This window comes from Rana temporaria, chromosome 12 (assembly GCF_905171775.1).
Source record: "Rana temporaria chromosome 12, aRanTem1.1, whole genome shotgun sequence".
NCBI classification, from domain to species: Eukaryota; Metazoa; Chordata; class Amphibia; order Anura; family Ranidae; genus Rana; species Rana temporaria.
In genome coordinates this window covers 68,820,476-68,892,564 of record NC_053500.1, presented here as the reverse complement: position 1 = coordinate 68,892,564, position 72,089 = coordinate 68,820,476, and the positions used below count along the sequence as shown (strand labels likewise).

The 72,089-nt window shown below is 45.8% G+C and overlaps 1 protein-coding gene across 1 annotated transcript; it reads left to right on the top strand.

Moving 5' to 3' along the window:
* The first annotated feature begins 35,720 nt into the window (after positions 1 to 35,720).
* LOC120919244 (syndecan 4-B-like) lies at positions 35,721 to 64,687 on the top strand. The gene is made up of 5 exons (XM_040331308.1): positions 35,721 to 35,890; positions 59,163 to 59,301; positions 60,580 to 60,626; positions 61,702 to 61,885; positions 64,187 to 64,687. Exons 1-5 carry the CDS (start codon positions 35,834 to 35,836, stop codon positions 64,333 to 64,335), a joined length of 576 nt encoding a protein of 191 aa, XP_040187242.1. The 5' UTR covers positions 35,721 to 35,833; the 3' UTR covers positions 64,336 to 64,687.
* The last annotated feature ends 7,402 nt before the right edge of the window (positions 64,688 to 72,089 follow it).

Genomic DNA, 72,089 nt, shown 5'->3' with positions numbered 1-72,089 from the left:
CTCACTTCATGTTTGGGACTTTATTCTATTATGCCCCTTTTTTTTAACACTTAGTTACTTTGGTAACATTTGTTTACTGTTTTTTGTGTATTTATACGTACAAACAAATAAAAATACTGAGCTAACTTCACGTGAATATTTGGTTTGGTTGCGCACTTGTTTATTGTTTGTATATAAAACATTCCCAATAAAAAAAAAAAAAATGTCTTTTCAATTAAGGCCAATATGGACCCGATACATATTTTTGGTAAAAAAAAATCCCAATAAGCGTATATTGGTTGGTTTGCGCAAAAGTTATTGCGTCTACAATTTATGGGATATGTTTATGGAATTTTTATTTTTACAAGTAATGGCAGCGATCAGCGATTTTTAGAGGAACTGCGACATTACGGTGGACAAATTGGACATGAAGTGACACTTTTTGGGGACCAGTGCTAAAAAAAATGCACTGTCACTCTATAAATGACAGGGAAGGGGTTAGCACCAGGTAGGATCAAAGGGTTAAGTGTGTGCCTGGAAGGTGCTTTCTAACGGTGGGGGATACACTGGAGGAAAAGAGATATCATGTTTCAGCTACAAGATCTCTCTTTTGCTCCCTGACAAATCAGCGGTTTGCCTTGTTTACATAGGCACACTGCTGCTCCGTCTCTCCACAGAACGATCCATGTCCAATCACAGCGAGAGCAGAACAGGTACATGGTTTTTCGCAGCCGGGCCACCCTGCCACATTATATATATATGTGGTGGGTGGTCCGGAAGTGGTTGATCACCACAGGATTTTTTTTTACATAAAAAAAAAAAAAAGTTTCTTTGTTTCTGTTATAAAATGAATAAGTCATTTTTTCCATCACTTATGTGCACTGATGGGGCTGCACTGATGGGCAGATGTGGCAGCACTGATGAGGAGGCACTGATAAAGCTGCACTGATAGGCAAGGCAGGAATGATGGGCACTGATAGGCAGCACTGATAGGTGGCACTAATTGGCACTGATGGGGCTACACTGATGATCAGTGCCCTGATTATCTGTGTAAATGTCCCCTGTCATACTTGCTGGCTACTGGCTCTTTTCATGCTGTGACAGCGCAAAGGAATGCTGATAACCAGTAAGTTTATTTTCATGTGATCAGCTGTGATTGGACACAGCTGCTCACATGGTAAAGGGCCGCTGTGATTGGCCCTTTACTGCAATCACAGGGCACACATGGGGCTTGGTTCTAGGAGGGCGTCCATGCCCTCCCAGAACAAGAGAGCTGTGCTGTTTCCGTCTCTCCGCTATAGCGCAATAATTAAGTGGTTGGAGATATTCACCCTCTCTATTTGACCTATTTACCATTATCATTAAAAGTGAAAGTAAAAGAAAATCCCACATTTTGGGTTATCCCCAAAAAAGTAATAGAGGGAAAATCTTCCAATGGGGACATTAGTTCTGGTGACCTGGGGGGTCCCAAGAGATTCACTTAATTTGCAGGGATTTCCTCTCACTTCCTGTTTTGGCTATGTGACAGGAATTGAAGGGAAATCTCCCCAATGCAACACAGATGGTAAAAAAAAATTACTGACAGGGGTTGTTGTATCCAAAAGTTTTGCCTTTAAAGTTAGTTTTTCCATCAGAATTTCTAAAGCAATTTCATTCAACACTAAATTTAGGAGACTCGAATTAACAGCACATAGCTGAACAACTATTCCTGGTGATTGAATTGTAAATGAATGGCAGAGTTTACCTTTCATATAAACTGGCCCATGCAGACAAGGGGCCCCCTGTAGTTTGCCATTTGTAATAATATTGCTTATTGCAAATACCATATCTATAGGCCTTTTCTGACACCAATGATGCCTGGTTGAAACACGCCCAAAGTTAACATTCCTATGTCCTAACTTAAGCCACGTACACACGATCAGATTTTCCAACGGGAATTGTGTGATAACAGTCTGTTTATTTATTAGATGAACTTAGCTAAAGGAAAACTATGACAATTTTTGACAATTTTTGAAGTTGAAAAGTATAATTTTTTTCACATCATTTTTTTCTTTGGAAATGAACCTTTAATATGGTGTTCTTTTCTTCATTGTTGGCTTCTCTTGCAGACTGAAGAACTAGACATTATGGGGCAGATCCACATACATCTGCGCCGGGCACAGCGTATGTAAGATACGCTACGCCCCTCTAACTTACTTTGAATTGGTTTAAATCCTCAACGAATTCGCGGCGTAAGATACAGCGGCGTAGTGTATCTCTCGCGGCGTAAGGCCGCGGAATTCAAATGCGGCGGGTAGGGGGCGTGTTTCATTTAAATGAAGCACGTCCCCGCGCCGAACGAACTGCGCATGCGCCGTCCCTAAAATTTCCCGCCGTGCATTGCGCTAAATGACGTCGCAAGGACGTCATTGGTTTTGACGTGAACGTAAATGGCGTCCAGCCCCATTCACGGACGACTTACGCAAACGACGTAAAATTTTCAAAATTATCCGCGGGAACGACGGCCATACTTAACATTGAGTACGCCACCATATAGCAGCTTTAACTATACGCCGGAAAAAGCCGAACGGAAACAACGTAAAAAAAATGTGACGGCCACTCGTACGTTCGTGGATCGTCAGAAATAGCTAATTTGCATACTCGACGCGGAATACGACGGAAACGCCACCTAGCGGCCGGCGAAAAATGGCATTTAAGATCCGACGGTGTACTAAGGCGTACGCCTGTCGGATCTAACCCAGATGCCGTCGTATCTTGTTTTGTGGATACAAAACAAAGATACGACGCGCATAATTTGAAATTACGCGGCGTATCAAGAGATATGCCGGCGTAATTTCTTTAACGATCTGCCCCTATCTCTCCCCTGACTCATTCATCTGTGTGTACTAGCAAAAGTTCATCAAACAAAGTGAAATTCTCTGTAGCATGATAAGCTTAAGTGGATTATGTAACAAACAGAAAAGTGTACAGAATGGGTCAGTCTGCAGTATGTTATGTACAGCACAGTGTACAAAGAGGACGCCTTACAATTTACCCTAATTGACTTAGCACGTACATATATCACATCTCATACACACCCCAGGCATCCCATCGGTACATTTTCAGGATGTCACGTGTCAGATTTAAGACTCGTACAGCTGTTCCTCCTGGACTGCAGCATAACTGCTGAGGCGCAATGGGCCCAGGTAGGTACAAATTAAATGTAAAATAGATGGATAGAAACCTTCACCCTTGTGCCTTTTACCCCATTAAATAAACACACTTACAACCATTAGGTTGGAAAGGGCAAGGCCACAGCTTTATTTAAAATCCAACACATAACATGGGAACACTTTTAAACCGGTGCCAGTCACAGTTGAACTGGGAGCACACAATTCCAAAAGGGGGTCCTGTCCTTACCATAAGTGTTGGACAGGCCACCTACTTCCGATTTCTATAATTTTTATAATGATAAATTGAGCAAATAAAAGTCCATATGAAGAAAATAATCCTCTATTAAATGCCACCACAGTGACACAAATGAAGAAACAAGTGCCTGACCACCATAATTTAGACGTGCTTACCAAATTGCAAGCTCAAAGGGCGATTGGCTATAACCCAGCCACAGCCTTTAGCTTGCACTTCTGACCAATGCTGACCACTTGATCATAGAAAACCAGACTGGATGGCCCAATTCTCCCCTCCGCGTCTCACTGGATCCAATGACAGTGAAATGCTCAAAAGGAAAAGAGGCTGACCATAGCATGATACCATCTTGTATATTTCTTAAAAAAATAATAGATTGCACTTACATGAGTAAAATAAAAGATCGCATTAAAAACAAATGCTGGCCGGAAAACAGGAGCCCATCCTCCTCATTAGAACAACGTGGTGATGTCAATACGTGCCTTCCCAGATGCGATTCGTCACAAATTGACGTTTTCAATGGGGATGGGCAGCGCATTGACTCACCACCTAATATAGAGCCAGACCTTGTTTTGACACGCAAATGTCAGGCTGAAGGCACCATTTTAGTTATGGGCAACAGATCCCAAATGCAATGCTAATTGATAAAGGCTAAGCAATATGGGAAATAAGAGCAAAAATAATAACATTTTGTTAAAAACCTAAACAATTAATAAACAGCATCTGGACCAAAGAATCATTTTAAAATTAAATTGTGATACACGATTATATAGTGCTAGAACATATCCTCAAAAAAGGAAATGTCCAGCCCTATTACTAACGAGTCCGCAAGGATACAGACTCAAATGTCAATTGTATGTGAAAACACTTGATTTTGAAAAAACTAAATTAATGAGTAAAAGTGAAACTTCATAGATATATATATATATATATATATATATATATATATATATATATATATAAATGGATGCTGATAAATTCAATATACAGGGGTTTACAAACATCCGACTTACAAACAACTCCTACTTACAAATGGAGGGAGACAACAGGAAGTGAGAGGAAATCTACCCCTAGGAAGGGAAATTCTCTTCTGTCAGGCCCCGTACACACGACAGAGTTTCTCAGCAGAATTCACCGAGAAACTCGGTCAAAACCCGGATTCTGCCGAGAAACTCTGTCGTCTGTACAGTTTTGGCTCGATGGAGCCGCCGAGGAGCTCGACGAGAAAATAGAGAACATGTTCTCTATTTTCTTGTTGTTCTATGGGAGAAGGCGGCCCGCCGAGCTCCTCGGCGGCTTCATCCCAAAACTCGACGAGGAACTCGACGTGCCAAGCACGTCGAGTTCCTCGGCCGTGTGTACGGGGCCTCAAGAGTTATTTTGGGAAAAAGGTGTCTCTACTGATGCTTTATCACCAAGGCTTGTTTCCATAAAACAACCCAAAATTTTCTAAATCCAATTGTCATTGGGACAGAAAGTGAGGTGAAATCTTCTGAACAGAGAGGCACAGACAGCAAAACAAATGTTACAGGGGTGATAACCCTTCCCTATGCTATCCAAAAAGCTTAAAAATATGTTTTTGGGCTGGAGCTACACTTAAAAAGTGTACCTGTTCTGACAAACAGATTCAACTTAAGAACAAGCCTACAGACCCTATCTTGTTTGTAACCCGGGAACCCCCTGAATATATATATATATATATATATATATATATATATATATATATATATACAGACCAAAAGTTTGGACACACCTTCTCATTCAGAGTTTTCTTTATTTTCATGACTATAAAAATTGTAGATTCACACTGAAGGCTTCAAAACTATGAATTAACACGTGGACATGTGGAACTATACATAACAAAAAAGTGTGAAACAACTGAAAATATATTTCATATTCTAGGTTCTTCAAAGTAGCCACCTTTTGCTTTGATTACTGCTTTGCACACACTTGGCATTCTCTTGGTGAGCTTCAAGAGGTAGTCACCTGGCGCAGCACCCCATCACTCTCCTTCTTGGTCAAATAGCCCTTACACAGCCTGGAGGTGTGTTTGGGGTCATTGTCCTGTTGAAAAATAAATGATGGTCCAACTAAACGCAAACCGGATGGAATAGCATGCCGCTGTAAGATGCTGTGGTAGCCATGCTGGTTCAGTATGCCTTCAATTTTGATTAAATCCCCAACAGTGTCACCAACAAAGCACCCCCACACCATCACACCTCCTCCTCCATGCTTCACGGTGGGAACCAGGCATGTAGAGTCCATCCGTTCACCTTTTCAAAGACATGGGGGTTGGAACCAAAGATCTCAAGTTTGGACTCATCAGACCAAAGCACAGATTTCCACTGGTCTAATGTCCATTCCTTGTGTCCTTTAGCCCAAACAAGTCTCTTCTGCTTGTTGCCTTTCTTTAGCAGTGGTTTCCTAGCAGATATTCTACCATGAAGGCCTGATTCACACAGTCTCCTCTTAACAGTTCTAGAGATGTGTCTGCTGCAAAAGGTGGCTACTTTGAAGAACCTAGAATATGAAATATATTTTCAGTTGTTTCACACTTTTTTGTTATGTATAATTCCACATGTGTTAATTCATAGTTTTGATGCCTTCAGTGTGAATCTACAATTTTCATAGTCATGAAAATAAAGAAAACTCTTTGAGAAGGTGTGTCCAAAATTTTGGTCTGTACTGTATATAAATTTGTTCTGATAACATCAACAATAATAAAAAATATTAAGCCCATCCTTGTGTCACAAAGCAGGTTTACAAATATGGCTCTTCATGAATTTTCTATAAAAGCATTCACGTCGGTTTCAATGTTGAGCCCATAAGGGGCATAGGTTTTTAGTCTATGGATCCATGACATTTTAAGTCTAGATTTCTCCCATACCAGCGAACTCCCCCTCAAATGGGGCCTAAACCTGTCAATGCCAAGGAAAGGAGTCTTAGACGGATCTCAATTGTGCCCAAATAAGTAATGCTTGGACAGAATGGTTTTTTGAAGCCTGTCTTAATGTTTGGGATATGCTCGTTAAGACGAACTTGGAGTGAGCGTTTGGTCCGCCCAACATATTGAAGGCCACAAGGGCACTGCAACATATAAACCACACCTGCTGTAGAACACGTAACACATGGCTTGATGGTATATTGTTTCTGTGTGACCGTGGAAATAAAAGTGGTAGTCCGTCTTTGTGTACAAGAGTTCAGAGACAGACCCTGCACCTCCTACATTGGTAGAAACCCATTAGTTGACAACTTGTTTATGGCCAGGTGGGAGGAGGATGTCATCTATACCAAGGATATACCACAGCTGGTCCCGTGGGCCAGGTATATTGATGACATCCTACTCCTATTGGATGGCCAATGTAGTGATTTGGAGGACTTCATACGGTGCCTTAATACCAATCAGTGTGGTATACATTTAAACTATGGGACGAGCCAGTCTGACATAAATTTTTTGGATTTGAAAATTTCAGTTAGAGACAACAGTTTTGTGACATCCACTCTTTTTTTGTTTATAGCGCAAAAAATAAAAACCGCAGAGGTGATCAAATACCACCAAAAGAAAGCTCTATTTGTGTGGAAAAAAAATCATAAAAATTTAATTTGGGTACAGCGTCGCACGACCACACAATTGTCATTCAAATTGCAACAGTACTGAAAACTAAAAATTGGCCTGGGCAGGAGGGGGGGGGGGGAGAGTGCCCTGTATTGAAGTGGTTAATCTTGCATCGATCTTTCATTTGGCATTTTGAAGTGTACAGGAGATAAGATAACAGTCTATATGGATAGAGATGTAGTATTGAAAACAGGAGGAGGGTCTCCTGGGTTCTGTAACATTCACCATACACTATACAATCTAATTGTACAATCTCCTTTAGATCTATCATCAACTATGTAGTGTAAGGGCCTGCCTGATTGGATACAGAGTGATTGACTAGATAGGTGTTTCCTTCTATTATATAAATTTAGTAAATCTAAAGGAGATTGTACAATCAGATTGTATAGTGTATGGCCATGTTTATACACCAAACACAGAAGCAAACACACATTTTGCTATGTAAAAAAAACAAGGGGCAAATGCTGCAGAACGCACAGTAAAAAAAAAACACAACCCACAGTGACTGTAGATTTAATGGAGAGCGTTGATATTTTTGCAAAAAAAAAGTACAAAAATGCTATATTGGTGCATAGAGGAGCTGGAATAATAATAATAAAAAAAAAAGTATACAAAGGTGAACTTACCCTTTAACTACAGGCTGATTGCTGCCCCGACATAACTGCTAAGGTGTAACCAACAAGTTGCTTTAATTTGCTGGGTGTGAAGACAGGTTTACTTAACAGAATGTGTGGATTTATGGCCTGCTCAACTTCTTAAGCTGGCAATAGATGGTTCAAATCTTGACCAGTTCAGCAGGCACCAGCCAAGATTTGAACCATCTATGGGCAAGCTGCAAGGGGCCTAAAGATTTGCGTTAACACAGCATGCCTTAACACAAAATAATGCAGTGTGTTATGGGGCAGCACAATGGCTAAGTGGTTAGAACTTCTGCCTAACAGCAATAGGGTTGTCAGTTTGAATCCAAACCACAGCACTATCTGCCTGGAATTTGCATGTTCTCCCTGTGTATGCATTGGTTTCATCTGTGTACTCCTGTTTTCTCCCACACTCCAAAGACATGCTGGTAGGTTAATTGGCTCCTGTCTAAATTGGCCCCAGTACTGTATGTGTATGAATGTTAGGGTTAGGGACCTTAGATTGTAAGCACCATGGGGTAGGGACTGATGTGAATGTATAATAATATGCTATATAAGTACCTAAAATAAATACATTGTTCAAATGACATACATTATACAACATTTTTATATTTCCATAAAATTCCAGTGTACGTCACTATATTTATATATCCCACCCCTCCCCCCTGTCCTCTGCACTCTACATAGGGAGTCTATCCATCACCAGTTTTGGTGGTGCGACACTCATGTCTCTTAACCAGGAATACCAAATCTCCTCAAATTTGCCCTCTGCTTTCCTTCGTTTGTAGGCCAGATGTTCTCTACCCAACAGGGAGTTGACGTATGCAATCCATTGCTTCCCTGTGGGGCCCCCGGGGGCCCGGGGGCCATCCAATAACGTGCTATGAGTTTTCTTGCCAAATACAGCAGTCTTGTTATCATATAATACTTTCCTTTTGTGAACTCTCCCGGGTCAATGGCCCCTAGCAAGTATACTAGGGGATCCAATGGAACTGGTACCTGTGCCACTCTAGTAATACACTGTGATACTTCCTCCCAGTACCTATGAAGCTTTGGGCATCTCCATATCAAATGTATGAAATCCCCCTGCTGGGCCTTACATTTTGGGCACATAGGAGTATCCCTTCTTCCCCATCTATGTAGTTGTGGCGCAGTTCTGTAAGCCCTGTGTAGTATAAAAAGTTGCAACAGTTTGTGCGACGCAGAGACGCATACCACCGGGACAGATTCAAGCGCCCTCTCCCACTGGTCTTTGTCTATAGATTGATAGCAGTGCAGCCATTGGCTCCCACTGCTGTCAATCAAATCCAATGACGCGGGCGCCAAGTCCTGCATTCGGCGGCTACAGGAGCCAAATTCTGGACCCGGGAGCGCGACCGCAAGGTAACCCTCTAAGGAGAGTGCTTCCCAGAGGGGGTAATCTGATGTGGGGAGGAGCCGACAGAGCCGCCGTAGGACCCCCAGAAGAGGACGATCGGGGCCACTCTGTGCAAAACAAACTGCACAGTGGAGGTAAGTATGACATGTTTTTTTTATTTTTTTATCAAACCTTTAGTATCACATTAAGCCTAGTACACACGATCAGAAAATCGGACGAAGCGATCATTCGATAATCTGATCGTTGGTAAACAACTTTTGAGAGCCAATCAGGACAGGTCATGCAGAATGATCCAATGGGAAAAGCACAAAAGTTTTTCTCGTACGATACCAGATGGTACGATTTTCATTTTATCAGTACAGTTTTCATCCGAAAATACGAGTTTTCCTAATTTTAGTAACGTCTATATTTTTTATATGAAACTAGCATGTAAAAAAAAAAAAACACGGATGATCATTCGTCCGATAATCTCATCTTGTGTACCAGGCTTTATTCTTTTCCATAAAAAGGTCATTCAATCATTTTGTGTACAGTATACTAGCACACAGAAACATTTCACACATCTCCGTAGGCACTGCTAATTGAATTGTGTTTGTGTATTTGCAGAGCTGATTGTATGCTAACACAGTTGAAATGTGGATTAATTTTGTCTAAGTAATGTGTGATATTCTTCTAGTCTACTCACTACGAATAAAAACAATCAAGGGTACTTCATTACCTCTATAGGATCAAACAATGTGTATACACAAGGAAACTTTTATCCACTTTTATCCCCCAACGCCCTTCACTTTCTCAAGCAGCGTCTCTCAGTAATTAGCTCAAACTGCCTTATCTTGTACTGGAGTTCATCCAAGTATTCTCGTTTAAACCTCTCGGGCACTAAGTAAAACATTTCCTCTCCTTGTTTTGCCTTGTCACTCAGATTTTTCAGTTACAGTCAAACCCATTTTAGAATTTCCAGTGAAAATATTTGTTCTTCATGTTAATAAGTCTCCTTCTCTGTATTGTAAAAATCCCCATCGTCACATCGTCACTTGACATTACCTAAAGTCATTTTCTAATTTACGGTTATTAGGGCTGAGTGATAAAAATATATAGGTAGATTCAGTAAGAGTTAGGCCGGCTTATAAGTAGATAAGCCGGCCTAACTCAGAATCTACGCCGACGTATGTTTAAGCGTATGCTCAAACAGAGATACGCTTAAACATATCTAAGATACGACGGCTTGCGCCGTCCTATCTTAGATTGCAATTTTTCGGATGGCCGCTAGGTGGCGCTTCCATTGCGGTCGGCGTAGATTATGTAAATAAGTTGTTACGCCGATTCCCTAACGTACGCCCGGCCGCCGCAGTCGTTTTACGACGTTTCCGTAAGGCCTTAGGAGGCCTAAAGTTATTCCACCTATTAGGTGGAATAACAATGTTAAAGTATGGCCGCCGTTCCCGCCGCGAGGTTCGAATTTTAAACGTCGTTTGCGTAAGTCGTCCGCAAATCGGGATTTACGTCGTTTACGTCCACGTCGAAATCAATAGGCCCGTGCGGCGTATGTAACCGCAATGCACACTGGGAAATGTAGTCGCCCGGCGCATGCGCAGTGACAAAAAAACGTAAAAAACGTGAGGTCAAGCCTCATTACCATTAAAAACGCCCCCCCCCAACTCATTTGAATTAGGCGCCCTTACGCCAACTCGTTTTAGGCTACGCCGCCGTATATTAGCAGGCAAGTATATAGAGAATCATTACTAGCCTAGCTAATTTACGGCGGCGTAGCCTAAACAGGCTACGCTACGCCACCGTAACTATAAGCCATTGTACCTGAATCTACCTAATAATGACCACAAACCAACCAACCATGTTTCACCTTTGATGTCATGAAACATTTTACAAGAATTCTGATTGGTGACTTTTGGTGATAAGCACATATTGTGCTCATTTTCTTTTCTGTAGTTTTCAAGTAGAACTAAAGGCAAAAAAAAAATGTTGGTAAGGGGGTTATAACCCCTTTTTAGATCCATTGGGGAGACTTCCCTTCACTTCCTGTCCCATAGCAGGACATGAGAGGAAATCCCCGAAAATGAGGGAATCCCTGGTTATCATCAGGTTTACCAAAACTATTTTTCCCATTGGAAGATTTTTCCTCTATTAGGGTGCTGGTGACAGCAAAAAATTGGGATTTTCTTTCATTTTCAATCTTGGTGATAACGCTAAACAGGACAAATCGAGACAGAGAATTTCTCTAACAGGAGGCACAAACAGCAATAAAAACCTGACAGGTGTTCTCCAATCGCTCTCTGTTTTTTTCTTTGTCTGAATTTCTCACTTCCTATTTCTCCTCAGTAAGCTTGCCCCCATCATCCGAACCGTTCTGGCTGGGGGTTAGTCCGCGTGCTCCCCCCTCCCTTGGGACTACATCCCGGTGGGGGGAACACAGCATCTCCCCGCAGGGAGGGGGCGAGCACACTGACTAACCTCCAGCCAGAACAGCTCAGATGTGGGGGCAAGCTTACTGAGGAGGAACAGGCAGTGAGAAATTCAGACAAAGAAAAAAAAACATTTAGAAGGGAAATTGAAGGAAAAGGTAAGTGACCCAACAATGGACTAGCTTAAAGGAACCTATTTAGAAAATAAAAAAACAAACCTTTACAACCCCATTAAAGGGGTTGTAAAGGTTCAAATATATATAAATAAAAAAAATAACAAACATGTCATACTTACCTTCTGGGGTCCCTTGGCGGCTGTCTCTGCTCCTCCCCGCATCAGCTAACCCCTTTCATGGGAAGCTCCCTCCCAAGGGGGTTAGCTTGCGGGCGCGCTCCCATGATACAATCAGCGGCAGCGACTGTATCACTCGGCCCTGCCCCATGGCGCGCTGTGTCATTAGTTTGATTGACAGCAGTGGGAGCCAATGGCTACACTGCTATTAATCATCCAATGAATGAGCCGAGAAGAGCCAAAAAGCCCGGTCAAGAAGCCTGCTTGTTAACGACGCGGAACTTTCGAGGGCTCAGCTAAGTAAACCGGGGGGGGGGGGGGGGGCAGGAAAACATCAGATGTTTTTTTAACCTTAAGGCCACTTTCACACATGAAATTTTCTGGCCGAACAGTGACTGAAGCCATCTAAATTAAGTAATTGTGTGGGTATTCTGACAGCTTCTGGAATAGTGGCTATCAAAATACAAAGGTTTCCTCTATCTGTGCTGTTTGGCGTGGATGGAAGACAGTTTGACCAGAAACAAAGAAATCAGGAAAGATCAGAAATTTTTGCAACAGGAACACAAACAGCAATTTTAAAGGTGACAGAGATTCTACTAAAAGATAAACAGTTTTGGATGTTTTGACTCAATATAACTGAAATTTATCTCTAATTTGAGCATACAAGAAAATGCCAAACCCAATTTAGAATGTCAGAACCTGAAAACTTGGACAAAACCCATACAACTGCGACTGTTGAATAGCATGCTTGGAGAGGTATATTAAGAAAACTTTTTAGACAAAGTCTTGGTGACTTTTCGAGAGATCCAGCCAGTGTAGATTAAGCTGGCAAAGAGGTTTGAACCTGTTTGCGAGCCAAGCTGGCCGGGACTTTGCTGTGCTTGGGGGAACCAACCAATATGGGCAAAGCTGGCCTTGGAGGTTGGCAAGGAGAACTAACCTGCCAGTGGGCAAAGCTGGTTGGCAGGCACAGGCTGTGAAGGTTGGTGAGGCGGATGATCCCTCAACCATAGGGATGGTGCTTTCTGGATGGAAGAAGTTCTGCCCCTTAAAGCAGAACTAAACCCAAAGATTTAACTGTAATTTAACAGTAGGATGAGGATGTGGAAGTCTGCCCTGGCAGATAGAGAAGACAAGTAGTTCTTTTTGAAAGTTATTTTAAAATGAATGGATGGGGCGGGGGCGAGCTAGAGTATATTTTTTACGGGTATTTATGTAAAACTGACAAAATACATAGTATTTTACTTAGTTGCCTCTCGTACATACCGTATATACTCGAGTATAAGCCAAGTTTTTATTTTTTTGCCCCCCTCGGCTTATACTTGAGTCACCATTTTGTGCCTGATCTCCCGGACTTTGGGGACCCGGTACTGGCCGGACCCGAAATTTGGCAAACATGTAGCCCCAGTTCTCCTCTATAAGTTTGCTGTCTGGGGGACCTACGACCAGGGAGCACCGATTTTTCAAAGCCGGCACCCCTTCTATATACTCCCATGTTAAACGTATGTCTAGACATGGGCACAGTGAGGCATGGACACAGTGAGGCCCAGTGAGGCATGGACACAGTGAGGCATGGGCACAGTGAGGCATGGGCACAGTGAGGCATGTACACAGTGAGGCATGGACACAGTGAGGCATGGACACAGTGAGGCATGGGCACAGTGAGGCATGGACACAGTGAGGCATGCACATGAACACAGTGAGGCAAAGTGAGGCACAGTGAGGCATGCAGATGGACACCCTAGGCTTATACTCGAGTCATTAAGTTTTGCCATTTTTTTGTGGTAAAATGAGGTGCCTCGGCTTATATTTGGGTCGGCTACAGTATATAACTACAGTAATTACACATGATGCATTATTGCTGCCTACGAAACACTGGACACCTGGTGTCTACATGTATAAGGATTTTTTTTTTATTTTTCTTTAGCACATTCAGTCTAAACTCATCGGGACACCAAAAACAGATATACAAATGATAGTAAACCACAATGCAAATTAGTTATATAGATTGCACTCTGTGGTTTTCTGAACCCTCCCAACGCCTTGTCAACATTTCTAATGAATCCAGAGTCATCAAGTAGAAGTATTGTAAAATTAGCCCCTGAGCTAATAAAGCCGGTTTGTAAATTTGCATAAAATTATTTACATGATATCATCCTAAAGGAAGAAAATACTTTTGTAACGTTCAGCGGCACTGCCCCTCTTAGCTGTCAATTAACCCTTACATGTTACTGGAACTTGTATTGCTGTGTTATGCTTGGAGCTACATAGAGTGGCACAGTTGGTTGTTTTGTATTAATTTGCATCTGTACACATACAAAGATATATGGGATCTACTAGGTGTTTTGGGTTAAGGGAATGCAGAAGGTTGCTAAATGGTGTTTTTGTGTGGCATGTGTGTAGTTGTGTGTGTGCGTATGTTTGCAGGGGCTTTAGGAGGGTCCTACTATTTGACCCAAGTCACCATTAATATAAACAGAAATGCCAGCATGCTAAATGTGCTGTCCTGAAATGTGAGCATGCCCAAAATCCGGATATAGTGTTAAGGAGCATGGGGTCAAGACATTCTCCCAAAGCCACCAGTACACCACAGACCTCCTCCTGAAGCCACTAGAACACCATAGATCCAGAAGATCACAGGCCATGTCCAGCAGCCTCCAGAAGATCATAGATCATGTCCAGCAGCCTCCAGAAGACCGCAGGCCATGTCCAGTAGCCTCCAGAAGAGCACATGCCGTGTCCAGCAGCCTCCAGAAGATCACAGGACATGCCCAGTAGCCTCCAGAAGATCATAGACCATGTCCAGCAGCCTCCAGAAGATCATAGGCCATGTCCAGCAGCCTCCAGAAGACCACAGGCCATGTCCAGCAGCCAACAGAAAACCTCAGACCCCTCCTGCAGCCTCCAGAAGACCGCAGGCCATGTCCAGCAGCCTTCAGAAGACCGCAGGCCATGTCCAGCAGCCTCCAGAAAACCTCAGACCCCCTCCTGCAGCCTCCAGAAGATCCCAGGCCATGTCCAGCAGCCTCCAGAAGACCACAGGCCATGTCCAGCAGCCTCCAGAAGACTGCAGACCCCCTCCTGCAGCCTCCAGAAGATCACAGGCCATATCCAGCAGCCTCCAGAAGATTATAGACCATGTCCAGCAGCCTCCAGAAGATCATAGACCATGTCCAGCAGCCTCCAGAAGACCACAGGCCATGTCCAGTAGCCTCCAGAAAACCTCAGACCCCCTCCTGCAGCCTCCAGAAGATCACAGGCCATGTCCAGTAGCCTCCAGAAGATCATAGACCATGTCCAGCAGCCTCCAGAAGATCATAGGCCATGTTCAGCAGCCTCCAGGAAACCTCAGACCCCCTCCTGCAGCCTCCAGAAGATCACAGGCCATATCCAGTAGCCTCCAGAAGATCATAGACCATGTCCAGCAGCCTCCAGAAGACCACAGGCCATGTCCAGTAGCCTCCAGAAAGCCTCAGACCCCTTCTGCAGCCTCCAGAAGATCACAGGCCATGTCCAGTAGCCTCCAGAAAGCCTCAGACCCCCTCCAGTAGCCTCCAGAAGATCATAGACCATGTCCAGTAGCCTCCAGAAGATCATAGACCATGTCCAGCAGCCTCCAGAAGATCAAAGGCCATGTCCAGCAGCCTCCAGAAGACCACAGGCCATGTCCAGTAGCCTCCAGAAAACCTCAGACCCCCTCCTGCAGCCTCCAGAAGATCACAGGCCATCTCCAGAAGATCATAGACCATGTCCAGCAGCTTCCAGAAGATCATATGCCATGTCCAGCAGCCTCCAGAAGACCACATGCTATGTCCAGCAGCCTCCAGAAAACCTCAGACCCCCTCCTGCAGCCTCCAGAAGATCACAGGCCACGTCCAGCAGTTTCTAGAAGACCACAGTTGAAAAAAGTGGGAAAACAGTGCTGAGCCTGTAAGGTTATGTTCTTGGTATTGCTATCTTAAAGTGGTTGGAAACCCTTTTTTCTAACTTTATGCTACAGGTCATTATGCCTTTGTCTTGCAGGGTGTTTTATTTGTTGTTTTTTTGAGGAGGGTTTACTTCCTCTTTAAAGTGCTGTTGTTGATATAAATTATCTGGTTCCCGGGTAGGCAGCTTCAACACACCAGAGGTTCTCCACTGTCTTCTTGGCTTGTAGTGAAATGAAACAAAAATAGAAATTGAAGCTCCCCACCGCTGTCCAGATACAAGTTTATTCCAATAAAAGTCAGTGGGGAAATCCAAAAAGTAGCCAACGCATTCGGGGGTCCAAAACACCTCCTTCTTCGGGGCTAGAAAACATTTTTTTCCATATCAATCCAATATCTCCTTCTCCTCATGGTCATAGCTAAAATCAAATATTCAACAGTAAATGGTATTGGATATATAAACATGATATGAGGTAACAGTGAATAGATAATCAATATACAAGAACCTCAGACTAATGTGAGAATCTCAATAATACACCATACCATTTCAATTCATCAATTTGATAAAAAATAATAATAATAATAATAATAATAAAATAAGTACGGTATTATATATGATAATAAAAATAATTATTATTATTTAAATCGTGTAATCTGATTAAATTATGGACTGGAAATAAATATATAAAAATGTGTAAAATATATCCAGAAATAAATATACCTATGACTGGAGCCATACACTAAGCAATCTGATAGAACAATCTCTCTCAGCCATACCAACATTATGAGGATAAACCCAAAGGGCCAGATCCACAGACGAAGTACGCCGGCGTATATACTGATACGCCGGCGTACTTTCAAATTTCCCGCGTCGTATCTTTAGTTTGAATCCTCAAACCAAGATACGATGGCATCTGGGTAAGATCCGACAGGCGTACAGCTTCGTACGCCTTCGGATCTTAGATGCAATACTTCTGCGCCCGCTGGGTGGAGTTTGCGTCGTTTTCCACGCCGGGTATGCAAATTAGCAATTTACGACGATCCATGAACGTACGCGCGGCCGTCGCATTTTCTAACGTCGTCTGTAGTTGGATTTTTCTGGCGTATAGTTAAAGCTGGTATTTTTCGGCGTATAGGTAGAATTGCCATGTTAAGTATGGCCGTCGTTCCCGCGTCGAAATTTGAATTTTTTTTTTTTTTGCATAAGTCGTCCGTGAATAGGGATGGACGTAACTCACGTCTAAGTTAAAAAAAATGACGTTGTTGCAACGTCATTTCGCGCAAAGCACGGCGGGACATTTCTGGACGACGCATGCGCAGTTCATTCAGCGCGGGGACGCGCTTCATTTAAATGAAACCCGCCCCCTGATCGCCAAATTGAATTAGGCCGCCAGAAATACACTACACCGCCGTAACTTACGGCGCAAAATCTTTGTGGATTTGAAAGTACGCCAGGTAAGGTACGGAGGCGTAGCGTATCTCTGATACGAGGCGCAGGTGTAAATGTATGTGGATCTGGCCCTAACACACCAATCCATTAATTACCTACCACTAATGAATTGGTGTGTTTGCTTCAAGTGGGGTTTGCATTCCATACAAGTCTATAGGAATTTAAAAGCTGCTTTAATAAGCCCCGGACCATATTGCTGCCTAAAGACCCAAGGGGTTTTTACAGTTCGGGACTGTGTCGCTTTAACAGACAATTGCGCGGTCGTGCGACGTGGCTCCCAAACAAAATTGGCGTCCTTTTTTCCCCACAAATAGAGCTTTCTTTTGGTGGTATTTGATCACCTCTGCGGTTTTTATTTTTTGCGCTATAAACAAAAATAGAGCGACAATTTTGAAAAAAATGCAATATTTTTTACTTTTTGCTGTAATAAATATCCCCCAAAAACATATATAAAAACATTTTTTTCCTCAGTTTAGGCCGATACGTATTCTTCTACCTATTTTTAGTAAAAAAAAAATCGCAATAAGCGTTTATCGATTGGTTTGCGCAAAATTTATAGCGTTTACAAAATAGGGGATAGTTTTATTGCATTTTTATTAATTTTTTTTTTTTTACTACTAATGGCGGCGATCAGCGATTTTTTTCGTGACTGTGACATTATGGCGGACACTTCGGACAATTTTGACACATTTTTGGGACCATTGTCATTTTCACAGCAAAAAATGCATTTAAATTGCATTCTTTATTGTGAAAATGACAGTTGCAGTTTGGGAGTTAACCACAGGGGGCGCTGTAGGAGTTAGGGTGCACCTAGTATGTGTTTACAACTGTTGGGGGGTGTGGCTGTAGGAATGACGTCATCGATCGTGTCTTCCCTATAAAGGGAATGACGCGATCGATGCGCCGACACAGTGAAGCACGGGGAAGCCGTGTTTACACACGGCTCTCCCCGTTCTTCAGCTCCGGGGAGCGATCGCGACGGAGCGGCTATAAACAAATAGCCGCGCCGTGGTCCCGGATCGCTCCCCGAGCGGACCCGACCTCCGCATGTAGCGGGGGGGGGGTCCCGATCGGACCCCCCACCCGCTAATAGGCGAGGACGTACCTGTACGCCCATGTGCCTGTACGTGCCATATTGTGGACGTATATGTACATGCGGGGGTCGGGAACTGGTTAAGCAGGTCAGAAGGAGGTCCACTCCAAAACAAATGCACAGTGAATTCTGAACAATCTCCAATGAGCCTCAAATTGATGTCAAACTGATGCCATCGATACAAACCCCCAGTGCCTGTTGACACAAGCCTTAAAGTAATATTAAGTGCCAGTTCACACCAGTGCCATGTCAGACACTGCATGTGATTCGCACCGCACTGCTGTGCAGATCACATGCAATGTCCGTGTGAAGCGCCACTAAAGGTTCTTTTTTTGAATAACAAACACGTTTACTTACATGCTCTGTGTAACGGTTTTGCACAGAGCTGCCCGATCCTCCTATTCCCGTGTACCCTGCTGGCACCCCTGGCCCCTCCCTCCTGCAGAGTGCCCCATAGTGGGGATGGGGGGGTCACATATGGTGGTGAGAGTGGTCCTTCAGGTGTAGTGGAGTGGGGATGGTGGGGGGTCACATATGGTGGTGAGAGTGGTCCTGTGCACAGCAGCCCCCCTAATACTTAGAAAGAGATTTTTTCACCGCTCCAGGTGAGCCCCGTAAGCAATCAAGGACGGTTGGATTACCAAGGTGCTGGCAATGCTTGTAGCAATGGCAAAATTAAGGAGAAAATTGGACAGCCGCACTCCAAAATGACTTAAAAAAAGTTGTCTTTTATTTTCAACTGTACACACACAGTCACTGCAACCACAAAAACAGAACAGCCGACGCGTTTCGCACTCGTAGCTAGTGCTTAATCATGAGCCATTTTTAATCAGTCCAATTTTCTCCTTAATTTTGCCATTGCTACAAGCATTGCCAGCACCTTGGTAATCCAACCGTCCTTGATTGCTTACGGGGCTCACCTGGAGCGGTGAAAAAATCTCTTTCTAAGTATTAGGGGGGCTGCTGTGCACAGGACCACTCTCACCACCATATGTGACCCCCCACCATCCCCACTCCACTACACCTGAAGGACCACTCTCACCACCATATGTGACCCCCCCATCCCCACTCCACTACACCTGAAAGACCACTCTCACCACCATATGTGACCCCCCATCCCCACTCCACTACACCTGAAGGACCACTCTCACCACCATATGTGCCTCCCAATCCCCACTCCACCCCACCTGAAGGACCACTCTCACCACCATTTGTGACCCCCCACCCCCACTCCACTACACCTGAAGGACCACTCTCACCACCATATGTGACCCCCCATCCCCACTCCACTACACCTGAAGGACCACTCTCACCACCAAATGTGACCCCCCATCCCCACTCCACTACACCTGAAGGACCACTCTCACCACCAAATGTGACCCCCCATCCCCACTCCACTACACGTGAAGGACCACTCTCACCACCATATGTGACCCCCCATCCCCACTCCACTACACCTGAAGGACCACTCTCACCACCATATGTGACCCCCCCATCCCCACTCCACTACACCTGAAGGACCACTCTCACCACCAAATGTGACCCCCCATCCCCACTCCACTACACCTGAAGGACCACTCTCACCACCAAATGTGACCCCCCATCCCCACTCCACTACACGTGAAGGACCACTCTCACCACCATATGTGACCCCCCATTCCACTACACCCGAAGGACCACTCTCACCAATATATGCCTCCCCATCCCCACTCCACCCCACCTGAAGTACCACTCTCACCACCATATGTGACCCCCATCCCCACTCCACTACACCCAAAGGACCACTCTCACCACCATATGTGCCTCCCCATCCCCACTCCACCACACCGGAAGTACCACTCTCACCACCATATGTGACCCCCATCCCCACTCCACTACACCTGAAGCACCACTTTTACCACCATATGTGACCCCCCATCCCCACTCCACTACACCTGAAGGACCACTCTCACCACCATATGTGCCCATCCCCACTCCACTATACCTAATTTCTTCCCCACCCCTCTGTACCAATGCAGACTATCCTAACACTGAATTCTAAACAACAATAGGATAGGGTTAACAACAGCAAAAAAAATCTAAAAAAGATCAGGCAGTTTTTGAAAACAAGGATCCTTATCCTGGTGTATTGGCTCTGTGAATTGAACCTCAAATCTCATGCGGAGTGAGGGAAATACTTTGGTTTTCTCACATCTTCTTATCCTGGGTTCCAATGAATGTCATACCGCGTACACACGACCATTTTTAATGGTCTAGAAAAAACAACGTTTTTTTCAACCGATTCTTGTCAAGCCTGCCTTGCATACACACGATCGTGAAAAAAAAATGCTCGAGCAAAGCGCGGTGACGTACAACGGCACTATAAAGGGGAAGTTCCATTCGCATGGCGCCACCCTTGGGGCTGCTTTTGCTGATTTTGTGTTAGTAAAAGTTTGGTGAGAGACGATTCGTGCTTTTCAGTCTGTTACAGGGTGACGAATGTGCTATCTCCATTACAAACGCTCCTGACTCATAACTTGTTTCTGAGCATGCGCATTTTTTTCACGTCGTTAAAGCCTACACACGACCATTTTTTTACGACGTGAAAAACGACAACGTGAAAAACGACAACGTGAAAAATGACGCAAAAAATTAGAGCATGTTCTAAATTTTTATTGCCCATTTTTCACGTCATGAAAAATGCTCTGGAGATCACACACGATCGTTTTTTTAATGACATTAAAAAAAAATGGCATTTTTCACGTCATGAAAAATGGTTGTGTGTACGCGGCATTAGACTTCACAATCCCATAAAACAAGCATTATGCAGCGTACACACGATCATTTTTCGGCATGTAAAAAATTAAGTTTTTAAAAAATGTCATTTAAAATGATCGTGTGAGGGCTTCACATAATTTTTTGGGTTCTGAAAAACGACAAAAAAAAAATTCGAACATGCTGCATTTTTTAACGACGTTTTAAACATGTCATTTTTCGGGTTGTAAAATTTTTTTGTGTGTGGGCTAAAACGACGTTTAAAACCCGCGCATGCTCAGAAGCAAGTTATGAGACGGGAGCGCTCATTCTGGTAAAACTAGCGTTCGTAATGGAGTAAGCACATTCATTACGCTGTAACAGACAGAAAAGCGCGAACCGTCTTTTACTAACACGGAATCAGCAAAAGCAGCCCCAAGGGTGGCGTCATCCGAATGGAACTTCCCCTTCATAGTGCAGTCGTACATGTTGTACGTCACCGCGCTTTGCTAGAGCATTTTTTTTTCACGATCGTGTGTATGCAAGGCAGGCTTAACAATAATCGGGTTGAAAAAAACTTAGTTTTTTCTAGACCATTAAAAATGGTTGTGTGTACGCGGCATTAGAGTAGTGTATGGAAACCCTCCCAATCAACTTCTCCTATTTGCTTCCTTTGCTTTTTGATCCAGCATGCTTGTAACTTCCTCTGGTGTTATTTTAAACAGTCTTATCAACCATGCTGGAGATCCTGGAGGACGTCATTGGCCAAATATGGTCATGGCTGGATTTGGTCAATGGCATCACCCAGTATCCCAGCCTGTTTAGTTGTTATAAAGGGGGCTTCCAGATGCTGGGAAGTATCCCTATCCTAACCCCCCTCCCTAAAGAATAATAAAAGACGCTTATCCAGGCACGCAGCCTAGGTGGCCAGGAAAGAGAGGGCAGCCATTGTGTTCCCATCCCCCAATTAATTTGCCAAACTGTTAACAGGCTGAATTCATCATGTCAACTTCAGCCCAAAGCTCATCCTTAGTGACCACATTCCATCATGTTTCCAGGATTAGGCTGAATAACTAGTTGACTAGTAACATTCCTATTTTCCAACACAAAAATGATGACTGTTACAAATAGCTTTTTTTTACCACCGTTTAACCACTTCAGTCCCGGAAGGATTTACCCCCTTACCCAGAGCATTTTTTGCGATTCTGTACTGCATCGCTATAACTGACAATTGCGCGGTCGTGCGGCGTTGTACCCAAACAAAATTGATGTCCTTTTTTTCCCACAAATAGAGCTTTCTTTTGGTGGTATTTGATCACCTCTATGGGTTTTATATTGTGCGCTATAAACAAAAAAAGAGCAACAATTTTGAAAAAAAAAGCAATATTTTTTTTACTTTTTGCTGTAATAAATATCCCCAAAAAATATATAAAACGTTTTTTTCCTCAGTTTAGGCGGATACGTATTCTTCTACATATTTTTGGTAAAAAAAAAAAAAACGCAATAGGCGTATATTGATTGGTTTGCGCAAAAGTTATAGCGTCTACAAAATAGGGGGACAGATTTGTATTATTATTTTTTTTACTAGTAATGGCAGTGATCTGCGACATTGCGGCTGACACATCGGACACTTTTGACACTATTTTGGGACAATTGACATTTATACAGTGATCAGAGCTACAAATAGCCATTTATTACTGTGTAAATGTCACTGGCAGGGAAGGGGTTAACACTAGGAGGTGATCAAGGGGTTAAATGTATTCCCTGGGCGTGTACTAACTGTAGGGGGGTGGGCTCACTACAACATGACAGTGATCACTGCTCCTGATGACAGGAAGCAGTACATCAGTGTCCTGTTGCAAGGCAGAACGGGAAATGCCTTGTGTACATAGGCATCTCCCCGTTCTGCCTCTCCTTGACGCAATCGCAGGCCACCAGGGAACATCGAGTTTGCGGGACCCGCGAGCATGCTCCCGTGGCGCATGGCTGGGTGCGCATGTGCCCACAAGGTGGCAAATACAGGTACACCCATTTGCCTGCCCATGCCATTGTGATGGTGTAAATCGGTGTGCGATGGTCGGCAAGTGGTTCATTTATGGTCGGTTCGTACACACTTGTGAATTAATACCAATGGGCTGCCCTCCCTGCAGAAACACCAGGGAAAAAAGTCCTGGACTCTTTTAAAAATCGTGCCACACCGAGTAGCATGGTATCACAGCACCTTGCGATTTGGTGTGCACTAAATCGTGCTGCATTTTCCGATGGGTGGGGGTGCCATTAAGAATTAATGTGCGTTTACCTAAGAGCAGCCTGTGGGTCGGGAACCCTGCAAGCCAGTGTGAACCTAGGTTTATACTGGATTTTCAAAACAAAAAATGATAGAATTCAGAAGTTGGATAAAATGCTTAGTGCCGTAATGATGGCTATATACACTTTGATAAACGATTGATTTGGCATCCGATCCAAACAACTCGATCCATAGTCAACAACCCATTCGATCACTATACCACATATGAAGAAGTAGATTTAAGTTGCTAGCTAACATATGATCATAAATCATTGATTGCATCTTTATTTCCACCATGTAATCTCATATTCTGATTGATGGAAGTTTATTCATATACAAATTACCTCCGTGCTGCTGATCGATACAAAACTATTGATAATTTTCCATCCTGGCCGATCGACTCAGTTTGATAGAATCTGAATGAAACTGAGTCTAAATCGATTGGAAGGGAAGTTTTTGTTTATCACTTTTTTTGTAGATTTGATCATTTTGATAGAATTGCAGATCGATTGGATAAAAAAAAAAAAAAATTGAAGTATAGCCACCATAAGGCTAGGTTTGTGCTAAAAGGCTGCTGTCAGCTATTCAGCATGTGATCTGCCGCTGAATGGCTTTTTTTTCTAATGAACGACATTTTATAATATGACTAATGTGTCGCAACCATGAGCCAAGCGTTTGCTCATAGTTATGGTTAAGCCCCGTTGACTTGAATGGCCAAATCTGTAAACATAACTTGTGTTAACTTTGCTTCATGGCTGTGGCAAGTGAACAGCCTCCTTTGGCTGTTCTGTAGCCTTTAGGTGGAGGGGGTGGTAAAGCCAAAACATTTCCACCTATTTTCCCCTCCCCACCAGTCGCCCGTTCGAAAGAGGCTGAAAGCATTTAAAAATAAATAAATGCGTTATTTTTTTTAAAGCATTTAAAAAATAAAAAATAACTAAAAAAAATAATATTTTTTAATTTTTTTTAATAAAAATAACTAAATATTTTTTTTTATAGAGTTCTTTATATCAGACCATACAATAGGTTTGGTGGTGGAGGAAAATTGTCCAATTCATCATAAAAACCCAGCATCTTTCCTGTGGCCAGGCAACCCAACATTATAGCGTCTCATAAGACATGAATAGCTGTGCACTGCTGCACACCAGTCTATGGCAGTGCTATCGTGGCTCTTCACTCTGGAAACAAAGGCTAATTTTCATTGCCAGGCACATCAATGTTATGTTTAAGGTACCATTCATACCTGAGCGATCTGCTTCAACAGCTGCTGTAGTTCGTTTTTTTTTTTTTTTACTTTTTTATTAGTGGAGCGTTTTTGGAGCAGCACCATTCTTTTGAATGGGCCTCCCTCCGCTCCAAAAACACTCCAAAGAAGCTCATGTACTAAATCTTGGCACAGAGACAGGTGTGTTTGCGGTTGTGATTTTTTTCTACGATTGTAGCACGTTTTGTCGCCCGACAAAATCGCACCACGTTCCGCGTTTTACCCTGATTCTGGAATCCTGGGCAGAATCGCAGCGGCTCCGCTCACGATCCGGCTCACCTAGGTGATTGACGTCATCTTCATAGTCCCGCTGACTCCCTGGGATATCAGGGTCAGCAATCCCAGGAGTCTTCGTGCAGTCTTTCATTGTGAGTTCACGTCATTTCATGCATGAATGTGCTTCCAGCCCTTTGTGTAAAAGATATTATAACAACAGCAGCGGCTCCGCTCACGATCTGGCCCACCTAGGTGATTGACGTCATCTTCATAGTCCCGCTGACTCCCTGGGATATCAGGGTCAGCAATCCCAGGAGTCTTCGTGCAGTCTTTCATTGTGAGCTCACGTCATTTCATTACCGGAAAATTATGACACAGTAGGAGGAGAGAGGCGCTGGAAGCACTGCGTTCTTAGCATGCGTGCGCTTCCAGCCCTTTGTGTAAAAGATACTATAGCAACAGCAGCGGCTCCGCTCACGATCCGGCTCACCTAGGTGATTGACGTCATCTTCATAGTCCCGCTGACTCCCTGGGATATTAGGGTCAGCGTTCCCAGGAGTCTTCGGGCACTCTTTCATTGTGAGTTCACGTCATTTCATGCATGCATGTGCTTCCAGCCCTTTGTGTAAAAGATATTATAGCAACAGCAGCGGCTCCGCTCACGATCTGGCCCACCTAGGTGATTGACGTCATCTTCATAGTCCCGCTGACTCCCTGGGATGTCAGGGTCAGCAATCCCAGGAGTCTTCGTGCAGTTTTTCATTATGAGCTCACGTCATTTCATTACCGGCAAATGATGACACAGTAGGAGGAGAGAGGCGCTGGAAGTACTGCGTTCTTAGCATGCGTGCGCTTCCAGCCCTTTGTGTAAAAGATACTACAGCAACAGCAGCGGCTCCGCTCACGATCCGGCTCACCTAGGTGATTGACGTCATCTTGATAGTCCCGCTGACTCCCTGGGATATCAGGGTCAGCGATCCCAGGAGTCTTCGGGCACTCTTTCATTGTGAGTTCACGTCATTTCATGCATGCATGTGCTTCCAGCCCTTTGTGTAAAAGATATTATAACAACAGCAGCGGCTCCGCTCAAGATCCGGCTCACCTAGGTGATTGACATCATCTTCATAGTCCCGCTGACTTCCTGGGATATCGGGGTCAGCAATCCCAGGAGTCTTCGTGCAGTCTTTCATTGTGAGCTCACGTCATTTCATTACCGGAAAATGATGACACAGTAGGAGGAGAGAGGCGCTGGAAGCACTGCGTTCTTAGCATGCGTGCGCTTCCAGCCCTTTGTGTAAAAGATACTATAGCAACAGCAGCGGCTCCGCTCACGATCCGGCTCACCTAGGTGATTGACTTCATCTTCATATTCCCGCTGACCCCCTGGGATATCAGGGTCAGCGATCCCAGGAGTCTTCGGGCACTCTTTCATTGTGAGTTCACGTAATTTCATGCATGCTATGCTTCCAGCCCTTTGTGTAAAAGATATTATAGCAACAGCAGCAAAATTCTGCTATAGAACATGTACTCAAAGGGCTGAAAGCTCTGTGCTTAGTGTACAGGTATGGGTACAATGTGTACTTCAATGAAGGGAAGAGAACCAGTTCCAAATGCCCACATTTAAAATGGGCGTAGGCAGAGAAATGGTGAGTAATAGAACAGCCTAATTTTTAAATGGAAAAGCTGCAGATTCTTTGTAAGGAGGTTGCTTAAGCACTAATAAGCACTAATTTGGGATACTGACAGCATAATTTCAAACATTTATAAACTTTGCCTGAACTTCCTCTTTAGGGTGCATTCACACTGCTCCGAAAAAACGCATATGTCTTTTTGATGTGTTTCCAGTGCGTTTTCTGGATGCCTGTCTCCCAGCACGCATCTGTGAAAAATAGACATCAGAATCAAAAATTATGTTTTTTCCATTCATTTCAATAGTAAAAAAAAGTGGGGAATATACCACGCTTCAGTCAACTTATGTCACGATCGGAAAATCCGACAAGAAAACCGTTGTTTTTTTTTTCGACAGAATGTTGGCTCAAACTTGTGTTGCATACACACGGTCACACAAAAATTCCAACCGCCAAGAAAAATTAAGTTCAATGATTTCGAGCATGCGTCAAATTGATTCCGAGAATGCGTTTTTTTTGCGCGTCGGAATTGCATACAGACGATCGGAATTTCCGAGCAGAAATTTTCTTGTCTGAAAAATTGAGAACCAGCTCTGAAATTTTTTTTGTCACACAGTCTGTATTTCGGACCAGAAGCTCACATCGAACTTTTCTTGTCGGAAATTCCGACCGTGTGTACACGGCATTACACTATAGTACATACACTGCAAACACATCAGTGAAATATTTATCACAGAAATGAATTAATAAACAAAGTCTTGCGCTACAAAATCACAGTGAAAACCTTCCGAAACATGAATAGGTGAATAGTTCCAAGTGAAAAAAATAAATAAATAGTCCTTAGTAAAAAGGAAATGATGAAGAATTCTTCTCACCACAAATCACAGGGGAAACGCATTACACTCCCTTCACCATAAAGGCGACCAGGACCATCTAGTTCTAGGCAGGTTCACATTCTGGTGTACAGAGGTAGATGCAGCCTCAGGATAAACCTCCAATAGATATCCAGAAGTCCCATTAACGCATATGCAAGTAAGAAAGCACTAGATAGAGTAAAACCTTTAAAACTGTGGGGACAGCATGATTAAAGACTTTAATGGACTGTTACTGTGTTTCCCTGAAAGTAAGCCCTACTCCAAAAATAAGACCTAGTGGGATTATCGGGAAGGGCTGCGATATAAGCCCTACTCTGAAAATAAGCCCTAGTAAAGTTAATTTTTAAAAAAAATGTGTCCGCTTTGTAAAACGTCCACACTGACATAAGATGCAGTGTGTCCCCCCTGCAACAATCATGCAAAATGCCCCATCCACAGCCGCTGCTGACCAGCTGGAGGTCTTCTCCTCCCAGCTGATGTCTGTGACCCCTCCCTCTGCAGTGCTCGGAGCGGGCTGACGTAAGCGGGAATCTCGGAGCAAAAAAGAGCTCAGGCAGGTTACATGATCACCGAAGGCTGCTGTAAAATGGTACTTCTCATAAAACAGCCACAAAGGGAGACACACTGCACGCTACACCAGCACAATCCTCCCACAAAAATTATGTCAAAATACTGATACTAATAAAAAACGAACTTTGAAATAAATACCAAACACCAAAGCTCAGCCACCAAGACTCGAGCTAAACATATCGTGTTTCCCCAAAAATAGGCTTTTTTGTATCCAAAATTAATATAAGACACAGTCTTATTTTTGAGGAAACAAGGTATGTTTAGCTTGAGTCTTGGTGGCTGAGCTTTAGTGTTTGGTATTTATTTAAATTTTTTTAGTTATTAACCACTTCAATACTAGGCACGTGGTGCAGATGTGCTGTGATTGGCCCTGTCTGTGCCATGTGCTTACTGTGACTAATCACAGCTAGCAATACAAAGCCATCCGTTGTTTACTATTGTCTTCTGATCTGCTGTGATTGGTCACAGCAGTCACATGGTACCGGCAGCGGGTTGGTACAGTGATCAGTCATCAACTGTGCTCCAGCGGACACAGCTGGTGACAAATCATGCTACAGCGCAGCCACTGTGATGTCCACCTGGAATGACAAAAGTACCAACCGGCCATCAATTGTCTATAGGTCAATATGATGTCCTCCTGGAATGCCTTTTGCTCATGGATGCCTGACACAGCTGATGACTAATCACTGTACAGACCCGCTGCTGGTACCATGTGACTGCTGTCACCAATTACTGCAGCTCACATGACAATTGTAAACGATGGATGGCTTTTTTTCATGCCATCCATTGTGTACAATTGTGTTGCTAGCTGTGATTGGTCACAGTGATCACATGGTACAGACAGGGCCAATCACAGCCCATCTGCACCATGTGCCCAGTATTAAAGTGGTTAATAACCCAAAACAAAAAACGAATTTTGAAATAAATACCAAACACCAAAGCTTAGCCGCCAATACTCGAGCTAAACATAACTGTCCATTCAAGTCTTTAATCAGGATGTCCCCCCACCATGGGCGTCCGCTCCATAGGGCAAGGGGGGGCAATTGACCCCCCCTGGAAAATCGAGAAGTTGTTGAAGACTGAAGACACTCCTCCGTGACTAAAGCAGTGACAGCGCCGTGGTGACAGGCAGGTTAGAACAGGGAGAGAGAGGCAAGCTGTTGGCTGTGGTTCCGCAAGGGGGGTCAGGGGCTGGTCTGGTGCGGGGTGACACCACTGCACCTGACCAACCATCCCCTTCTCTCGTGGCCGCGTGCTGTCTCAGCGGTCCTGGGCCGCATGTCACACAGGCACAGCGAGCAGAGTGAAGCCGCCTCCCCCTCCAGTGTTGTGCTGTGCATGTGCAACTCTGATGGCTGACCTTAGGTACTGAATGGGATGGGGGGTCCGTCTGTGCTGAAGGGGGGGTTTGTGCTGAATGGGGGGTCCATCTGTGCTGAAGGGGGGCCATCTGTGCTGAAGGGGGGTCTGTGCTGAAGGGAGGGGTCTGTGTGGAATGGGGGGTTTGTGCTGAAGGGGGGGTACATCTGTGTTGGATGGGGGGTCCTGTGCTGAAGGAGGGGGGTCTTAGCTGCGCTATTCGGCCGCTAGCGGGGCGCTTTTAACCCCCGCTAGCGTTTGAAGAAAGGGTTAAATGCGACTGTGTATCGCCGCTGCCGAAGCGCCCTCCCCTGAAAATATTTCAGCGGACGTCCATGCCCCCCACAAATGTGGGTGACAATACCCCCAACAAAGGATAGCCGCGACAGAAGGGAGGCCAGGACAGCTTGTCTTGATAGGTCAGTCTGCTAACAAACACCTCAGAGAGGAGCTATTTAAAGGTGAGTCATGATCTTGGATGACAGGTTTTCCCTCCAAAAGTCCATGGCAAATTAAAGGTCCCAGGAGACTAATTGAGCTGATAACTGAAAGTCTCAAGTGGCGTTTCATGCAGGGTCGGCCCTATGATGGGACCGGGTGGTACCATGGGTACCAGGCAGCACTTTTAGGGGGGCAGCATACTGATGCCCGCCAGCCCGTTCCGTCAGCTCCGCTACCCAAATAAAATGGATGTCCTTTTTTTCCCCACAGATAGAGCTTTCTTTTGGTGATATTTGATCATCATTTGGTTTTTATTTTTTGTGCTATAAATATATATATTTTTTTACTTTTTGCTATAATAAATATCCCCAAAATTTAGAAAAATAAACAATTTTCTTCAGTTTAGGCCAATATGTATTCTTCTACATATTTTTGGTACCAAAAAAAAACACAATTAGCGTACATTGATTTGTTTGCGCAAAAGACATTGTGGCCGCCGGCAATTCACAGGTCCCTTTATACTCCTGGATACATGTATAGAGCCATGGCAGGTCCTTTTAATACGCCTATATGCATGTATAGAGCCATGACAGGTTCTCTTTATACATCTATAGAGCCATGACAGGCCCTCGTTATACTCCTTTATACATGTATAGAGCCATGACAGGTCCTCTTTATACTCCTATATACATTTATAGAGCCATGGCAGGTCCACTTTATATTCCTTTACATGTAAAGAGTCTCGACAGGTCCTCTATATACATGTATAGAGCCATGACAGGTCCTCTTTATATTTCTTTATACATGTATAGAGCCATGACAGGTTCTCTTTATACATCTATAGAGCCATGACGGGCCCTTTTATACTCCTTTATACATGTATAGAGCCATGTCAAGTACTCTTTATAGTCCTATATACATTTATAGAGCCATGACAGGTCCTCTTGATATTCCTTTACATGTATAGAGCCATGACAGGTCCTCTTTATACATGTATAGAGCCATGACAGGTCCTCTTTATACATGTATAGAGCAATGACAGGTCCTCTTCATACTCCTTTATACATGTATAGAGCCATGACGGGTCCCCTTTAGTTATCATGACATAAAATAATGAATGTGGGGGCCTTTTGGTTGGCGTGATTTTTTTTGGGGGGGGGGGGCAGCATTTCATTCTTGGTCCCAGGCAGCGCAATGTCTTGGGCCTGCACTGGTTTCACGGCCCATAATTCACTGCGGCATCGCAGTGCATTGCTGGCTGATGATTGGCCAAGCATGCACTATGACCCGCATGCTTGGCCAATCACAGCTTGCAAAAAACGGAGAGCCATAATTGGCCAAAGCCAGGGTGGCTTTGGCCATTTATGGCTCGGGGGGTTTAGTACACGCCCCACACTATAAAAGGCCGCCTGCAGGTTGGCCTTGTGCAGTGTGTTGCGGTGGTTAAAAGAGAGAAGACAGAGAGAGAGAGAGTGTCATTTTTAGTAGGTAGATAAAGTTACAGTGTGTAGAGGATATAAATGAATCCCAGGTGTTGTATATATATTTATACACTGCATAGTTTAGCTAGATCAGCTATTCCTAATTTACTGGCAGGCAGGTGATCGTGCTAGCTGCAGTATTCTCACGTGGTGTACTGCCTGTGTCCTCTGCAGTGTGCACCTAAAGCTATGTGGTGTGTACTGCCTGTGTCCTCTGCAGTGTGCACCTAAAGGTACGTAGTGTGTGTACTGCCTGTGTCCTCTGCAGTGTGCACCTAAAGCTACGTGGTGTGTGTACTGCCCGTGTCCTCTGCAGTGTGTACCTAAAGCTACGTGGTGTGAACTGCCTGTGTCCTCTGCAGTGTGCACCTAAAGCTATGTGGTGTGTACTGCCTGTGTCCTCTGCAGTGTGCACCTAAAGCTACATGGTGTGTACTGCCTGTGTCCTCTGCAGTGTGCACCTAAAGCTATGTGGTGTGTGTACTGTCTGTGTCTGTGCTATTTTTCTCAATGATTTTCATCCATATTGCAGGGACCAGACATTACCTTAAAGCCGCAAGCAGTTTTAAATTACTTTTTTCTAAGGCCTTGTACACACGACCGAACATGTCCGCTGAAACTGGTCCACGGACATATCCGACTGTGTGTAGGGCCTAGCGGACACTTTTCCGGCCTAGCGGACAGGTTTCCAGCGGACAAAAGTTTCTTAGCATGCTAAGAAACATGTCCGCTGGAAACCTGTCCGTCGGACATGTCCGCTGGTTAGTATGTCTAACCAGCGGACCGAAATCCTGCGCATGCGTCAAATTGATTCTACGCATGCGTGGAAGCATTGCACTTCCGGGTTTGAGAACGTCGGTGTCTTCTACGTCCGTGGGGATTTTGGTCTGATGGTGTGTACACACATCAGACCAAAAGCTCCCAGCAGACATGTCCGATGAAAACGGTCTGCGGACCGTTTTCATCGGACATGTTCGGTCGTGTGTATGGGGCCTTATAGTAATCTCATTTTGTGCAGGGACAGTTCTAAACACGTGCCACTTCACAGGCATACTATAGACACCCAGCAGGTACGATATTTAAAGGAATTTTTCTTTTCTTTTTTTTTTTCACTTTAAGCATCATTAAAATCACTGCTCCAGAGAAAACGACTGTTTTTAGAACTTTTTTTTCCATTGATACATTTTCCCTGGGGAAAGACTCGGGTTCTCAAAGACGTTTTCCAACAATAACTTGCATATTAGGCTTTAAAATGAGCACTTTTGAATTTGAACATTCTAATCCCATAGACGTCAATGGGGTTCTAAATGTTCGTGCAAACGGTCGGTCCGTTCGAAGGTTCTGGTGTGAACCGAACGGGGGGGGGGGGGGGGGGTTCATGAAGGGGGGCACCTGAAACAGACAAATGAGAGCCAATAGACTGCCTGATACAAAAGACCCCATGAACAACTTTATATAGGCTTTGAATAAACTAAGAAGGGGTGCCAGGGACTTGCAATCCCATGGGGCCACTTTAGGATACTTGTGGCCTTACCCTTAAGTACAGTACATACGCCCCCACACTATGCTTGGGTTTATGAGAGCCATTTATGCATGCTGAACCTGGACTGCTCAGGTGGGGGCTCAGTGAATGGGATCAGTCCCCTGTGTGCAAGGACCCCAGAAGCTCATTAACACCACAATCTGCGTGTTTGCTGTGCACTTCAGCATGTGCGTTTTCATGCATTTACAGTGTATTAGATAAGGCGACACACACCGAGGATCATTAAAGAAGTCCTGCATGTCCTCGAAACATTGCACATTCCACTGTGATGTGATCACAGAATAAACTCTTAAGCCCTGTACATACGACAAATCCCCTCGGGAAAAAAAAACGTTGGTATTCCCGACGGGATTCCTGGCAGGCTTGACTTGAAAAGCTGTGTATACACACGGCCACACAAAATCCCGCCGTTCTTTTGAATGGCAAGAATGCGGTGATGTCATCGACTACGACGAGCCGGTGTCTCATCACATTCGATGCTGTCGCCGCCATCTTGCTACACCCCACACAAACCTTGTATGCTACCGCGCATGCGTCGAAGTGTTCACCCATACACACGACCCTGCTCTCTATACACGGTGGGTACACATAGATTTACATGGTGGGTACACATAAATATACACGGTGGGTACACATAGATATACACGATGGGTACACATAGATATACACGGTGGGTACACATAGATATACACGGTGGGTACACATAGATATACACGTGGGTACACATAGATATACACGGTGGGTACACAAAGATATACACGTGGGTACACATAGATATACACGGTGGGTACACATAGATATACACGGTGGGTACACAAAGATATACACGGTGGGTACACAAAGATATACACGTGGGTACACAAAGATATACACGTGGGTACACATAGATATACACGGTGGGTACACATAAATGATACATGGTGGGTACACAGAGACACGTATGAACAAGGCCTTGCACCTGGTCTTTCCCAGGAATGGATGTGACTGGAATATTATACATACAGTGCTTTTTATTGACATGTGTCATGTCCTCCTGTCTTAAGAAATGCTGTACATGTATGTACTACACATGAAAGGTCCATGTATTTCCTTACACGTGGGAGAAGAGGATGTGAGAGGAAATCCCCTCACATTCCTATTGGCAGATTGGTCTCGCTGAGAAGAACACATAAGAGGTTCACATAAATACACAAGGTACACATAGATACATGAGGTACACATAAATACACATAGATACATGGGGTACACATAGATACATGAGGTACACATAAATACACGTAGATACATGGGGTACACATAGATACATGAGGTACACATAGATACACAAGGTACACATAAATACACAAGGTACACATAAATACACAAGGTACACATAGATACATGAGGTACACATAGATACATGAGGTACACATAGATACATGAGGTACACATAGATACATGAGGTACACATAGATACATGAGGTACACATAGATACACAAGGTACACATAGATACACAAGGTACACATAGATACATGAGGTACACATAGATACATGAGGTACACATAGATACATGAGGTACACATAGATACATGAGGTACACATAGATACACAAGGTACACATAGATACACGGGGTACACATAGATACATGGGGTACACATAGATACACGAGGTACACATAGATGCACGAGGTACACATAGATACACGAGGTACATATAGATACACGAGGTACGCATAGATACACGAGGTACGCATAGATACACGGGGTACACATAGATACACGGGGTACACATAGATACACGAGGTACGCATAGATACACGAGGTACGCATAGATACACGAGGTATACATAAATACATGAGGTACACATAGATACACGGGATACACATAGATACATGAGGTACACATAGATACATGAGGTACACATAGATACACGGGTTACACATAGATACATGAGGTACACATAGATACACGGGTTACACATAGATACATGAGGTACACATAGAAACTAGGGTGACCACATTTCCAAACTACCATTCAGGGTCACCCCCCCCCCCTCCTCCCAAAAATCAGCTTGTGCTGTAACAAATCACAGCACAGTGATTGGACACAAGAGACGGAATTTATGATTTCTCCAATCACAAGCAGGGGGTGGGATTGTGCTCCTCCAGGCATTTCCGGCCAGGACAAGTACTGTCAGTGAGTAAAGCGGTGATGTGGTGGCCTTTTTTGGGGGCATTAGTTTGGCTTGGGGGGGTGGGGGTGGCTGTGTCAGTTTCATTTTGGGATACTGTATTGTCCTGGAATGAATGTGCCCGGGACAGACCTGCAAAATGCGGGACTGTTCTAGGCAATCCGGGACACGTGGTCACCCTAATAGATACACGGTGGGTACACATAGATATACACGGTGGGTACACATAGATATACACGGTGGGTACACATAGATGTACACGGTGGGTACACATAGATATACGCGGTGGGTACACATAAATATGCACGGTGGGTACACATAGATTTACACAGTGGGTACACATAAATATACACGGTGGGTACACATAGATATACACGTGGGTACACATAAATCATACATGGTGGGTACACAGAGACACGTATGAACGAGGCCTTGCACCTGGTCTTTCCCAGGAATGGATGTGACTGGAATATTATACATACAGTGCTTTTTATTGACATGTGTCATGTCCTCCTGTGTGAAGAAATGCTGTACATGTATGTACTACACATGAAAGGTCCATGTATTTCCTTACACGTGGGAGAAGAGGAAGTGAGAGGAAATCCCCTCACATTCCTATTGGCAGATTGGTGTCACGTGGTGACAACTTTCATGACGTCCCAGTGATAATGGTGAGTGGTGGGGGGGGGGGGGGGGTCCTGAGTTCTGGTAATGTGTGAGGTAATTCCAGGATCCAGACAGAGGACAGCCCCCCTCCCTCTCCCCTCCTCATATCACACGTCACAGTTCGGAAAGAAAAGGGCCGAGCAGGGAAAATTCCTGCGCTGAGAAGTGAGAGAGAAAGCCTCTTATGTCATTTCCTCTTTAACTCAATGAATCCCTAGACAGGGAAATTCCGGTACGGGGGAGGGGGAGGGGAGGTGTGCAGATGAGTGGGCGGGGCCTAGACGTACAAAACCCTTTGAAGGTGTGTGAGTCGAGCAGAGAAAAGGATTGTGAGGAGAGCGGAGAATCGGGACTATTGTACGACATCAAGTTTTCATAGTCCGGGATAACTACACCAAACATGAAGGGGATCTTTATTATCATCGCCATGCTCATCTGTGCAACCGCCGCTGAGTCGGTGAGTGACCCCCGCCATGGACGGGAGACCGGGACTTTACACGGGGGGTATGGAGGGGCTGTGTGTGTGGGGGGAGGAGATATACAGTCCGGGGGGAGACGGGGGAAGTGATTCGGGGATCTATAGAGTGCTGGTGATAAGAATTGAGAACTTCTACAAAGTACTTGACTTTGATTTTTTTGGATTATTTAGTAAATTGAAATTTGTGGATATCAATATGACTTCTGTATGTTCCCACATGTTATAAATGTTGTTTTTTTTCCTTCTATACTTCCATGGTGGGGGTCCTGCTTGTGACATTGGAGGATGAAGTAGTCATTACCCCCCCCCCCCTCCTAGGAGATGTAGTAGTGTTTTGGGGTGTCCAGGGGTCCTTGCCCCCAGGGATGTAGTAGTGGCCTTTGGGGGTGTCCAGGGGGTCCTTGTCCCCCCCCCCCCCTGGGAGATGTAGTGGTCTTTGGGGGGTGTCCAGGGGTCCTTGCCCCCAGGGATGTAGTAGTGGCCTTTGGGGGGCGTCCAGGGGTCCTTGCCCCCAGGGATGTAGTAGTGGCCTTTGGGGGGCGTCCAGGGGTCCTTGCCCCCCCCTGGAAAATGTAGTGTCCCTTGGGGCGTCCAGGGGTCCTTGCGCCCCCCCTGGGAGATGTAGTGGCCCTTGGGGCGTCCAGGGGTCCTTGCCCCCAGGGATGTAGTAGTGGCCTTTGGGGGGCGTCCAGGGGTCCTTGCCCCCAGAGATGTAGTAGTGGCCTTGGGGGTGTCCAGGGGTCCTTGCCCCCCCCCGGGAGATGTAGTGGCCTTTGGGGCCGTTCAGGGGTCCTTGCCCCCAGGGATGTAGTAGTGGCCTTTGGGGGCGTCCAGGGGTCCTTGTTCCCCCCCCCCCCCCCTGGGAGATGTAGTGGCCCTTGGGGCATCCAAGGGTCCTTGCCCCCAGGGATGTAGTAGTGGCCTTTGGGGGGCGTCCAGGGGTCCTTGCCCCCAGGGATGTAGTAGTGGCCTTTGGGGGGCGTCCAGGGGTCCTTGCCCCCCCCCCCCCTGGAAAATGTAGTGGCCCTTGGGGCGTCCAGGGGTCCTTGCGCCCCCCCTGGGAGATGTAGTGGCCCTTGGGGCGTCCAGGGGTCCTTGCCCCCCCCCCCCTGGGAGATGTAGTGGCCCTTGGGGCGTCCAGGGGTCCTTGCCCCCAGGGATGTAGTAGTGGCCTTTGGGGGGCGTCCAGGGGTCCTTGCCCCCAGGGATGTAGTAGTGGCCTTGGGGGTGTCCAGGGGTCCTTGCCCCCCCCCCTGGGAGATGTAGTGGCCTTTGGGGCCGTTCAGGGGTCCTTGCCCCCAGGGATGTAGTAGTGGCCTTTGGGGTGCGTCCAGGGGTCCTTGTTGTCCCCCCCCCCCCCCCGGGAGATGTAGTGGCCCTTGGGGCATCCAAGGGTCCTTGCCCCCAGGGATGTAGTAGTGGCCTTTGGGGGCGTCCAGGGGTCCTTGTCCCCCCCCCCCCCTGGGAGATGTAGTGGCCCTTGGGGCATCCAAGGGTCCTTGCCCCCAGGGATGTAGTAGTGGCCTTTGGGGGGTGTCCAGGGGGTCCTTGCCCCCAGAGATGTAGTAGTGGCCTATAGGGGGGGGGGCGTCCAGGGGTCCTTGCCCCCAGGGATGTAGTAGTGGCCTTTGGGGGCCCCCAGGGATGTAGTAGTCATTGAGCTGTTCCTGTGGAATGTCTAATCAGGAGAAGCTCTATTTATAAAATCTTGCCTCTCCTCTCCTGTGTTTCTCCATCACAGAACATGAGGTTGGCTCTCTGACCTGGCCCATTGTTCCAGGCAAATTCCAGCACCTTTCTTTGCAGATGTCATTCTCTTGGTTAATGTGCTATCCAAGTCTCAGCCACAGATCTACCCCCCGGGGGTGAATGTGGGGGTGCCAGGAAAGCGCCACTAAAATCTAGGAGCTTGTTCCCTGTAATGTCTCACACATCTCCCTAATATTTGATTGGGAAGTGTTGCTTACTCCAGTCCTACAGACCACCAATGCAGCATGGGATGTTGAATTTGCGTACAATGCCACACTTTATTTTTAGGCTTGTTCCATGACCTCGTTCCTTGCACCATGGGCCCCAGGAAATACTGACGACGTCACTCATTCCTGCCTCTTGGCCAGATAACATTTTGGCACAGGAATTGTATTTGCGGTGACTTAGAAGATATTTAGATTCCAGCTTGAGAATGGAATTTTTTTGTCTGGGATAAAGTAAGCTCTTGACTGCCTTATTAGCAGATGTAGAGTCTTTCCCCCCTGAATGTATCATTCTTTTACACGGTCACATAGTTGTGTAAAACGAGAGGCTTTGGATAAAGGGGGCAGGATGTGGCGTGGTGGGATACATTTTACCTGACCCCAGCTGTGTCTTCAGGAGTGTCACAATAAAGCATCTGTTAGTGTTTGGAAGAAAGTTCTGCCTAGACATATGCAGGGATTTCTTCTATTACAATGGTACACTGAATGTACATATAAGGGGGGAAAACAAAATGGGAGGGAAACAATCCACCACCATCCCCTTCAAGATGCCTGGAGTTATTTGGCTTTGATGTCACGGTACATTAGTGTTGCAACATAGACCATCCTTTCTTGCGTAACGTCACGTGAAAACATTTTCTTGGAATTTTTTTTTTTTTTCTCCCTTGATTTCCTAAAATGGGTATCCTTCCTGCTTTGTGATTTCCCAATACCTAATGCTGTGAAGTTTTCAGTGCGGACGCTGAGATTTAGGTTTCCATTACTGCTCAGAAAAGAGATTTCTGATTTCACAATTTAAACTTCGAGTTAATTTTTCGTGCAGTTTGGCCTGTTTTATTTTAGGACTAGTGACCATTATAGAGACTATACAGTCCCAAATGCTTATAATCCCCATTTACAATATTATGTAAGCATTTGCTATTCTATAATTTCCACGTTGGTCTGTAAAGGACTATAGTACATCATGGAGACCTTTCCTGTTACGGAGACTTGTATAATACTTCAGAGAGGACCTATAGATCCATTTGTAAACAAAACGGTCTGAGGCTTATATGATGGTGTAAAGCGGAGCTATAGGACATTGCGCAGACATTATTCACACTTATATAATGGTGTCCTCGAGACCAATGTGTAAAACATTCGTCACTAAGGCTTATATAATGGTGCAAAGATTAATTCTGGAACGTTGGTGAGACAATAGTCGCTAATGCTGCGTACACAATCGGAAAATCCGTCAAATGGATTCCCCCCCCCCCCCCCCCCGACAGCTCAAACTTGTGTTGCATACACATTCGACCATCAAGAACGCAGTGACGTAAAACACTTCAACGTGCCGAGAAAAATGAAGTTCAATGATTCCGAGCATGCGTCAAATTGATTATCGGAATTTCCTCCAAGAACTTTTATTTTTGTAAAACCAGCTCTCATTTTTCTTGGCGGAAATCACGACAGAAAAATTCCGATGGAGCCTACACACTTTTGGAATTGCCGACCAAAAGCTCACATCGGACTTTTCTTGGCGGAATTTCCGATCGTGTGTACACAGCATTAGGCTTGTATGATGGTGTAAAGCGGAGCTATAGGACATTTCGCAGACATTATACACTTGTGTAATGGTGCAAGGATAAATTCTAGAACGTTGGTGATACAATGCAGTCACTTGGACTTAAGTAATGGTTCAGAAAGGGACTTTGGACCGATGTAGAGGACTACAGTCACTAAGGCTTATGTAATGGTGCAATGTGAATTCTATGGAGCCACTAAGGTGGGGAAATATGTATTTTATTTTTTTTATAATGGTGCTGAAGTCTCTGGCCCTCGAGTGAAAAGTTTCTGCGGCTATATTGCACAAGTCATTGAGTACCAAACTTGCTGGGCAGGGGTATGCCAAGTATGAGGTGGTCTATTGCTAGCCATGGTATTGCTCTTGTAATATTGGTCAGATGGTTGCCATGGGTAGAAACTTTGGGAAAACCCAACAGGTTTTTATGGTTGCACTTCTTTTTTAATTTTTCTCATGTACAGAGCTCTGTGTTTTTGTCTACACCGATCTCTGGGCTGTGAATGTACACATGCGATCAGCAGGGCCTGGCTGTGAATCATTGGCTGGGACTTGATGACAGTTTACCATCACAGCGGGTGTCGGTGGAGAGGCACACATGCATGTGCCCTAGACCCAGAAGTAGGCAGTGATGTATGTGTACATTGCTTTGCCTATAGTAGCTGCCCATCCGCAGTATGTTATGGGCGGTCGTTAAAATGAAACATCAGTTAATTATTTTTGTTCATCTTTCCATCTAATAAATCCTCTGTCCTTTGTTTTAACTTTGGATAGTAAAACCTTTTTTATTTTCTGCCAGTAAATACCTTATACGGCCAACTTCCTGTTTCACACTTGTGAGTTTGCCAGGAATGGAGGGGTGGTGAGTCATTAGAGGGCTAATGAGAGCTGCAGAGCTGGAGGTGTGCTTCTGTGTAAATCCTGCAAGTGAACATTTCAGCAGCTTCATCTGCCCACAATGGATGCAGCCAGACTCGGTGAAGAGATTTGTGCAGCATATTTGGCAAGTACAGAATCGCAGTGTGTGTGTGTGTGTGTGTGTGTGTGTGTGTGTGTGTGTATATATATCACACACACACACACACACACAGTGGGTTGGAGAGAAGTTTCAGAATGGAAAAGATGGCTTTTATTACAGATTGTGAGCAGACTGCAGTTCCCCTTTAAGCAGTTAAAGAAGGCCAAGCAGACTTTAAGCCTATGTTCACACGCATGTGGTCCTGGCAACGATAATTCCTGCGCGTTTCCCACACTGCATTGCAGTCGCACTGTTTGCGATCCATTGCTGCTGCCAATACAAACTTGGTGCCTCAAACTGGTTGCTGTGGTTTACCAGTGCTCTTGGTGCCATAGGCCTTATGTTTCATTTGATTATTTCCCTCCGTAGGTGCTGATGATTTCTTTCCTGTGCTAATGGGAAAAGATTTAGTTACTGTGTGTGACAATCTTCCTGACACATTTTGGATGCAGGCCCTATGAAGCGCAACACTTTAAGGGCAGAGAATGCTCCCACGATCAGTGATCAGTATAGAGTCCCAGCTTTCTAGGTAATATAGCATATGGACCTTAGAACTGGGTTCACTGTCCTTTTGTGGGCATTGAGTTGTAGTTTATCTTGAGTAAGGAATGTGGGTGGCAGTGTTTGAACCCAGTTGGGTAGACTGTGCTCTTTTCGGAAGCAGTGAGGTATGGATGCTACAATGCTTTTGACCTATGCTTCTAAAGGGGGGTGGAGGGGGCTTCAATTGTACTAGTTCAAAACAAAAAGTCAGCCTGGCAGTTCAGAGAGACGAGCGCTTATAGATTGAGGCCCCGCTAGGGTTATTGTTCTCTGGGTTCCCCTCATTTACATATAAATGATCCTGCAGTTTATGAGGTACGAAAGTGTTCCACTTAAAACATCATTTCCGTTGGAAGGATTAAATTACCATAGTCTCCACACATCAGCGCAGGGCCCCTTGTTCATTAGCTAAATCATTAATTGGCTACATGTGAACAGTTAACCAGCGGAGTACCCGACCCACCATCCTGTGTATGTACTGGCTGCAGTCACATGGAGGTTGCCTCATGTTTGGAAGGATTGGCTTTTCTTCTAGTCTGACTTTAGTAGGCTGTTCGCTGGTTTGGCTTGTTTGGCTGACAGACCAGCAGGTTCTTCATATATAAAGATGGCCAACATCGGTAGAAGTTTTTGTTTAAAACTTTGTCTTTTCAAAATGATCTCCAGAGAGTCCAAATTGGGGTAACACAGCAATAGAAAGTGAGGGAGGGGCGTGGCCGAGCCGAGCTGGAAGATGGCTGCCTGATCACAGAGCTCCTGCCACCTCAGAGCCCTTATCAGTTTTACCGGCACATTTCACCCGCTTTTCCCCACCAGAAACATGGGCACAGCATCGAGGCAGTCCTCCGCCTCCCGCTCCCGTTCCCCCCGGGAACACGGCGAGCCTCCTGAGCACAATATCCCGGAGATGTTCCGGACCGGCCGCGGGAACATGGCGGCTTCCCGCCAGGGAACGCGAGGAAGCCGCTCACAGACCTCATCTCAGGGGCCAGAGATCGTCCTCTCAGCGACCCCGCAAGCTACCCCCCCGGGAGCTCTTGGAGGACCGGACCCCGCACCGACCCCAGTACTGGCGTCACAAACGATCACCATCACGGATCTGAGGGCGGTGGCGACGGACATCAAAGAGGCGCTCGCGGCGGCCATCGCCGACCTGCGCCTGGAATTTAGAGCGCTGGACGGGAGAGTGCAAGCAGTGGAGACCACCCTGGAGGACCACGACCTAGTCCACCAGCGCTCAACGAGGAAAATAGATGACCACACACTACAACTACGAGAGGTCAACCGCCATCTGGAGGACCTCGAGAACAGGGGAAGACGCCACAATCTGCGCGTGCGGGGCCTCCCGGAGACGGTGGAGAGCGACCGGATCCGGCCCGAAGTGACAAGCCTCTTTAACTCAATCCTCCAGAGACCACCAGACACGCAGATCACCATGGAGAGGATCCATAGGGCACTGCGCCCTAGAGGCAGAGACACGGACCCCCCCAGAGACATCATATGCTGCCTCACGGACTACGGCGTGAAGGAGGAGATCCTGAGGCGGGACAGCGCCTGCAGCACGGAGGAGCCCCGATCCAATTGTTCCAGGACCTCTCGGGGATCACCTTGAAACACCGCAGGGACCTCAGGCCCCTGCTGGAGGTCCTGCGGGCGGAAAACATACCATACAAGTGGAAGTTCCCTTTCTGTCTCTCGGCCTCCTACCAGGGCCGCACCGTACAGCTGAAGGTTCCTGAGGACCTCCCGCACTTTTTTGAAACCCTGGGTATACAGCCCGTCGCGGTCCCTGAATGGTATGCCATATACCGCCGTTCAGTGGGCCGCTGGAATGGACCTCAGGCAGACAGCATGGAAACGCAACCGACGGGACACCGTAGAAGAAGATCTCACTCCGGCTCCCGCAACTCGACTGCAGCTCCGGTGCCCAGGAGGGACCGAGATCCACTGTCCTCGCCAGGGTCACGAAGAGCCCGAAGAGACCGTTGATCGCCCAGACACCTGCACTCAGAAACTGTTACCCACTATGTTGTTGGCGTGTTAAGGTGCCACGTTGGGTGTTTACTAACTGTTAAACTTTGCCTATGGAGACTGTGCCTGAACTCCCAGTACCTCATAGAGGCTGCTAGACTACGCGGCTTCCCGCTCTGACTGTCGCCACGCCCAGCAAATTACACCAGCGGCCTCCACGCCTTCGAAGTGTGACATCACGAACTAGTCTCCCCCTGCAGCTCTATGGAATCCCTGTGACGTGGCCGGCCTCCGCACTACATCCCCCATGATGCCCTGCGCCCGCCTTCGCCGCCGGTCCCCCGGAATGTGCCCCGGCCTCTTCCGGCGCGCCCTGACCGCGCCACATCCGGGGAGACATAGCTTCCGATGGACCCGAGGCCTCAACACAGGAGCCCCAGCCCTGGATGCCCGTGCCGGATCGCCTCTCGTCGCCTGGACCGATGTTGCCGACTGGACCATTCTCCATCTACCCCCGCTCCCAGTGTGAGGCATACAGCTACACTGCGCAAGACCCTCGGTGAGTCGGAACGATGTCCCCGTCCGGGGAAACTCCCCCTACATAGCAGACTGTGTCACTCTCGAGGGGCCGCGGGCAGGCAAACGACACGAGACCCGAGCGCTCCTTCATCCGGACCTCTCGGCGCCGGCGGGCCCCCGCTCCCCCGTTCCGCCTCACACGCAGAATACCCCCGCAGACTGTCCCACCTCTACAACACCAGATGCTGGAGCGGACATCACTGATCGCAACCCGGACATTGGTTAAGTATGCTCTTGTTGTCCAATACTCCCGCTATCCGGTACTCCATCTAGACTCAACGCGAGCAGACTGCTGCCCGGCTACTGGACATACACACATATTAGTGGACGTTTAACGGGGTCTTGGGACCGGGAGGTTTCGCCGGGGGCGGGGGGCGGGGGTCTCTCTCTCGCCGTCCCCCCGCGGGCGGGTCGGCTCCGGCGATTCGGTGGCGGCTCGGCCGCGGGGGGGGGGGGGGGGGGGCGGGGGACGACACGCTTTGCGGCGGGCCATGATGCAGGGACCCGAGAACGTACGATATCACTAATTGCAAACCCCCTATGGCAACGAAATAGGCCCATGGTTCAACCGTGCCACCGCACTCATCCTCAGCTAGGTGCCCCTGGGATCTCACCCCTTGCGACAACGCAGGGTTGACCGCTCTGGGGTGGCAACACGAGCTCAGGTTCTACTTGGGAGCTACTAGTAATTTTTGTTCACCCTCGGCGGACGTTTTCTGGCTGGAACTCGGCCAACCCCCGGACGGTACCGCGCGGTGGTGCCTGGACCTACCCCTAGGTGTAGGTGCCCCGTGCGGCCGCAACATACCGATTGTGTGTTTCACGGTAGGCAGGTGGTGGGACACAGATCCCCCCATCTAATCGGTTTTCTCACCCCCTCCCGTTGGAGGAGGGTTTTTCTTTTGGTATCCACTCCAGACCCCTCCCCTTCCCCACGAACACCCCCCCTCTCTCGCGAGGACCCTCCCTCCCCCCCCCCCCTATCCCCATCCAACTCCGGGATCCAGTCGGGTAGTTGCCCCGACAGCGGCTCTGCCCTCACTCCTGTCTAGTCTCGGACCCTAGGGCTGCCTCCGGGAAACCCCCACCCGAAGCCTACCTTCACCCCGCCACAGCTCAAAAGTTCCCAGCCACCCCCCGAGCTACTGTACGCCTGTAGAGACGATCACAATGACAGACCTGACGACAGAGACCACTAGCCCCACACTGAAAGTGATTTCGGTGAACGCGCAGGGACTGAACCTTCCAGAGAAACGTGCCCAACTCCTCCTGGCCATGCACCGAGCCCGGGCAGACGTGGTGTTTGTGCAGGAAACGCACTTTAAATCAGGTGCCACACCCAAACTGCACAATTTCCATTTCCCGCTTGTCCACCACGCCACAAACTCCCATGCTAAGACGAAGGGGGTCTCCATACTGGTAGCTAGAAAATGCCCTTTTACAGTGTCAGAGTCGCTGGCTGACCCGGAGGGTAGGTACCTGTTCTTGAAGGGTTCATACCTGAACCGAACCGTCACACTCGCCAACATATATGCACCCAATACGCGCCAGGTCCCTTTCTTCCGATCCGTATCAGAGGTACTGACGCCCTTTCAGTCAGGAATGCTGATATTGGGGGGTGACTTCAATGTGCCCCTCAACCCAGCACTGGACACGTCCACGGGCACATCATCAACCCCGTACGCAGCTCTGAGGAGGATTAAAACGATCCTCCAGGACCATCTCCTCCACGATACATGGCGAGCTTTAAACCCCACGGGCAGAGACTACACATTCTACTCGGCCCCACACAACCGCTACTCCCGACTCGACTACCTACTGGTTAGCCAGGAAGATCTACACAAGCTGACTGCTGCGGACATAGAGCCCATGTTCCTCTCGGACCACCACCCGGTATCAGCGACACTGACCCTTCCCCCCTGCCACCCTCGAGCGAAGGTGTGGAGGCTAGATCCGTCACTACTCACGGACCCGACAGTAGCTAAGGAGCTGAAGGAAGCTCTCATAGCGTACTTCCGGGAAAACAACCCAGACGACACGTCCCCGATCGTAAACTGGGAGGCACACAAATGTGTGGTCCGGGGCCTCCTGATAGCCGCAGCCGCCAAACGCAATAGGGAACGACGCAAACACTACAACACTTTGTTAGAGAGGATCGCGCGCTTGGAGTCCGCCCACAAACACTCGCTAGCTCTCGCGACACTGCAGGAACTGAACCAGGCCAGGGCCGAACTCCTGGAGGTTATAGGTAGGAAGATTAAACGTAGCTACGCCCTAGCTAAGAAATCCTTCTACGAACACGGTGACAAGGCCGGCAAAATGCTGGCGAAAGCCCTGCAATCCAAAAGAGCCAAGGCGACCGTCCACTCCCTGACAGACGACCAAGGCCGAAAAGTGCAGTCCTCCCCAGACATCGCTAAGCTATTCGTAAAGTACTATTCCAGCTTGTATAATCTACCCTCCCCGACTGCGCAGAACGGTATCAACACACGACAAGACCTAATTGCCGACTTTTTACGCCAATACAGCCCTACCAAGTTGACGGAGGAGGCTAGGACGGAACTAGACAGGCCCCTAAACGGTGATGAGGTGGGCCTAGCCCTCAAACAACTGAAAGCGGGCAAAAGCCCGGGCCCAGATGGGTTGACCGCTGGGTACTACAAGGCCTACGCCGAAGTCCTCACACCTTTTTTCGTCTCGGCTTTCGCCTCCTTCGCCAACACCCAAACCCCTCCCCGAGACTTATTGTCCGCCCACATAGTAGTCATTCCCAAGCCAGACAAGGACCCGACCGTAGTGACCAACTACAGACCCATTTCGCTCCTCAACGTGGACCTTAAGTGGTTCGCTAAGACGATTGCGAACAGGCTCCTCCCTTATCTGCCCAAACTCATAGACCTAGACCAGGCAGGCTTTGTCCCCGGCCGGGAGGCACGGGACAATACCGTCACGGCTCTAAATATACACCACTGGCTCACCTCCACCGGGTCCCCGGGGTTTTTCCTCTCACTCGACGCGGAGAAGGCGTTCGACAGAGTGGCATGGGACTTTATGCGTGCGACCCTCGAAGCCACCAATCTCCCGCCGCTCATGCTGAACTATATAACTATGCTCTACGCGGGCCCCACGGCGAGGGTCAGCGTGAACGGCCACCTGTCGGACGCCTTCTCCATCTCGAACGGGACCCGTCAGGGATGCCCCCTCTCCCCCCTGATTTTCGTTCTCACTCTAGAACCCTTCCTACGACGACTCAGGGCGAACCCGACGATCAAAGGGATTGACATAAAAGACCGGACCTACAAACTCGCCGCGTTCGCGGATGACATCCTCCTATTTCTAAGAGACCCCCTCACGACTATCCCCAACCTCCTGAAGGATCTTAGAGAATTTAAATTCCTCTCGAATTTGCAAATCAACATCTCTAAATCACGCGCTCTGAACGTCTCCCTGCCCCAAACCCTGTGCGACCTGTGCCAGGTAAACTTCCCCTTTAAATGGAGCGCCAGAGCCATCACGTATTTAGGGATACAGCTCCCCGCCTCCCTCTCGAACCTATACGCCCTCAACCATCTGGCGCTGCTCCAAACGGTAGTGAAGGACTTGAGGGGATGGTCCTCGAAACACCTGTCTTGGTTCGGTAGGGTGGCGGTGATCAAGATGAATATCCTCCCCCGGATACTGTACGCCATGCAAGCAATCCCCATCAAGCTCCCCCCGGCGTTCTTTTCATCCTTTAGGGCGGCTTGCACGACCTTTGTATGGCGAGGCACCCACCCCCGCCTGAGTTATGCCCGGCTCACGGTCCCCAAACCACTAGGTGGCCTAGGCCTCCCGGACCTTCACAAATACTACCTGGCCTGCAGCCTCACCAGAATAGTGGACTGGGCCACCAATGGGACACACAAACAGTGGGTGGGGCTGGAACAATCGTTCTCTTCCCTCCCACTGACGCACCTGCCATGGGTCTCACGAAGCAACACCCCCCCGGCCTGCAGGGACCACCCCCTCATACTTCCATCGCTGCGGGCCTTCCGGGAAGCTTGCACCAAATACAAGCTGTCGGACCAATGCGGCCCACTGACCCCCCTCAGACTGAACCCTGACTTCCCCCCCGGGCATGCACCCAGCCTTTCTGGCAGACAGATGGCCTCATGGGTCGGTACAGGCGGGCCAATTCTTTACCTCAGGTAGACTCATGCTCCAAGCAGAACTGGCAGCCAAGACTGACAAAGACGAGTTCCCTTTCTGGACATACATACAAATCAGACACTTCCTAGACAGGACGGCCCCGAGCCTCCAATGGTCTAGACCCTGCTCCCCCTTCGAGAACCTATGCGCCAGTAAGGGATCACAAAGACACCTTATCTCTATAATCTACGGCTTACTGTTTTCCACGCACTCGTCCAAAATACACTGGGCTAACCAACAGTGGGAGAGGGATATCGCTCTTGATCTCACGGAGGTGGAATGGGAAGCGGTATACAGACGGGCCCACAAGGGCTCGGCTAACGTCCAAACTCAGGAGAACGCGTACAAGCTCCTCTCCCGGTGGTACAAGACTCCGCTCAAATTACACAAAATTGATCCTACGCTCCCCGAAATCTGCTGGAGATGCCACCGGGAGACGGGCTCTTTCCTCCACATATGGTGGACATGCCCATCACTCACCTCATACTGGATGGAGGTCCACAACTACATTGCACGCATAACAACAGACACACTAGAGTTTACGCCTGCGCAATATCTTCTCCACCATGCCCAGACGCTCCCGAGGGGCTACAACCGATCACTGGCCATGCACATGGTGAACGCGGCGAGGATGTGCATCCCAATTAGGTGGCTATCCCCACAACCACCCTCGCTAGTCGACTGGTTCCAACGTATCCAAAGAACAATGGAGATGGAAGACCTTATCCATCAAGCCAATGACAACCCTACGAGGTTCAACGAGACATGGGCTTGTTGGAAACACTTCACTACGACAGCAGACTACAGGACGGCCTGACCCTGACGACTCTGACCCTGAAATTTGCCCTCCTCCTCCCCCGCCGAGCTGTGGCGGGCTGCACTTCACCTCCAGTCCACACCCCTTCCCCCATTGTCTGCTCCCTCCCCCACCGCCCCAATCCCCTCCCCCTTACCTTTTTATCTCTTTTTTTCTATCTTTTTGGTTAAACATACTCACGCCCTCTCCTGTTCGCAGGGACGTCTCTAGGCGGACAGACCCGGCCACCAGAAGTGAGTTAAGGTTAGGGAGATAAGCCTAGAAACTCACCCTACATGTAGGTTATCACCTGTGGCCGGCTTTCCACCACCACCCTCGATAAGCCCTAGGGCTAGTTAGAGGGATCATTACACGTTCTCTCCCTGGAAGCCCTACCCAAGGCTTAGGTTACTCCACGTTGTTCTCGCATTCGGCGCATCAACGCCACCAGCCGTAATACATACACACGCACAAGCATATGGGACTGCTGGCCGAGGCTCCACACGATGGCTGCCACATACGACTGATGGACTGCCGCTATATGATGCTTACCTATGTTCTACCAGTGTAAGGGTTAGCGGCTGCGCCCGCAGGCACCCACTTTACGTATGTACGAACATCATTGTGCCATGTGTCTTGTAAATTGTTACTGCTGAAGAGTCAATAAACACATTTTGGAACAAAAAAAAAAAAAAAGAAAGTGAGGGAGCCGTCTGTACGCTAAATCATCATTTTGGTTGGAGTTCCATTTTAATTTGGATCAAGCTTCCTGACAATAGTTTGTGCAGTACATCTATTTTCCATATTCTAATCTAGTTCATTGTGCAAACAAGGGAGGAGCAGTTGAGTACCTTTTTTACACCCTTCCCATGACTAATGATTACTGCCAAGTCAATAACTTCTTTATTTAAAATCTTTCTTGTTGCCAGTACTGCACGTCCATTGCGTGTTCCTCCCCTCGCTTAGTAATTTCACATGTGCATGACACATCTCTATGAACAGAACAGCTGCAGTACTATTCATTGCGAGCCTATGGTGAATGTTTGGAAGAGCTGGCCTTTGTTGTGCTTTCACATAGAGTAGTCCTGTATGCAGCGCAGGGCTCCAGGTGCCTTTTACATGTAGGGTAAACAGCCTGTGCGTGTCTACCTATTATGATGTGTTCATGCTTCACATCCTGACCACGTCATTCCTTAGGACTAAGACGACTCTTCTTTGTAGACCTTTTACTCTATAGATCTTTACTTAACCAGTCTTGGCTGCATGATTTTGTGCTTGGGGTGGGGGCGTACCATCAGGGATTCTTGCCAAAAGTCCTGCATTTAAAGCCTAACTCCAGCTATAATCTAGTTTTGCATAGTGGGGGAGGGTTGAAATTTTGTTGGGTTTCGAATGCTGTGTCACTTCCTTGTCTACCTGTCACTAGACCGGAAGTGACAAGTCTCTTCTCATGGGGACATGAACAGCTGTAAAATCCTGAAGGATCTAACCATCACTCTTCTAAAAGTTGCACCTCATTTCCGGTTTTGCCAAATGGGTGGGCAGAAATCTCACATGGGCTTTTGGTCATTGGCCATGAACTTGTTCTGCATACACATGGCAGAACTTTTTCAGCCAACATTCACCAAATCACGTGAATTCTGCTCTTTACCGCCACCGTTTGGGCAACTTCTGCTATTGTTTGAACTTTAGCATTGGTTCTGAGCATGCGTGTTTACTTTGGACTTGTGTACACACGATTGCATTATCCTCCATCTGACATTTGTTAGTTTGAGAGCATGCACAGCGAACATTTGTCCAATGGAGCGTACAGTCAGATTGTCTGCTAAAACACGTCCATCAGACCGTTGTCAAAGTTCGATCGTGTGTATGGGCCTTTACTGTTCCCACATTTTATATTAAAAAGATTATCTTCAAACTTTCTATTGCATTCATAATTCCCTACCTTTGTTAATTTGGTACATTTTAGGTCCAAATGTTTATCTTGCACCTGAAATACTTTGTTATGAGACAGATCATCTCACATGCCTGCACAGCTATGAAATCATCTCCAATCTTTGTTACTAGTGCATGTTGGCAAATGAGAGGCCCAGGCTGGCTGTTCATTGGTAACACACATATTCCACAAATGTGCAAGGGTTTTTTTTTTTTTTTTCTTCTATTCTGAGCAAGTAGATGCTGCAAGGAGGTCTTGTATCCACTGACATGGTCGTGATCCCAGTGCCAACATATTCTGTTCCTTGGATTTAAGTGTCTCATAACCAGGTGGCGGAACAGCCTCTGGTCCCCTTGGGGTGGATATTGTCGGAGAATAAAAGCAGCAACATCAACAGACCATGCACATACTTTTTCATGGAGTAGCCCATGTTCCTCTCTGCAGGGAACCGTGTACTGCCCTGGGTACATTTTATTGCCATGGCATATCAGTTCTAGAACACTTATAATATGATGACAGCTGACCAGAAACTCTAGCAATTCAACTGAAACATAGGCAAAATCTTGCATGCCAAATAACTTTGATCCAGGCCCCCATAGAGCATAGCCAGGTTGGTGACTTCGCTTTTCAACTCTTTACCAAATACAGCCCAGCAGCAGTATGTTGTCGCGGTCATCCCTCTCTGTATTTTCTACTCCTGTCAGCAATCCCTTCTTTTTATGGTAAAGTCTTAAGATTCTTCAGTCACAGTAAGTAGATTGAAAATCGGTGAGCAAAGTATTAAAATGGCATGTCAAATTATCCCCCTGAATCTGTTCTATAGTGCTGTATTAGATTTATCTTGATTGCATCTGACCAGAGTTGGCCTCAAGATTGATATTTTCGAAGGAACTATGTAGAGTGCCATTGCTGACCCCCCCCCCCCCCCCCTCCAGTTGTCATGCTGATTAATTGTTCCCGTATTGTTGCTGAGTCAGAATAAGTATGCATGTTGGGAGTGCTGACTCTGACCTGTGTGCTTGTTCCAGGTCATTGTTTGATTTCAGAGACCGCCAGGAGGCTAGAACTTGAACAAGATCAGCAATAGCAGCCTCTAGTTTTCTCATTCCAAGCTTGGATGGTGGGTCACAAGTTGTGCATTTCTATGTACTACCGAAATACTCCTTGGAATCCTGAGAACGGTCAGCCATTATGTTTTGCCCAATATCATAAAATACAAGTGTTTTCTGCTCTGCCCTAGGAAAGTCTTGCATGAGTTACATAAAGTAACAGGTATCTTGTTTCCTTTTGAAATGGGAAAAGTACAATTCCCTTTATACAGGTTTCACAAGCGCGTACAGACATGTTTACCTGAGAGTGAAAAAGAATAGCTCTATTGTACGGGTGTACTTTGTTCCAACAGGTGCTTGTCCCGTGTTCCAACTGCGTTATCTCCTTTTACAGCTTTCTCTGATTTGCTTTACTTGATCAATTTGCTGGTCTGAGATGCTTTATTGTAGGTTATGATTAGTTTGACTCCTTGTATACAAGCAGAGTATGAAGTAGTATTGTCCTTTCAGCATTTTGCCATAGGATATGAGGGTAAATGGGCTATTTTTTATATAAGCTTGTCTTCCTTTAATGTAATGTGCCAGTAGAACTTTAAAGACTAATGTGTGTACAGTATTGCACTACTTGGGGGGGGGGGGGGGGGGGGTGATGGTTGCTTGCTCCTTTATTGGCAAATCATGTGGCATTGGTCATGTGATCTTTGCTGCAGGAGGACAACTGACTGGCATCCTTGAATAGCCAGCCAATTTGTGTCTCTGCCCTACAGGATAACTAAAGGCAAAACCTTTATATAAATAAGAAAATAAAATGGCGTGGAAGTGTTTAGGACGCCTATTAGATGTTATTGCTGTCTGTGTCGTTGTTGGAAATTCACTTTGTCATGCTTGCCATTAGCATAGCAAGTAAAATGAGCTTACATTTTAGGTTGTTCCCAGAAAAAGTAAGAGGGGGAATCTAATGTGGACAGGGATTTCCTCACTTCCTGTTTTTAGCTATGGGACAGGAAGTAAAGGTAAATCTCCCCAATGGGATGTAAGGCTGCATTCACACCTGAGCGTTTTGACGCCTGAAGCGCGACGCTCAAACGCTAGAGGGGGGGAAAAATACATTATTCCCTATGGAGATGGTTCACATCTCCACTCCAAAACGCCTGAAGCTCAAACAAGTTTCGGACCCTTTTTTTGTCGCGCGAATCGGGCATTTTTCAGCATTTCTATTTCCCATAGGAAGTAATGGAAACGCTCGCTTCAAGCGACTAGCGCGACAACGAGCGTTTGCTACGGGCGTTTTGTTGCTTTAATCAATAGAACATTTCACCCAGGCACAAGATAAAAAAAATCTACCAACATGGCAACAAGTGATGAAAAGATGATGATTTTTTTTCCTATTGGCTAAAATAAAAAACGTCAAAGTACAAAAACGTCGGACGACGCTGTATGCAAACGCGCAAATAAGCATGAATATGCGCAACAAAACGCTGGAAAAAACGCCAGAAAAAAACAACCGAACGACCTACGCTCAGGTCTGAATGCAGCCTAAAACCTGATGGATTATGACATCCCTTACTCTATCATTTTTTTTTTTTTTACCCCCCCCCATAGTTCTACTTTCACTTGCCGAGTTGAATGATTGGCATGTGTCTCCTCCAATCAAGTGCTATGCCTATGACCACTTTTCTTGATCCAGTGTGTGTGTGTGTGTGTGTGTGTGTGTGTGTGTGTGTGTGTGTGCCCCATTCAACCTGAGTGTCTTTGCAGGGTTTCTCTATGCCTGACATGCAGAATCCTTGTGTTTGATTTTAATGTGAGCGCCTGCAGATATGCAGTTATACTCCAGTTTTTGCACCTAAACTGCCCTACCTGGCCCAGCTCAGGACGCAACACAATGGCAGAACACAACTCCTGTAGAAGCAACATTTTATACCAGTGTGCATAGAGCCTGATACACATGCAAACGGCTTGTAAAACGCCTAGAACTCTGTTCGTGTGAATGCAGGCTTTATGCTACATTTTAATTGTGTGTGTGTGTGTGTGTGTGTGTGTGTGTGTTCCTTGTATGCACTTTTCTGAACCATAATTTATTTTTATTACTTGGAGTAACTAGATAAGGTGGTCTCCTCCTGGGGAGGTAAACAGATTGTCCCTTTTCTGCATAATTACTTTGTGCCTATTTCTATGGAGCCTGGCACTATTGGTGTGCAAATGACTTTACACTGTAATCGGGAATCTCTGCATGATCCCAGGTCTAGGCAAACAACTCATTCATTACTGATAGCCATGGTCAATAGACTAGAGGTCAGGCAATGAAATGGCTTTCACCGTAGACACTTTTATTATGCAGTCTACTAAAGTGTTAATTTCCTGTTTCCAAAGACCAAATTGGGCATTGTTTGTCCAGCAGCAAATGTGGTCCAAGATGTAGGCTGATGGTCTCCTGATCTATCCTGTACAACAATTGAAGGGTGGACAACCTTGGCATGCCAGAAGTTGAGACTACAAATCCTGAGAGGCAGCTACAAGCAGGACTTTCAAAGACAGAGGCATGATAGAGTTTGTAGTGGCTACCCCTAGTCTATAGGCTCTTCGCTGAGAATATAAACCTTTTCTGGTCACACCTTCCCTTTTCTCAGAATATTGAACTATTCTAGTACTTCAGATCAGAAGACCAATTTAGAGCGTGTTGGGTTGTTCAGGATTTCTTTTTGGTAGTAACAAAAAATGTCTTCAGTTCAGTGATGCTCCCTTCCCCAGTGTTTCTCATTAATTTCAGCTTCTAACTTTAAGATCCGTTCATCACTAAATTTTGGATTGTGTGGCAAATGCATACATCTGCATGGTTAGACAGGGTCAAGAATTGCCCCCCTGTGGATTTTGAAGTCTGTAGAATTTCTATTCTATAAATTCACTTCAATTTAAAACACCTTGTGGAGGGTATTGCAGGGATGATAATGTGCTGTGATTACCCTTGTTTTGCTCTTTTCACCAAACGTGTACAGACAGACTCTGAGCTCTGTTCTACTCCGGAAACCGCCCCCCAGGCTTGGAATCTCTCCCTCCATGGAGTTTAAGAATGAATCAAAGAAGGTATTTCCTGTCTCCAGTGCAGATTGAGGGGCTGGCTCGGCTTTCCTCTACAGCATGTTTCTCATTTCAGTGCTCTGATATCTGCATATAACAAAATGCATCACATGGATTTCTCAAAACTGCTCCTTGCCTAAAGTTTAAATCTCAAAATGGCAATGAAGTTTACAAATGGCTACATTGCATTGTCCCACCAATATTTTTGATTGGAATCACTTTTTTTTTTTTCTTCCTCCATTGACTTGCATGTGCCACACTATAGCAGCCATTCTCATTGGGATTATGTGGAACCCTAGAGTTGCTCCAGAGATTGCTGGGGGTTCCTCGAGTTGTGGCTGCCCTTCCTCTTTATAGGGCCTGCATAGACTCCAGTGTCACTTTGCAGAGCTGGCAGCATAAAGACCAAAAAAAATCATGTTTGCAAGGGGGCATTCTGACATCACTTTAAAACGTGCCATTCTTTCCCCTTGCCACCAAATTTTAGCAGGGTTCCTCTGGTCAAATTTTGAAGGACGAATCGCATCAGATGTTGGAATGTGCGCCCCTCACTTCAGTGCTATTTTCTGTCTTCTCCAGCAGGCTCTTGAAATGACACTATTTGTGCTCTTGGATTTAGGCTTACTGGATGGCACAAGCAAGTGAGGGGATGTTGTCTGTCTGTAGGCCTCATTGCAAACAGTCATGCAAGTGGACTGCACAGAGGACTTTAGAGATTAGTTTGCAGCATCTCAATACTCTAGTTCAGTGGTCATCAACCCTGCCCTACAGGGCCCACTAAGGCTCCATTCACACCTAGGCAGACAAATTCGCGGCGTTTTGTCGCCGCAAATCGCGGTACAAATAGCGGCGTTTTGTACCGCGATTTGCGGCGACAAAACGCCGGTATTGTCCGCTTAGATGTGCCCCAGATTGACCCCCTCTATGGAGAAGGTTCCCATCTCCTAGCCAAAAGCCGCCTGAAAAAAAGGTCCGGGACCTTTTTTCAGCATGAAGATGTGAACCATCTCCATAGAGGGACATGTGTTTTCATCCCTCTGGCGGCAGCGGCGTAGCACTACAGGCGTAAAAACGCCTAGGTGTGAATGGGGGCTAACAGGCCAGGTTTTATGTATTACCATGGGGAGATGCAGACTAGAATACTGCAATCACTGAGCAGCAAATGATATCACATGGGATGTATTTCAGTTATCTTTCAAACCTGGCCTGTTAGTGGACCCTGTAGGGCAGGGTTGATGACCACTGCTAGTTCATTACATCCCTGTTGCTACAATATAGGTTTTTAATTGCTAGTAGGCATGATCAGAAGGTTGGGAATAAATACGTGTGTATCTTTTAGCAATGGAGTGTGTGTGTGTGTGATCTGCACCTGTGCCAGGTTCTCTGTAGACAATTAGAGTCTCTGCTCATATGCTGTATTCAGATGGTAAGCTGTTTTGCTGCCTGCCCTCTGGGAAGCCAAGTTCTTGTTAGATGGAAAGTGCAGACTTTTTCAGATTTTTGTTTTTCCTCTATTGCCTAAAAGCCCCCTCCCATCTTGGATGCTTTGCATACTTTAACTGTGTTTTCAATCAAGTTTGACCAGTAGGATTCTGTGAGAAGGAGAAGATTGAAGACTAGTATTTGAAAGCATGTAAATGTAGCTGGAGTACATTCTTGTAGCATGGTCTGTGTACATGATTTGCTAGAAAGGAACGACTGTATAAACCAGGGTGCTGCTCTCGCTTATTATTCCTAGTTATTAAAAGTAATGTAAAATGTGACATTCCAGCTTGGTTTAACTCTTAAGTAATGAGCATGTTGAACTGTTTTTTTGTCCCAGAGACTGACCTTGTTAGGAGTACAGCTTATCTTGAATGCTAGTTAAATATTATCCACATTGATTACTATATACAGCATGGGTGGGGGGACTTGTTTTTTTGCTCTTGTAAAACAATTGGGCAATGCATATTGCAAGAACATGCATGGAAAGCTGCAGATCTGTTGATGTACTTGATAACCTTGTTAGATTCCCATCTGTGTGTTGTCTACACTGTGCCATTTGTATACTGACAGCAGGACTCTTCCACCGTCAGAATACATTGATCAGTGATTGGATCCTATTGGCTACAGTCAGCTGATTGAAAGTTTTCCAACAGTTCCACTCAACAGAAGTTGCTTGTTTAGATTGAGCTCGTCTGTCAAGGGGTAACAGCTGTAGATGGATTGAAAATTGTACTCCATCTATTGGTAGCGTAAAGCGGTGTTTCTCAACTCCTCAAGGGGCCCCAACAGGACATGTTTTTCAGGATTTCCAATATTTTGCACAGGTGATTTGATCAGCTTCACTGCCTCAGGCTGGGTTCACACTACTACACTACTTTCATCCTACTTTGCTCTGCTACATTGGTCCTACATTTATCCTACATTGGTCCTACATCCATCCGACTTTCATGAACAGGATACTACTTTGGGCCGACTTCAATGATATTCAATGGGTTGAAGTAGGATCAATGTAGGACCAAAAGTAGTACAGGGAGCATTTTCAAAGTCGGACCGACTTGTGTAGGACCAGTTAAGACAGCTCTCATAGGGAAACATTGATTTTCACACGTCATGCTACATGAGGCTCCCAATGTAGGACCGTTAGTCGGACAAGTGTGAACCCAGCCTTAGCAATTACCACAGCCATTTCATCCAAGGGAAATCCTGAAAACATGACCTGTTGGGGCGCCTTGAGGACTGAAGCTGAGAAACGCTGGCTTAAAGGGACACCATGCAATATCCTTAAAATCCATACATATCCACTACTTAATGGCCATGTGATCTATTTATTTTCATGTCATTTTACGGTTTGTCTGCCTTGTAACTTCCACATTGTGATCTGGTTGCTGCAAGCTAAAGTATTAGGCTTCATTTCCACTGGCGTTTTTACAGCCACTGTTAGGCGTTTTTAAGCAGTAAAAAAGCCTATGCCATTTGCAGCTCAAATGTCTATGTGGGCATGATGCCATAGAATAACATGGACAGGCGTTTTTAAGCTGTAAAAAACGCTCAGAAAAGTGGCTGTAAAAACGCCAGTGGAAATGAAGCCTTAGATGTTTGCCCTGTACTATAATACATCTGGTTGGCATTGCACGTCCGGAATATTGGTAACGTACTTGGCCAGTCATGTGGATTGGCAGTTTGCTTGGCTCTCCAATGTTCTGTGGTTGGTGACTTCCACTAGTCATCTGTTCGTGTCAGAAGACCCTATTTTATATATATATATATATATATATATATATATATATATATATATATATATATATATATATATATATATATATATATAAATAAAACATTTTTTTTTGGGCCCTCTTTACACAAGCATTCAGTCTCAATCTGTTTGTCTTTCAGACAGATCCAGACTGAACCACAGTGTATGCCTATGAGAAGGCAGATGTAAACAAAGGCATGTCCGTCATGCATCCGAGTCGGTTAACTGATTGTGCAAACTGAAGCAACTTGGAACAGGAATTCATCATCTGTGCCTTGGCACAAAACATGACTCAAATGATGACTCCTGTGTGAAGGCCCTCCTAGGAATCTGCCTGTGTTCAATCGGCAAGAGCCTGTTTAGGCCTCTTATGATTCACGTTTGTGGTCACTAGAATTTTTACTTTTCAGCATTGTAATGTTTTTGCGTCATACCTCCTATGCACAGCAACTTAAGTCTTTTACATATTTTGTTAGGCGTGTTCCTGTTAATCAGGTGTGGTTGTAACGCTTGCTGTAAACTTCTCTACCAACCTGTTTTAATTATTGAAATGTCTCCTTGAGAAGGCAATGCTGACATTGACAGTGTTCCTGCCAAAGGTATAGGTGCATTTGTAATGTGGAGTTGTGGTTTTATACCCCCCCACACCCCATTATTTTTGGCTCATCCAGCAGAAGCCATCAAGAAGGGAATACCTCTTGCTTGAGGGATTACTGCTGAGCTATTGTCTTCTGACCGTGGGGGAGACTTCCTGCAGTCAGAATACACTGATCTGCACCACTGGCTATAGCTGGTAGTGCTGATCAAGAGAATCTTCACATAGGCTAGTTGTAGACAAGTTGATCGTTCAACTTGTCTACAACCAGCCTGCCCATACATGAATTGAAATTTGGTGGGTCTCTTCTAAAAGGGGTATAGTCCTGAATGGGTTGGTCACCTTTATCCCTCATTGACTTGGTATAGTACCAGGGTGGTGTCAATGCCAGGTCCACCTAGAACCAATAACCTAATCTTTGGGAGATTGCTTGCGTTTTGATTACCTAGGGCTACTTTATCCAGGGACTTGACCAGGAGTTTACAGCTCTGTCTACCCTAGTGGCTACGGCCATTGCCATAGGATGGCCAGAAAGTAAGTGGGAAGTCTTCTGCACCAGGGTCAGTAGGGGTTTATCATCCTTGTGTCCCAAATATGAAAAGGCTTTGTATAGCCCCCTTGTAGTTCACGAGTTCAGTGTAATCTGTGGTTGTTGCTGCCATACTATGAATTTACCTAGGTTTTGTGGTATATTAAATGTATTTAATTTTTTTCACCCTACTGTAGATAAGAGAAACTGAGACAATGGACCCTAATGGAATGTTTGACCTTATGGAGTCCTCTGGGTCTCTGCCTGATGACGAGGATTTGGATGACTATTATGATGACGTGGATTCGGATTCAGATGAAGGGTCTGCCTCAGGAGGTAAAACTTGTTTATCAGTTATAGAACAATCAAAACACTTTGTTTGAATGATGCACTGAGGTGCGTCATGGGCCTATATATCGCCAATGTATAAATAATACTGAGCATGTTATGACCCAAAATGGGCTAGTAACTTTGATTTGTACATGCTGACTTTACATCTATAAAGATGTCATGGGGGGGGCGGGGACCAGTGCAGCAGGCTTATTAAAATTCCTACAAGGATAGTTTTTAAGGTGATGTTGAATGAAAGGGGACAGATTCAGTTTGTAAAGGGAAATCGCTGCCATGGCCGGGGGAAAAAAATGTACTTGTACAGTAGTGTTCAAAGTGTAAACACTTGCTTCCCTCATTGTATTTCTTCCACGTAGGCTCCAAGTATATCTCCGGTGCCTACAGGACGTGTTGAAACATATTTGACACATAAATGCATAGGAAAGATAAACAAGGTGTGGTTAGAATAGACTGGGGGGGACGACGACAAGATTTGGTTCTTGGAGAAGCTTGTGTTCTAAGTAAACATGCAAGTCTTCTGAAATGTTACACTTTTTTTTTTTTTTTTTTTTTCCACTTTCCATTTGGGCAATAGCATATTGACGTCCAGCAGTATAACACGCTGGCGGTCGCGGCGTGTCAGTCTGACACCCCGCATCTCCGATCGTGATAAGCCTGTCGGCCTTCTTGCCACGTGAACCGGTAAGCGACATTTCTCGGTTTGCTGATGGGGATAGCGAATCGCCGGCTCTGCCTGTCAGAGGGGGGGGGGGTCTTTGCTGATAATCAGCACGGCCCCCTCAAATGTACAAATCTCATGCCCAGCAGTGCCCCAATAATTGTCAGTAGCTCATCAGTGGGGGGGGGGGGACATTTTATAACAAACATTTTTTATTTTTTTTAAAATGTTGGTCTTTTTAAATTTGGCAAAAAATAAAAACCGCAGTGGTGGTCAAATACCACCAAAAAGCTTTGTAGGAAATGATAAAAATTTAGTTTGGGCACAATGTAGCATGACCGTGCAATGGCCATTCAAAGTGCAACGGTGCTGAATGCTGAAAATTGTTTTGGGCAGGACGGGGTGTAAGTGCCTGGTATTGAAGTGGTTAAACTACAGACCATTAAGTTTAATCCTGTTGATATAAGTAGGTGTAATATTGTACTGACTCATGTCTTCATAAGCAGTCTTGTCTGCCTACTACCCCTTTTTGGTCTTGCTGAACGTGGTAAGTCCTTTGAAATGTATACTGATATTTTATCTTAATCTGCTTTCCTCCTTTACAGATGATGATGAAATGGATGACCTTGAATCAACTCTGGACACGCCCACTGTGAGTATTGAGTTTAGAATGTACTGTACTGCTGCATCACTTTGATCCTTTGCTCGGGGGGGGTATAACTGTTTCTTTTGTGGTTGTGTGTGTGTGTGTGCATCACTTTCATCCTTTGATCGGGGGGGGTATAACTGTTTCTTTTGTGGTTGTGTGTGTGTGTGTGTGTGTGTGTGTGTGTGTGTGTGTGTGTGTGTGTGTATATATCGTCTAGCTCAAGTTTCAACATGTTGCAAATGCACACTGAATACAAATGAGGCCAGATTCTTTTTCCAGTGTTTTGGATCTTTGTTTTGTTCAGAATCCTTGAATATTTTTAACTGTTCATTTTATATTGTGTGTGTGTGTGTGTGTGTGTGTGTGTTAGTTATGCATTTTTGGCTGGGGGGGGGGGTTGAAGAGAATGTAATTTTGGAGTTGCTTAGTTGGCCATTTATTCATAAGCCCACCATAATTTTTAAAACCAGAAGTACCTACTAGGGTTGTCCCGATACCACTTTTTTAGGACTGAGTACAAGTATTATTATTATTATTATTATTATTATTATTATTATTTTTTTTTTATGTACTCGCCAATACCGATTTTTTTTTTTTTTTTTTTTAATGTCCCCCCACATATTCCAGCCATGTTCCCCCACATATTTCAACCATGTCCTACATACCTTGATGGTGCCCCCGTTAATCAGCGTGCGGGGAACATTACAGCTTTTGTTTGAATAGCTGTATCCCCGCCGCGTATAGACACTCCCCCTTGCTCGGGATTGGACAGATCATCCGTCCAATCCCATGCAAGGGGGAGTGTCTATACACGGCGGGGATACAGCTATTCAAACGAAAGCTGTAATGTTCCCCGCTTTGCGGCGGCGGGGGGGAACAAGTATTGTATTTCAGTATCGGGGGTACAATTCCTCCTGCGAGTACTCCCGCAAATACTCGGTATCGGGACAACCCTAGTACCTACCAAGCTGTTGTACATACCCTTCCAGAGTAGAGGAACGCTAAGCTTTTTCTTGCATACTTTGCTGAAAAGTTGGGATAACTTTTTATTTTATTTTTTTTATCCCATCAATTGCAGACTACTATGGGTAACAAGATTCCAGAAAACGATGTCATTGACTTGAAGAATGATGATTTCCTCCAGAATGAAAATGAGATAATACCCAGGAAGAATCTCATACCTGATGAGTCTGAAACATCCAATGAAATCTCCATGGCTAGCACTGCCAACAGCTTCTTCAGCAAGACTGAAGTTATAGTCGGTAGGTTTTTTTATTTATTTTATTAACCCACTTCCTTCCATATAGTATGTTTTTTAGATTTCTGCACAGTTCCTGTTTGTACTATACTGCCATATTAATCTGAACAAGTGTTTGTTGTACGCTTTGATTGGAAGGAAAAGCAATGTGAATTCTATTTGATCAAGTTCCTATTGCAATAAAGGCTGGTTCTACTTTATTGCCCTTAGGCCTGGTTCACACCTATGCAGGTTGCATATGCCAGGTGCATTTAGTGTTTTTCAATACATGCTTTTAATCCATTGAAGGCCTATGGAACCAAAAACCAGAAAAGCCCCTGTCCCTTTCCAAAAAATGCATAGATGTGAACTACATTCATAGAAAGTTGACTGTAGTGCATTTCTGCAAAACTGAAAATGCACTAAAAAAAATGCATAGGTGTGAACTAGGCATTGGGAGTAGAGGTCGACCGATATGGGTTTTTCTCTGGCCGATATTTAGAAATCGGGGCAGCCGATGGCCGATTTTTGCGGCCGATATTTTGGGCCGATTTTTTTGGATTAAGATGCATTGTGGAGGAGGATGGATGGTGCTGGGCGTGGGTGATGCGTTGTGGAGGGGGAAAGATGGTGCTGGCTGTGCCTGGGGGATGCATTGTGGAGGGGGGTGGATGAATGGTGCTGGGCGTGGGTGGGAGATGCGCTGTGGAGGGGGAAAGATGGTGCTGGCTGTGCCTGGGGGATGCATTGTGGAGGGGGGTGGATGAATGGTGCTGGGTGGGGGAAGGATGGTGCTGGGCGTGGGTGGGAGATGCGTTGTGGAGGGGGAAAGATGGTGCTGGCTGTGCGTGGGGGATGCATTGTGGAGGGGGATGGATGAATGGTGCTGGGTGGGGGATGTGTTGTGGAGGGGGATAGATGGATGGTGCTGGCGATGGATGGTGCTGGCGGTGGATGTGTTGTGGAGGGGGATGGATGATGCTGGCCGTGGGTGGGGGATGCGTTGTAGAGGGGGATGGCTGGATGTTGCTGGCCTTGGAGGGGGGATGCGTTGTGGAGGGGAAGAGATGGATGGTGCTGGCTGTGGATGGAGGGAAAGGGGTGGATGGATGGAGCTGGCCCTGGGTGGGGAATGCATTGTGGAGGGGGATGGAGCTGGCCGTGGGTGGAGGATGCATTGTGGAGGGGGAGAGATGGATGGTGCTGGCTGTGGAGGGAGGGGGGTGGATGGATGCAGCTGGCGGTGGGTGGGGGATGTATTGTGAAGGGGGATGGATGGATGGAGCTGGCCGTGGGTGGGGGATGCATTGTGAAGGGATGGATGCAGCTGGCCGTGGGTGGGGGATGTATTGTGAAGGGGGATGGATGGATGGAGCTGGCCGTGGGTGGGGGATGCATTGTGAAGGGATGGATGCAGCTGGCCGTGGGTGGGGGATGTATTGTGAAGGGGGATGGATGGATGGAGCTGGCCGTGGGTGGGGGATGCATTGTGAAGGGATGGATGCAGCTGGCCGTGGGTGGGGGATGTATTGTGAAGGGGGATGGATGGATGGAGCTGGCCGTGGGTGGGGGATGCATTGTAAAGGGGGATGGAGCTGGCCGTGGGTGGGGGATGTATTGTGAAGGGGGACGGATGGAGCTGGCCGTGGGTGGGGGATGTATTGTGAAGGGGGATGGATGGAGCTGGCCGTGGGTGGGGATTATGTATGTATGTGTGTGTGTGTGTGTGTGTGTGTGTGTGTGTGTGTGTGTATATACAGGGGTGTGCACCATGTACACTGTTCCCTCCAGCACTGTCCATTGGATGACACCTGTGAGCTCCCACGTGAGTTGGAGTACTATGTACAATCACTAGAGAGCCGAGGCACCTATCAGAGCTGGAGCCGTAGCCTAGAGCCCATGTTCAGTAATCCCGCCACCGTTCCAGCATGCAGGAAGCTTTTGTGATCTCTTTGCGCAGACAACTTGTACTGCAGCTGCTTGGGCTTGTGACAAGTTTGCTTTCTGCTACAGCCCGCCGAGGTAGGGGGGGCGGGGCCGCCGCGCAGGCTACCAGTAGCGTGGCTGAAGGATCCATTTCTCGTGCTGCTGTAGGTGGAGCGGGGTTTTTTAGCGCGGCAGCCGAAAATCGGCTTTTTTTTTTTTTTTCAATAATCGGCCGATGCCGATTTCTTAAACGACAAATGGACTGCTCGCTTTTCCAAGGGATTTTTTTCCCTATAGCTTGGTGTATGAGCTGACTTCACACATCTAATCATGTACAAGCAAAAATTCTGTGCGAGCTAGTAGATTTATATTAAAAATTATATATTCTTTTCTTTCACAGCTCTTGCTGCTGGTGCTCTAGTTGGCCTGCTGTTCGCCATCTTCATCATTGTTTTGTTGGTCATGCGCATTAGGAGGAACAAAGGAGACCTCACCTATGATGCAGTGAAAAAGCCCATCTACAAGAAGGCATCTACAGTTGAGGCATAGAAGACTTTAAAATCTTTTGACTGAACTTTTTGAAATGCCTTATGGACCCAAGAAATGCTTTTTTTTCATAAAAGTGCATTCATATTACTGCATCAAGAGATTTGTTGTTCTTTTCTTTCAAGAAACCGTTATGACTTTCCCAGATAAAGTGCATTGAAAGGATGCAAAATAAGCTGTTAAGCGTTGACTCTCTAAAGCTACGATGCTTGCCATAGTCTCTGGACTGGCAAACTTCTTTTTTTATTTTCCCCTCCCCCAAATGTATGAACTGTTGCAAAACAAGGAAATTATGGTAAATGTTAAGGTACACTACATAAAAGATGGACTTTATGTTCATTATACATAACACTAATGCACATAAACTGTATTTAATTTTGTCAGACTTTACACTGCAGTTTTTCTAGGATCAGCGATCATTATATATTTTTAATGCGTATTTTTGTATTTTCCTCCACTGAGACAACCCTGTTTGTAGACAAATGCTGTATAGAGATCATTACACGTGGGTTTGCAATTACCCAACACTTGGAAGCGGTGCTGTTTCCAGGGATTGGAACTGATTCATCATCACTTTTTGTTCTGCTACAGAGGGGGTGCTCTCCCTGGAACAAGCTCTGCCTCTGGGATATTGTGAATGACAGCCACCATTACTGGAGGGGGGAAACTCAACCCTACAGCATTCTCCCATTAAGATATGTCCAGCCTTGATGTGGTCAACTGTTAGGTAACCTGAATCCTCAGCTATTGAAGTATATTGTCTAGTGCCCTACTGGCTGCCAAGGCACATTGGGGAGTGTCCTTTGCTAATAGCTGGATGTTGACTTATTGCTCATTCTTAATGTGGCGCAATAGAGCTCCCTTTAGGCGGAGGTCCCATGCTTGTGCCATCAACATATGTCAAATTACTTGGCACAATTTTTGTGGCTTGGATTCCTGTTGCTTACACCCAGTTTATTCTAATTCCACCACCCCTTTTTTTTATATATATATATATATATATATATATATATATATATATATATATATATATATATATATAAAAATGTATGTGTGTGTATAAAAATGGGATTTTGTGTGGAAAGAAGACAAATTTGTACCTACACATCTCCCCATGATTGCTGTTTTCATTGAACTTTGTAAGCATCACAGTTGCCAAACTTAACATAAAAGCAACTATTTTCTGACCAAGTGCAAAGCTCACTTTTTGTCTAAGCACATGTCCTTCATGTTGTGTGTTTTTTCCATATGTTTAGAGTGAATGACTGGGTGTGCGTGTGAAAATAAATATATATGTGCAAAAAATAAAATTGATATAGTTTGGTACAGCAGAATTTTTTTTTTTTGAGGGGAAATGTTAGTTTTGAAGTGAATATTTAAATTTTTAATATTCACTTTATAATGTTAGGTTAAGTGTTTAATATTGATCGTGTTTGTAGAAATTTTGTTGCAAATAATAAAATTCTACTTTTTGTAATTTAACTTAATGTTTCATATTAACCTCCATGTGTATATATGTATAATATATTTTTATACAAAGGGCATTTTCTTGTGAACCTGTCACCAACTATTTTGATGTCCCAGGATTTTTTTTTTTTTGGCAGCAGTTTGAAAATGAGACCTGAGCTGTATTTCTTATTTGGAAATATCCCAGTTTAACAAAAATAATTAAATGACGAAAGTGCATTAGCTCTAGACAGGAGAGGTCTTCCAAAAAAAAATGGAACAGTCTTTTGCACCGCCTATGTCGCCAAAATAAGTGTGACAGGTTCACTTTAAATACATGTAGGGCAGTTGCTAAATTACATTTCCATCTTGTAAGTGCAGCCACAATGGTTTCCTTGTGTACAACTGCTCAGTACGTCATTCAGTTCTTCACAGTACAGTTTCAAGTTTTTGTTTGTTTTTTATATCTTGTAAAATATGTAGCAATTATTAAATATTTATATTTCACAACTTTTAATGGCAGTTTTTCTTTACTTGCAGCCTTTTATTTTAAAGCAAGTTGTTTCAAACATGAGATGTGAATCAACTTAATGGGCTTATTTTAATTTTATTTTTTTACATTTTGGATAGTAGCAGCAGATTCAAGAGTGGGTTTTTATTATTATTTTATTTATATATAAAAAAAAATAATTATACACTGGGGAAAAATATTTTTTAGAAATAAAAATGTCTCAGCAAGATATGACAAAACGGTTTATCCATATAAAAACCTTCTTTCCTGTGGCTTTAATTGTAAGCGTAAAAGCTTTATCCTAGTCCTCGTGAGCCAGACTATAACCTAGTTCTCTGTCCCAGACTTGAACATAATGTGGGCGGTCAGGAAATGCATGAAATGGAGTACCATATATTTTAGATGAGGTGTGTGAACACTTTGAGCCAGAAAGACACAGCTCCTCAAACATGGTCAGATCCCCACGGTACCATTCCTTGGACCCCTTTCACACTATGGCAGGGATATGCAATTGGCAAGACTCTGACAGCCACAAGCATGACACTCAGAGGCATGATGGAACTTGTAGTTTTTCAACAGCTGGTGGTCCGCTAATTGCATTTCCCTGCACTATGGCATTTATCATGCGTTTTGGCGTTAAAAAAAACACCTGAAAGAAGCCTCATCTGCAATCCCAATGTGAAGCTCGAGTGCTTTCAGAGCCTTTTCACACTGCCAGCACCCAAAAAAAGCTGGTAAAGCTCTGCTAAGACCCCTTTCACGCTAAGGTGTTCAGGCGTAAAAAAAAAAACCTCTGGGAAGGGGCGCTTTAGGAGTGGTGTATTCAACACTGCAAAGAAGCTGCTTGCAGGATTTTTTTTTTTTTTTTTTTTTTTGCCAACGCAGCGCCTCGGTGTTAAAGCACTTGGGCTTTCACATTGGGATTGCAGATGAGGCTTCTTTCAGGTGCCTTTTGAAAAAAAAAAAGCACCTGGAAAAACGCCCCAGCGTGAAAAGGTCTTGACCAGCTCCTCAAAAGTGATGTAATTGAAAATATTGTAGCCATTGTCTGCTAGCAGAACTGGTTTTAATTTTGGAGCTTTTTTCCAAAATGTTTTTCAGGATGGCACCTGAGATCATGGTTCCTCCCACATGAAAAGCCTCATCAACTAAGTCTTTAATAGGAGGCCTCCACGTTGCTGCCTCTGGTGGGAGCCATGATTTTTTTATTTTTCCCTCTCTCAGAATGTTTTTTTTTTTTATCACGCAGGCGCATACAGCGATGGAGCGAAAAAGGGAGGGGGGCAAGGCACTGGGCCGTTTCTCCTATGGGGGGGGGTTACTCGCCCATTTCACCCCCCATATCTCCCTGGTGGTGCCGTAGCTTGTGGATTAACATGTCTGCCTAGTAGCTGGGGACTTTTTTTTTTTTTTTTTTTTTTTTATAGGCGGACCCACAGAGGTGGTCTTAAGTGCACCTGGGTGTGGTGATCTGTGCTGTACAGCAGCTTTTTTAACGTGGTCCCTTGTCTTTTTCTCTTCTGTTTGTGCCGTCCAAAAGTTCTGTCAACCAGTCAAGAGAAGGTGCCCTGTCTGCAAAGAAAAATTAAGCGAGGCTTGGACCAAGCCACTTTGTGCAGATTGCATTTCAAATCTAGTCAAGGAGGAGTCCCAATCCTTCTGTGGCGATTTAGTATCTACTATTGATGAGCTCCGTGTCACTTTTCAAGGTCAAACCTAAGAACTGGGTCCCTCAAAGGAACTCTAAATATTAACAGGGGGCCCAATCTCTCAGGACACTTCCCAAGAATCTGCTTCCCTTGCTCCAGATGGAACAGATGCTGTGGAGGAGGATTAAGCAGATGCTGCTTCTAAATACAGAATGTCGCTAGAAGAGGATGGAGGACTTTTGAAAGTAATCCATGCTACTTTGAGCATAGAGGAAAAGGAGCTCTCCCTACATGACCGCATGTATGCAGGTTTGGGAGATTTAAAGGGCTGTGTCTTTCCAGTTCATTCACTAATCCAATGTGAATAAGGGTGGTTGGAACCTGAACTTTTTTTTTTTCAAGCTGACAAGATTTGAGCTAAATTCTGACACTCTGGAACAAGGTTCCAAAACTGGATTCCGCTTTTTCACACGTCTCAAAGTCAACTGACCTCGCCTTTGAGGATATGGGCATGCTAAAGGAGCCTATGGAAAAAAGAATGGACCTGCTTCTTAAAAGGGCATGGCAATCGGTGATGAATAATCTGAAACTGGCAATGTGTTGCTAGAAATTGAGAATACTGGAATAACCCGATGAAGGCCCATAGTACAGTGGATTCCCCAAAACAGGATATTCTGGACTCCTTTACAACTTTTTCTGCAGCAGTGTCATACATTGCGGATGCTTCAGCAGAATATATTCGTATGTCAGCAGCTTTAAGGAACTCTGCTAGGAGAGCTTTGTAGCTGAAAACTTGGCATGGGGATGCGGCATCTAAGAACAGGTTGTGTAGTATTCCTTTGCTGGGGATTTGTTAAGCGCTAGAGTCCATTCTTGATCGTACGGTATTTGTTTCGCCCGCAAAAAGGACAGCAGGAAGGAAACACAGAGGAAGTCTTCCCAGAAGCCAAAAGGTAGGAGTGGAGTGCTCTTCAATCCTCCGAAAAGCTGCAATGACTCCCTGCTCCAGGTCGGGGAAGACTCCAGGAGTTCCTTTCTCCTGTCTCTCCAAGTGGAGAGACATCACTTCAAATCGGTTTATTTTAAACTTGCTCTACCAAGGATACGTGATGGAATTCACGGAAGAACCTCAGAAAAGATTCCTGGTGACAAATGTCACAAGGGATCCGAACAAGGCTCTAGCCATGAAGTCCTTAATCAAGGAACTGATATCCAGAGTCATTGTTCCGGTCCTGACAGTTTTTCCAGGGTTTCTACTCCCATATTCCTTGTTCAGAAACCCTCAGGAAAGTACCGCATAATCTTAAATTTCAACATGCTGAACCAGTCAGAGTACAGAAGATTTCAGATGGATTCCATCTTCTCAGTAAGAAACCTGAGTCGAGGGTGCTTCATGCCATTAATAAACTTAGAGGATGCCTACCTCCACATTCCTATTGCTGCCAGGTCTCAGATACCTGAGGTTAGCTCTGAAAGAAGGGAAGAAGGTGGTACACCTGCAATTCAGAGCTCTCCCATTCGGCCTGTCGTCTCCAAGGGTGTTCACGAAGGTAATAGCCGAAGCACTGGCACCCAAAAGGAATCTGATTCCTTATCTAGACGACCTGCTGTTTTCTGCTCAAACCAGATAAGGACTTCAGAAGAACTTGGACAGAGCCTGTGCTCACCTAGAATCCATTGGATGGATCTTAAACCTTAAAATGAAATCTGATTCCCTCACAAGAAGTGTTATTCCTGGGATTCTGTATCAACTCTTTGGAGCAAAAGATTTTTCTCCCTGAAGAAAAACAGAAAAAGTTGGTAGAGGTGTCACTGTTACAGTCCAAACAGCTTCTGTCCAGGAGGGTCATGTCGGCGCTAGGAGCCCTGACCTCTTCAGCGGGCAAAGCTCCATTTCAGACCTCTGCAAAGTTTTTTTTTTTGTTAACCTGGGATCGCCAGCAAGATTCACTAGTGAAGATCCCCACCACGGCAAAAAGGAGTCTCTCATGGTGGAAGAACCAGACAAGGTTTTCAGCAGGCCTGTTATGGTCCTTTCCAACCCAGGTAAGGTTAACTGATGCCAGGTCCTGGGGGCTCAGGGATCGTGGTCCACGAGAAGCACTAAGATCTTTAAACTGTAGGGAACTAAAGGCTATAGAGATGGCCTTACTGACCTTTGCAGAAGACGTCCAGGAACAGCATGCAAAGATCCTGTCAGGCAACGCTGCACCGGTGGCCTACATAAACAGATAGGGGCACCAGAAGCTCTTCAGGGCCTTAGCAGGAAACATCTTAAACTGAGCAGAGCTCTATACTTTATCCTTGTCCGCGGTCCACAAAGGGGACTCTAAACAGGGTAGCGGACTTCCTCAGCGGGAACCAGGTATATGAAGCGGAGTGGCAATTGAATCCAGATGTCTTCAATTTGATAGTGAAGAAATGGGGGTGGCCAAGAGTGGATCTCTTTGCAACTCAGGAAAATGCACAAATATCTCACTACTTCTCCCTGAACAGGAACATGTCATCACTGGTAGTAGATGCTCTGGCGCACAGATGGAAATTTCACCTCTGCTACGCCTCCCCCCCCCCCCAATTTCAGCTTATCCCTCAGGTCACATCAATAATCCGGAGAGGGCATACAACAGTAATCCTCATCACTCCCTCCTGGCCCAGAAGACCTTGGTTTTCATCCCTTCTACAGATGCAACTCCAAACTCTATTGGCACCGTCCGTTGAGACAAGACCTGCTGTTACAAGGTCCCCTGCTTCACCAGGAAGTAGCAAAGCTAAAACTCACAGCTTGGCTTCTGAGGAGCAGCTCTTGAGGAGAAAAGGCTTCTCAGATAGGTTGGTCGCTACCCTCCTATCTAGCAGAAAGAGTGTTACCAGAGCAAAATATTACAAAGTCTGGAAAGTCTTTAACTCCTGGTTCACAGCATCCGGTAGATCATTAAAACAAATTTCTTCTATCCTGGAATTCCTGTAAGAAGGAGCGGACAAGGGCCTTGTAACGAGACCCTTGCTCGCTTCCGCTCCCCCGGCACTCCTCTGCTACTATTGAGTCAGCTTGCAGATCGCAACGTCTGATGGTTCGGTCATCAAAGGCTCCGGGATCCGAACTACAGCTATGTGCCGTTCGAAATCCATTAGAACAAACACCAGGCAGGCTGTATGTAAGTTCAAACGGAAAGACCTTTATTGGAAGCGCACAACACTTTTATACATAATTTGGAACATCCCGCCCCCAACAACCGCCTTTCTATTGGTCAATTGTAAAGTACATGTAGTTCTCCTTTAGGTCCTCTTAGCCATGCAAATGAGGACTTGAAAATGAGTCAGCAGGGATTGGTCCGATAGCTTGAATAGAAGGACTGCTATGTGTAATGAGACAGAAGCCCCAGGGGGCAATCAATGTACACAATAACCAGACACAGAACAATGGAGCCGTCTGGAGCCTTAAGACAGAGCAGAAGACCCCCCCACTGTGTAACAGATTTCAAGGAGGAACACTTCCGCATTCCAAGGTCCATGACAATACTTCCCCTGGGAAACAGTCCAACAGCCACAGTGGGACCCCGAACGGGTCAACTCGAGGATGTTGGAAAAGTAGTCTTAAGGTTCCAGGTCTGTCTGCCGGGGTAACCCCTCCTGTCTCAGTGCCAGCATGTCCCGGGTCCCCAGTATCTTTTCTGGCCCATAGTCTGTCGGTAGGAGGCCCACCCCCAGTCCCTTCCAAAACACACAGTGACAGTGGGTTCTGTCACAGGCCTAGTGGTCAGTACCCTCAAAGTTCAGGTTGCCGCACTGATTGTATTTTTGGAAAAATCTATTTTATCAAAACCCCTAGTGCTCAGAGTCTTTAAGCCCCCACCCGGTCTAGACCGATGGTGATCTAAAGCTGTCCATCATGGGACTGATCAGTTGTTCTACAGGCCTTGACCAGGGAACCTTTCAAGCCCATTAACTTAAAGGGTCACTAAAGGAATTTTTTTTTTTTTTTGCGCTAAATGGCTTCCTTTACCTTACTGCAGTCCTGGTTTCATGTCCTCATTGTTCGTTTTTGCTCTGATGTTGCTGTAATTCTTCTCTGTTCTGGACACTTTCTGGTTGTCTGTCCGTTTCCTGATGACCACAGTACTGGGAGATTCTAGTTTCATTTTCCAAACCAT

Excerpts from the sequence above, each read along its gene's own strand:
- LOC120919244 (XM_040331308.1), top strand. The coding sequence starts at position 35,834 with ATGAAGGGGATCTTTATTATCATCGCCATGCTCATCTGTGCAACCGCC. Across the intron at positions 35,891-59,162 it reads GTGCAACCGCCGCTGAGTCG|ATAAGAGAAACTGAGACAAT; the intron begins GTGAGTGACCCC and ends ACCCTACTGTAG. Across the intron at positions 59,302-60,579 it reads TGAAGGGTCTGCCTCAGGAG|ATGATGATGAAATGGATGAC; the intron begins GTAAAACTTGTT and ends CCTCCTTTACAG.